General features: G+C 52.6%; 1 protein-coding gene across 1 annotated transcript; it reads right to left on the reverse strand.

Annotated features, from left to right (window-relative positions):
• Window positions 1-15,040: 15,040 nt before the first annotated feature.
• On the reverse strand, window positions 15,041-34,897 carry LOC116422007 (junctional sarcoplasmic reticulum protein 1-like). Its single transcript, XM_031957005.1, has 2 exons — window positions 34,472-34,897; window positions 15,041-15,299 (listed from the first exon to the last, which is right to left on the reverse strand). The coding sequence occupies exons 1-2, from the start codon at window positions 34,829-34,831 to the stop codon at window positions 15,048-15,050; spliced, it is 612 nt and encodes a 203-aa protein (XP_031812865.1). The 5' UTR covers window positions 34,832-34,897; the 3' UTR covers window positions 15,041-15,047.
• Between the last annotated feature and the right edge of the window lie 35,881 nt (window positions 34,898-70,778).

Here is a 70,778-nt window from a genome sequence, read left to right on the forward strand (position 1 = left end):
ATGGATTTAATGGAAAGGACGTACAAGAAGACCCGGCACTCAATGACACGCATTGCGGGACTCAGCGAATCCAGGGGCTCCCAAAGTGGAATTCAACAAAAAGAAGCTATTTCACGGAAGCCACCGAGTGACCGTTCGGCATCTTTTTGGCTCCTCTCCTGGAGAATGTGAAATTACACAATGGAGAGAAGCTTGGGTCAAGTCTGCTGAATTAACCTCTATTAACATGGAAGCCCGTTTTCATCTATCATAAACTTACGGCACCACAGACCGCCGAGTTGGGCGTGACATTCTGAATGGAGCTGAACTCACAGTTGATTAAGAATCCTCTCTAAACCTGGCTGGACAAGGCCGTCCACTCCTGAAGACCAGCAAAATCAGCGGGCGCCTTAAATTCTACCAGCGGAACGTAAGCACACTAATCACCCTGCCGAAGCCGTCAAATGGTACCGTGAAATGGCTCTGAAATGGAGGAAAAAGTGTGCTCCAAGAATCACAGGGCACAAATCCCATCACAGCGTCACGGGGCACATCAAAAATGGCGCAAAGCACGATGAAAACAAATCTGGGACGCAGCGTGTGGGATGCGATGGAAACACCAGGGTGCGGAAAATGGTGTCAGTTCAAAGGGAAAAAGCGTTAAGGAGAAAGAAGGGAAGCGTGTGAGGGTAAAATCGAAGCATGGCCGTCAACCCAGCAGGTCATAGAAGAACATGCAGAGGGACTTTGGTGACGGCGAGACAGTTAACTGCCGTGGGAGAAGGACGAGATTGGGACAGTGCTAGCCGGGCTCTGACTTTTCTGGCTAAAAACAAAAAAAACTCCCACTGCACTGCAAACTAGAAGCCTAAACTAATTGCCAAACAGAATCATACCCCTCCTCAATGCTCTCTGAGAATGATGAAGTCAGCACCTGGCTGGGATTGGATGAATTTATCCTGAATCTTCTTTATCATTATCATCTTCATCATCATCCCCTATCATTTGCTCTCATGGTAGAAAAAACAAAAGGGAACACCACATGTATTTTTGTTCCTTCTTAAGTACGTGACTTTGCAGACATGATTTGGAACGAAGTCTTTCCGAGACTTCCTTTACGAGACAATCCGATCAGCTTGGCCGGCCCCCTTCCAGCCTGGAAGAGTGAACGGGGCCCTCCCCAATGGCTCATGACCAATGACATCAGAAGGTTTCCAAGTCCTAGTTTCACCTGCAGAGACACCACAAGGTATGGAGAAAGGAAGGGTCTCTCTGGGAAGCTCCAGACCCAAAGCAAAAATGTGTGTTCTTAGAGATGCAAATGTTTCCTTCCTCCTGCAGCTCACTCCACACTGCTATTTCTCTGTGAAAAAACTCCTCTTCCTCTTGTGTTCACCAAAACATTCCCCCTCCAATTCTATTCCCACAGCTGAATTATATGAACAAACATTTCTCATGGAACCACAAAGGGAAGCGAGGGTTTGAGCTCGAGACAACCTGCCCAGTGGGCAAACCCACCCCTCACAGGGTGCCAGGCTCTACAAAATAAGCCCTCACCCCTTACCCTAAATGCTACAGAATTCTGAGTTCTGGAGTCTTCCTCGTTGCCATCGCTTCCTTAGCATGTAAGCTTCTTAAGGGGTTTGCTTCCCATTTGTCTGCATACCCCCAGTACTCTGTATAGTGTCTGCCCACATAGCGGGGCTCAATATCTGTGATATCTTGCCATCTGCTATTTCCTGCTTAGGGTGCAATCCTGCACCCCCTTTGACTTCGAGGACTTCTAATTCCAAAGGAGAAGTCAAAGTTTGCATACAACTATAGAAACAACCAATAAAAGTAAGATGCATTGAAACTCTGGTGGGGAGAGTCACCTGACCAAAGTACGGTCTCAGCTGAATCACCTAAGAAGCCAGGGAGGATTTCTTTTTTATCTTATTTTTTTGTCTTTATATACAACCTAGCAGGGAACTAAGCACAAAGTGGGAATTTAATAAATGCTTGGGATTGGAGTTCCTGGATTTGTCCTTTTCTTAAGAAACCAACTGAAATTATGTCTAAAGAGTTACTAAACTACCTAGATAACACCACCACTCGGTCTATTTCTTTATGTTCTAGTATATTGATAGCAGCTCCCTTTGTGGCAGCAAAGAACTGGGAATTGCAGGGATGCCCGTCAGCTGGGCAATGACTGATCAAAATTGTGTATATGATTGTGATGGCATACTACTGTGCTATGAGCTCGGTGATCTTAGAAAAGCATTGAATGACATGCACGAAATAATGAAAAGTGAAAAAAGCAAACCCAAGAGAAGGTTGCAATATAGTTTTAAAATTGGCTTTGAAATGACAAGTTATTAAGACTATTATAAATACCCAAATTAACTATTAAGGATACATGAAGAAAGACGCTATCTACATCTAGATAATAACTGATAAATAGAAATATAAAAGGAATCATTTCATATGTGTCTAACATAAATGAAACAATTCCTGATTCAACTCAAACTGCACTTTTAGCAGGGGTCATTCATATATAAATTAAGTTTAAAAATAAGCCAACTACCTAATTTCCATAAACTTGCTGCAAAGAGACAAACCTACCAAGTATAATATATGATCTTGTTAACAAAACCATGGGGAGACAAAGCAGATAAAGAAAATTATACAACAATACCGCCTATGAATACTGACACAAAATAATGAATAACATTAGCAAAGAATTTACAGCAACACATTTCAAAGATCACGGTTTTACCTGGCCATAAACTAGTCATACCCTACCCTGCTCTTCATTTCCCTCCCATGAGCTTTCCAACTTATACTCTCTGTATGTTATCCTCCCCTATGAAAATCAGACTAAGCAGTGTGAGCCCAGGGTCTGCCTGGCTTGCTTAACCATTGTAGCCTCATCATTTGGCAGACTTTCTGGCACACTGTAATAATAACGAACAAATGAAGCATAGGAAGTGCTTCTGTATTCGTATAACCAGGTTGGAGTTATACCAGACATGAAAATAATTACATTAATTTTCATAATTCATTGCCATTCCGATCAAAGCAACCGAACTGTTAGTCTGCAGAGATACAAGAACAAGAACAACAGAATTTATCTGAAGTCAAAAATCTCCTAATGAAAATGTATGGGAAAAAAATGACTGGTTAAGATCCTTTGTGCTCAGAAGACCAGGGTGACATGGCCGTGTCCGGGTCAAGGTGTGGTGAGTCTGACTAGCTGATCAGATCAATAGGAGCTTCAAGGGCTCCACCACAGGTCAGGCACAAATAATCCATATGAGTGTTTAGAGTAGAGACGTCTCTGATAATGAAATAATGAAAAATGAGAAGGAAGGCTGCTTATGTGAACCAGGTCTCAATCTATACTATCAGTGCTAATAAAAATGATTTCATATTGACAAAAAAAAGAGGTTGGTCAATAGAGAGGAGATGCACAGCATGCAAAACCAAACCTCTGCCAGATACAGTTCAACAAATCCCAACAACTAGGGTTAATACTTCAAAGCTGCCAAAAACTGCTGGGAAAGCAAGGAAATCATCTGGGATAAATTATGTCTGGACCAACACGTCCCAACCTATCAGCCTAGAAAGAAAAGAGAAGGGAAATAAATACTTCTTGCAGCTACGGATAATGCAAGTTCCTGACCAAATGAGGAACAGAGATGAAATGCTACTGCACAAATACATTTAAATGCAATTAAAATTAGTAGAGGAAACTTTCTTTGTCTCTTATAAAGATCGAATATCCAAGATAAACTTGGAACTGATTAGAATACATAGGAATAATATGATTTATACGTGATTATTGCTATCATTGTTAGAAAATATATAGCAATAACTTTTTTTTATAATATTGTTATTGCTCTTGTCATAAATATATAGGATCACCTTCTCTGAAGACAATGCCATTACTTGGCCTATACCCCAAAGAGATCAAAAAGGAAGAGAGTCATGGGAAGCAGCGGCAGGGACAGCTGGAGGCCTTGAAGGAACCCAATGATTAGGGATGGAAACAGAGGGAGCTAGGAAGAGGTATATGAACCACTAGAGAAAACAACTTGACGCAAGGCCGAGAACTGACCAACGTCCATCCCAAAGGCCAGATGGCGTGTCCGGCCAGGAAGCTGACGGATGCAGGTCTGTGTCCAGCCCCAGCCACCAGGCACTTGGGTTTGACACGGCTCTGCTGAGGGGCCCCAAAGACCCCGATGCTCAAAGACGTGTCCCCAGAAACCCTTATCTAGGGCACAAACTCGCCTCTCTGAGGTGCCCGTGCCGGGCATACGACGGACTTTCCAAACACGTGGCTGGTTTCTTTTTAGGTGGAAATGCTCCTGTTTCTGGAACGTGTCGAGTTAAAAACACTGAGAGGAAATGGCAAGGGGCCGTCCCCAACTAAGGTGCCTCACCTGGCCCCGGCTCCTTCCTGCACCCAGGCCCTGGGTCAGTGGGGGAGAACAACTCCTCCTCCAACGCAGCGGCCCTCCCTGGCCGAGGAGCCACCCGGGCACGAAGGAAAGGGCTGAGGGGCGACTTCCATCTCCAGACCAAGGACCCCTTGAGGATGGTCCCAGGATCCTGGCGCTGCGGTCAGAGGCGGGTCCGGCCCTCTTGTTTGCCAGATGAGGCCGGCGACGGCAGTGGGGGGGGGGGTTCTAGGCTTGGGGGTCCTGACTCCGAACGTCTCCCCGGAAGGGCCCCCTCCCCAGAGGCCGCAGTGTGATCCGCATGGAGGCAGATCCCACTGGATGAGCGATGTTGCTGTCAGAAGCCATGGGACCCCGCCACGAGTCCCGGACCGTGACGAGGTTTCTTGCTTCTCTGACATGGACGGAAGCCCCTCACGGGACACCAACACACGCAGCTGGTTTTCTGTCCAGCTTTGCAGAGACTGGGAGAGGGCGTCCCGAGGGCCGGCCCAGGCACATCCTTCCCTCGGGCCTGGCCACCTGCTTTCTTGCCCCTGAGTGGCCGACCTCCTTCTTCCTGCTGCTCCACAAACTACAATAACAAGAAATAACCCCGTAGATTTGTCACCCAAACGCTTACTTCCTGAAGGGGAGAAACGTGGTGGGACCTGGAGGCCCAGAGCTGGCCGTGGCCGCCCTCCACGCTGCAAGAACCAGAAATAGCCGGTGGGGGCCAAGTCACTGGGGGCACAAGTGGTGGGGAGGCCGGGCCTGGCGCTCTCGCTTCCTACATGGGGAGACCCCTCGTTTTCCCATCTGCAACCGGAGGGGGCAGGAGTGGGGGGACCCCTGGGCCTCCTCACTTCCTCCTGGGAAGCTTGCTAACCCCCCCCCCCTTTCTGAATCCCATGTGGGTGAAATCCCCGGCACATAACGGGACTCAGGCGAGAATCTCCGCCGGGATCGTGTCCTGAAGCGTCAGCAACCCTGCTCACCAAAGCCACGACGACAGGGCCGGCTCCGTGGGAACCACCCACCGAGATCCACACCGGCCTGCCAGAGTTGGGGGGATGCGGCCCCTCTCCCGGACCAGGCTCCACGGAACCGAACCCGAACAGCCCGAGCCTCCACCGCCAGCAGAGCAACAAGCGCGGCGTCACTGTCGGGCTCCGTCCCCAGCTGCCGCGCCGGGAGGTCAGTGCTCCCCTGAGGAGGGGCGGGCGCCCCCAGCCCCGGTCAGGGAAGGGGAGAAAGGCCGCCCCGCCCTCACCCCCTGCGCGATTGGGGCGGAGAAAGCTCGGTTCTGCCCGATTCCTAAGGCGCAGCAGCTCACACTCGGGGCCCCCTTCCAGGGCGGCGGGAGCACAGGCCGGAGGACAGCCCTGCCCCGGGACGGGACGTCTGTGGCTCTCTCTCCTGCCAGGGGAGCGCGGAGAAGCCCGGAAGCCCCACGTCTGGCCCCCCACACCAGGCCGACCGGCCGGGTCTCGGTTTTTTCCCGGCGCACTAAGCAGGAGCCTCAGAGGTCCCCGAGAACCTGCTGCTGAGGACTTCAAGCTGTGAGCCCCCGCCTCAGGTTCCTCAATCAGCGGGCTTGGCTCCAGGCTGGGGCCCCTTTTGGGTCTGTCTGTGGCTTCCCATCAGGCCCCATCAAAGCAGAGGGACGGACGGGACACTTCTGAGACACTTCAGGTCAAATTCTATGATCCCCAATTTTTTTTTCTTTTTTTTTCCCTGAAGGAATTGGGGTTAAGTGCCTTGCCCGGGGTCCCACAGGCAGGAAGTGGCCCAAACCCAGAACAGGTTTGGAGGGTCCCACCGCTGGGGGGGAAGGGCCCCCAAAAAACAACTTTGGAGGGATTGGGCCCCCGCCCCGACTTGGAAGCCCCCCAAAAGTTTCCGGGGACCTAACTGGAGGGCCCCCCAAACCGGAACCTCCCGAGGGGAGGGGGGGCCCAACCCAGACCAACGGGGCCCGAGAGGGCCCCAACGGGGACCGGAAACAACCCGGAGGGGCCCAAAACCAGGGTCCTGGGGAAAGGCCCCAAACAGGGCCCCAAAGGGGGGCCCCCCCAAACCTCACCGGCTCCCAGCCCGAATCCCAAACTTGGGGGAAGTGCCCCCAAACCCAGGAAACCAACAAAGAACGGGGGTGGGCCACCAGGACCCCGACCCCGGAGGGAGCCCCCGCTGGCCCCTAGGGGGGGAAAGGGGGCCCCCACGCCCGGGAGGGAGGCCCAAAAACCCACGAAAAAGGCCCAAAACAGAACCACGAACTGGGACCGTGGCGCCTGGGGTCAAGGAGACGTGAGCACCAACTGGGGAACAGCCTCCTGGCTCCCAAGGCGCCCAACCCCGGCTCGCCCTTGCCGCCCTCCCAGAGCTGCCACGACCCAGGAAACCAATTCCGATCCGTGGAACTCTGACCCTGGGCCCCAAACAACCAAACTGAGGAGCCCCAAACAGAACCAACAAATTGGGAATGGGCCTAACAGACTGGAGGGCCCCCAAACAGAACCAAACTGGAGGAAATGGGCCCCAAACAGAACCGAACAGAACTAGAGGGAGCTTCCAAACGAACCAAGAATGGGGATCCCCAAAGAACCCAGACGGGGAGGCCCAAACAAACCAACGGAACTGAGGGAATTGGCCCCAAACAGCCGGCTTAACCCGGGATTGGGCCCAAAAGGACTGAGGGGCCCCCAACCGAACCCAAACTGGAGGAAGGGCCCCAACAGAACCACAGACTGAGGGAAGACCCAAACAGAACCGAACTTGGGGGAAGGGCCAAACTAGACCGCAGGGAATGAGGGAAGGCCCAAAGCCAACGAACCGGGGAAGGCCCCAAACAGAACCAAGAACTGGAGGGAAGGGCCCAACAGAACGGAGGAAGGCTCAACGACCAACTGGGGAATTCCCCAACGCCAGTGGGGAACTCCCAACAGCCTGGGGAAATGCCCCAAACAGAACCAACAAAAGGACTGAGTGGGGTCCGCAGTGGGCTTCCCACCCCGACCAGATAAACTAATGAAGCACCCAAATCACCAAATAAAGGAGGCAAACAGAACAGACCCTGACTAAATAAAGGGGCCCCAACACCATCCCCAATGATTGGGCCCCCGGAGAGGAGGAAGAGGCTAAACGGGGTCCTGGGGCAGGAAAGCCAAGCTCCACCTGAGGGTCCCTCCAGTCTGGGGCAAGGTCCCTAACCCCATGAGGCAGCCCCAGGCCAAACTTAAGGGACAGACCAGGCGCCCACGCCTGTATTGGCCCAGCCGGCAACCTGGCCATGGGAGTGGGCCCAAACCCCCGACCCAAACAGCGGTTGAAGGGAAGGAGCCAAAGACGAGGGGAAGCCGCCAGCACTGAGAGGGGCTGACTCGGGCCTGGGAAGGCCTCCAACCAGCATCCGGGCAAACAGACCGGTAGGGGTGGAACCCACGAGGTGGGGACGTCAAGGAGCAAACAGGGGCCACAGCCTTCCGAGCCGGAGCGCTCAACTAAAATGGCATTTACCGCCATTCACAAAAGCCGGCCTGGAAAGGCTGAAGCCAGAGTAGCCTGGGGTCAAGGGCTTCCTATTCATCCCTGCGGGCCACCCCAGTTGTCGGGAAGGGGATCCCAGCTCCCTCCCCTGCCACTTTATAAGGGAAAGCTGCCCGCCCAGCTCTTATCCTGGGCTCCCGCCGGTTGTGCCGAGGGCCAGAGCGGGACAACGAACAACCTGACACGACAAACGCTCCCCAAAAGGTCCGCCATTGGCTCCAAAGCCCAGAGGAGCCGCAGCCCGTGGGGACCGCCTGAGGCCACTGATAGCAGGTGTCCGTCTCACAAACTTCCCATCGGGCAAAAGTGGAAACGGCCAAGGGCCGGGGACCATGGACCCGGGGAAGCGAGGGCATGGCGGGCCGCCAGCCCAGGGCCCCAACACCGGCATAGGGCCATCTCCCGAGCGGGGGAAACGCACAGTTAATGAGGGTGGGGGAGCCACTAAAGGGTCCGCCTTCCCAGAAATTAAATTCACCCAGTTTATCTACTCTTAAACTGGCCAGAATACCGACTAGCCCTGAATTGGGCTCATCTCTGCCCAGTTGTGCTCGTAAGGGGGAGCAAGCCCCTTTTCTTCTCATTAACGGAAAAGGTCCCGGCCGATTCTGTCTCCTCCTTTTAGTTAGGGCTCAGGAAATATTACAGCCACCATTTCCTGTGTTTGCCTGAAAATTTAAGAGATGCCGGGGGCCTGCCTGGCCTTAAGGGGAAGACGGGTGTATGTGGGCGGGCAAGCCCAGGGCCTGGGAGGGCCCCACCTCCCGGGCAGGTCGGGGCACCACAGAAGGTGGGTTCCGGCCCGCTTGAAACCCGGGGTCGTTCCAGGGAGAATAGTTCCACTTTTACAGGAGTCCAAAACTCGCTGCAGAGAAACCGGAAGGTTAATTAAGGACCCTAAAACTGGAGCCAAAAGTGATGCTGACGTGGAGGTTCAGGCGGAGCCCAGGTTTCCTCAGAACTCCTTTTAAAGGAAAGGTTCCGGGAGAGAAGCTCCAGCTCTCTTTAGAGGCTGAAGGGGAGTGGGGCGGCACTAGCTCGGCTCTTCGGGCCCCCTCCCACCCCCTGCAGACAGCCTTAGGCCACCGGGGATCTGAAGGGGCACCGGCCGACCGGCTCGGGGCTGGGCCAGCCCCGGAGGACCGGCGCCCAGGCCCTGAGTGAGGAGTTCCCGCTGGCAACAGCAGACGGAAGGTTCCGAAGGCACCCAGGCCACTCTGGGAATCGGGGGATTCATTCCTGCCTCCGACTGAAGGCCGGCCCGTTTCCGAGGCTGACTGGAAGGGACCCTCGGGGCCGCAAGAGCCGGCCACCGGAACCCTGGCCCCCGGGTAACCCTTGGCCTAGGGGGAGGGAGCCGCCTTCTGGACCCTGGAAGCCTGGGCCTGCCCGCAACTCCCTGGTTTTCGGGGGCTGGGAAGGGGGCGCCAGCCGCCTGGCTTGCGGCACGATGAGCAGCCCAGGACCCACGGGTGGCCCCTGCCACCGGGCTCCCAGGGGGTCCGCAGGCTGCGGACCTGGCTGGCCTCCGCCCATGTCTGCGTGGACCGGGCAGCCCTCGGGTTGGATCTTTTTCCTGCCCACTCTGGCGGGAGCCGGGCAGCCCTCAGGCCGATCTTCTGTCCTGCTGGGGCACGGCCGGCCCAGACTCCCTCACCACACCGGGCGCCCTCGGTGCCGACTTCCTTTCTTGTCCCATGCTGGCCGAAAGGAGCCCTCGTGCCGGGACCCTTCCTTTCTCGCATCCCCTGCCTCGTGGGGCGGGAAGCCGGGCAGCCCCGGCCGGACTTCCTTTCTCCATCCCACTGTCGGGGCCAGCAGCCCTCGGTGCCGGATCTTCCTTTCTCCATCCCACCGTTCGGGCCGGCACCTGGTGCCGATCTCCTTTCTTCCCACTGCGGGGGGCCCCTGCCAGCCTTCTGCCCTGCGGCGGAAGTCCAGCAGCCCTCGTGCCAGGTCTTCCTTTCGTCCCACTGCTGGGGCGGGAAGCCAGGGCAGCCCCTCAGTGCCAGATCTTCCCTTCTCTGTCCTACTGTTGAGACGCCTCCAGATCTTCTTCTTGTCCCACTGCCAGGGCAGCCCCTCGGTGCCGGACCTTCCTTTCTCCGTCCCACTGTCTGTGCGGGATGCCGGGGCAGCCCCTCGGTGCCGGATCTTCCCTTCTCTGTCCCACTGCTGGGGCGGGACGCCGGTGCCAGATCTTCCTTTCTCTGTCCCATTGCTGGGGCGGGAAGCCGGGGCAGCCCCTCGGTGCCGGATCTTCCTTTCTCCATCCCACTGTCTGTGCGGGAAGCCGGGGCAGCCCCTCGGTGCCAGATCTTCCTTTCTCTGTCCCACTGCTGGGGCGGGAAGCCGGGGCAGCCCCTCGGTGCCGGATCTTCCTTTCTCCATCCCACTGTCTGTGCGGGAAGCCGGGGCAGCCCCTCGGTGCCAGATCTTCCTTTCTCTGTCCCACTGCTGGGGCGGGAAGCCAGGGCAGCCCCTCAGTGCCAGATCTTCCCTTCTCTGTCCTACTGTCTGTGCGGGACGCCGGTGCCAGATCTTCCTTTCTCTGTCCCACTGCCGGGGCAGGAAGCCGGGGCAGCCCCTCTGTGCCAGATCTTCCTTTCTCTGTCCCACTGCTGGGGCGGGAAGCCGGGGCAGCCCCTCTGTGCCAGGTCTTCCTTTCTCCCTCCTTCCTGAAGCCCCTCTCCGGACCACACTTGGACGCCTCCATTTTTAAAACAGAGCATCCTCTAACTGCTGAGAAGTGAGCCGCCTCAGGGCACAGAAGCATCATGGGCTCGATACAAAGGGATCAGCTGTCGATGGGGAAGGCGCGATCGGAGACGGGGCGATTAGGCCGCCAGGGGCTGCGCCGTTATTATCATGACTGTTATTATACCAGATTTCCTGGCTCTAAATGGCCGTTTTCCTTAATGACAAACACCATTAATCCCGGTAATGCAGGATGACATCATCCTCTCCGTCGGCCCGAGCGGGAGGCCGGCCGTCCCCTGCCCACTCCGGGCCCACAGTCAGGGCGAGAGGCGCAGTCTGAATTCATTACCGGGAGCCGAGACAAATCTGCATTTTCAGACTTTGCCACGAAACGCGGCCGCCCAAACTCACTGACCTGGATCTAACGACCATTCATGGGCGGCGGCGGCCCCTCGCACAGCCTCCCGGACCCCGGGCCTGCCCCGCTCTCCGCCGTGGATGGCTGGGCCGCAGCAAGGGGAGCCGCCCGAGCAGGGGAGCGTCCGTCACACTTAATTTTTGGCAAATCGCAGGGGCCCTGGGCACCGGGGGCGCCTTCCGGCAGGAGGACACAGGCTCTGTAGGAGAGACGAGTCTGGGTCAACCCCTGGAAGGGCCAAACCTCGGCCGGGTCACGGTCAGCAAGAATCCAATGTCCCGGTACACGGCGTCTTTATCATTAAAAATAACTAAGGAAGCAAATGACTCCTCATCAGCACCTGCGACCACAAAGCCCCTCGGGGTGGGGCCCCCCAAAAGCTGGGCCGGCATCTCCCCTCTTACTTCTTTGGGGGAAAGGAAGGGACTGGACTGACAATTGGTGCGATTTTCTCAATGATTTATGAGGCCGGGACCTAAATAATCTCATTCTTCCCCGAGGAGGAAAATGTTCCTTGGAGGAGGAAAGAACCGGAATGGAGTCCGCGGGCCCGGTTCTGAGTTCTCCCGGTTCCTGCCCGGGCAGGTCACTGCCCCGATCCGGGTCCTGCTTCTTCAGCTGGAAAAAGTGGCCCGAGGCTCAGAGGGTCTCTGAGGGTCGGTCCTGCTCCGAACCATAGGGTGCACATGGGGGGCTGTTAGGGATGCCGGCACTCTAGAGCCCCCGCGAGGCTTCTGGCCCCTGGATCCTGAAACGGAACCGGGCCTGGCGAGCAAGAAAAGCGGGAGGGAGGCGGCTTCGGCGGGAGGGCGGAGAAACGCCAGCAAGTGCACGAGGGCCTCGGGGGGCTCGGCTCGGGCCAGCCCAGAATCGGGCGGGAGGACCAAGGCCAGAACAAAATCCCGGCAAGCCGCGTCCCTTCGGGCCTCATCCCCGGTGCTCTGTGGGAACCTCCACTGGGCCCTGGTGGAGTCTGAAGGAAGCTGCGGCCCAGGAGGGCTGGAATCCGAGCCCAGGCCCCACGTGCAACCTTCTGCCCACCGGCCTCCGCCAGCCTCGAGAGCTCATGCCAGCCCCTGCTTCGCTCCTTCTCTGAGTCGCAGAATCTCAAAGGGCCCCCGGGCATCCCTCCTGCCAGGCCCGCTGTCCCAAGCACTGAGAGGCTCCCCCAGGTTCTCAGCAGCTCCTGTTCCAAGCACCCACATCCCAGGAAGGAGAGAGGCCGTCCTCGGCTGGGATCACACACGCGGCTTCCACCTGGGACCATTTCCTCTGTGCCGTTCAGGAGCAGGCCCGTGGCCTTCGGGCTCCCACAGCCCAACACAGCCCGCTGGGCACCGAGGCGGTGCTCGTGGGCAGGCGGCAGAACAGAAGCCCGTGGGAGTCCTCCCTCCCGGAGGAGCGCAATCCTGCAGGGAGCTGGAGTTGGGCTGGGGTCCATTCATGCTGCGAGGTGCCCGCCCGGCCTGATGGGGAGGCTAGGAGCCACCAGGCAAGGTGAGGGGGAGAGCCGGGCGTCCTCCAGCCCCGTCCTCCAGGTCCTGCCCGCCAGGCCGGCCGGGGAGCACGGTGCCCACCATCCGTGAGGCAGGAACCTCGGCCCGGGGAGCAAAATCACGAAGCACGGGGCCCGCTCCACGGGGGAGGACACTGAGGGAGGGCCATGCGGCCGTTCTCCGGGCTCCGTCACCTCCTGGCCAGTCAGGGCCGAGCAAGTCAAGGCCGTGTTCCCAGCGCCGACCCCGGGCGCCCTCGGCGTGGGACGAGCCCTGCGCACCGCTAGGTCAGCTGCCGAAGACTCTGCCAGTGAAAGCGCCAAGAAGCCGATGCTATGGAGACTGTCGGCTCATTCCCAGACCCCTCAGCGACCGCCGTGATCACCCACAAATGGCACCATGATCAAAGGCTGCAGAGGGACGCTCCAAGTGGTCCGAAGGGGGAAGACGCCGGAGGAGGGGAAATGGTCCCTCGGACCCACCAGATGGGCATGAATCGGGCCGGCCGCGAGGGCTACTGAAGTACCTGGAGGAGGAGGGGCCTGGGGAGCACCGCGGAGAGACTGAGCCAGGCTCATCCAAAGGGGCGGCCCGCGGAGCGGGGGGTGCGGGCTCTGGAGGGGGGTTCTGGGCCCGGCTGACCTCTGGGATCCCCTGGGGCTCTCCAGGGCACCGGGGGAAGCCAGCTGCCTCTTTCCCAGGGCAGACCCCGGGGTTCTGAAAAGGAGAATTACGGCCTTTCCCATATGGCATCTCTGCTGAAACAGATCCGGGCGAGCCCCCCCGCCCCCGACAACAATGGCCCCCTTTGATGGGGACAAGGCAGGGCTGAGTGTAACTGAGAAGCTCCCTCGGCCCGAGGGTAGAATTACCAGGGGCTGGACACGAACCAGATCCCTTCTCCGGGGCGGCCGGTACCCGGCCATCCTTCGGGAGCTCTGACAGACGGCTCAGGGAGCCGCTGCCTCTCCCCGCCCCGAGGGGCTCTTTCCTTGGCCTCGTGCTCGAGGGGCCCCGACACCCCTTCTCCGCACACCAGCCCGCGGCCGCCTTCGCCGCCCCCAACTCATTCTAGCCGCTGCCGCAGCCCGGGCTACCGGGAAGTCGGTTTGTCGGGCGGTTCGCCCACAGAAGGCCCGTCCTGAAACCTGTGTGATGTCACTCTCGGCTGCCTGAGCCCAAGCAAGCCCAGGTCCCCCAACGGCCTCCGGCCCCCAGCCCCTCGGGCCCCGGGCCCGCCCACGGAGAGGACTTTGGGGCGCAGAACAACCCCGAGCCAGGCGGAGGCCCCAGCTTCCCGGGCCGGGCGAATGGTCAGGGACGGAGGACGGGCTCCAGAACCTCCTCGGCCGCCGGAGAGAGAGAGAGAGGCCCGCTTCCCACGGCCCCAAGGTCGGACGCGGAGACGGAGCCGGGCTCCGTAAGATGCACCGAGCAGGGCCAGGCCGGGGCCCAAAGCCCGAATGCAAACCCAGCCGGGAGAGCGCTCAGCTCGGGCTGCCTCAGTCTCCTCACCTCCAAAATGGGCCTAGTAAGAGCAGCTCCCAGACTGTTGGGAAGACCAAGTAGCGCACAGTAGGCTCCATGTAAATGCCAGCCATTATTATGACACAAACCCCCCCTGTTCTGGGGCTCAGGAAGAGCACCCCCTGTTCTGGGGCTGGGAGGAGCACCCCCTCCTGTCCTGGGGCCCCAGCGCTGAAGGGGACCCCACGAGCAGTCCCGCACAGCACGGCCCACCTCTCCCAGGGCCTCCCACCACAGCCTCCCGTCCCAATCCAGTCACTGAGAACAAGCGGGCTCCGGACTTTCTCCCGGGTGGGCCCCGAGTGCCACTCTCCCACCCGAGACGGGCCCGGGCCCAGAACCCCTCTGCTCACTTTTCCTGGGCACCTTTGTTCCGATTACAAGATAATCGGCGGCGGCTGCAAATATTAATGCCTGAAGACAAAGCGATAAAGGAGGAAAGCCAAGAATCCGGAGCCGGCCCCTTCCCCGCAGCTCCGGCAGCTCGAGGAGGGGCGGCCCGATCCCCCCTTTCACCAGCATCGGGCACCAGTCAAACCCTCCTGGCTCTGCGGCGAGGACTCGGGGCCAAAGCCCTGCATGGCGCTCCCCAGGGAGACTTTCAGGAGCCACGTAAGTGCCCCCCTTCAGTCTCCAGCTCCCGGCCTCCCTTGCCTGGGGCCCTCAGCTGGCACACAGTAGGCACTTTTATCAATTCCCAGATGGACGCCAAGGTCTCTTCCAGCTCCCGGCCTTCCTTGCCCGGCCCCAAGGGGGACTTTTCCTAACAGACTGAGGGCTGCGTGCCTCGGTCACCCGTGGAGGACCCTCCCCTCTGCCGGGGCCCCAGGGGGTCTCTGCCCCGTCGGTGCTGCTGAGTGGGAGGGGGCAGGCGGGGCCCACAGAGGGGGTCCCCTCCTCCTTCCCTTAGCAGCCTCCCTTCGGCCCCAGCTTGTGCCCCACCCCCGCCACCTCTCAGCACTGAGCAGCCCCCAGCCCGTCCCACGCTCCGCAGACCCCCGGGATCTTCCCCGGACCCTGGGTTGGGCAGCGCCGTCCCTGACCTGAGGACAAGCAGCGAGACCCTGCTGGGCGCCAGACGCTTTCCCCGAGACCCCGACTCACCCAGACCGGGCTTCGCATGGACCGCACGTCCCTCGGGCAGTGTGGGCTTCGTCTGCTGTGCCAGAGCCGGGCCGTTGGCCTTGAGCCGCCTCCCGCTGAACCCTGAAAGGAGAAGGGACCGGTCAGCGCTGGCGCCGTCGCACCCACACCCGGTGGTCCCTGAGCCGCGCCGCGGGCGCCCCCGATGGAACGGGCGGCCTCGCCAAAAAGGCCCCGATTGTCCCGCGGCCCGACGAGAGGCAGCGGCGGCGGCTGGAGTAAGTGACCCGGCCTGGGGGCCCTCAGCGCTCATCCCCTCCCTGAGAGGCAGCGGCTGGAGTAAGTGACCCGGCCTGGGGGCCCTCAGCGCTCATCCCCTCCCGCAGAGCGATAACGTGGGGGGCAGGGCCCGATGTCTGGGAAAAAGCCGGACTTGTGGGGCGCGACCCCCAAGCCTCTGGTCCCCACCAGCACGAGCGCTGACCGCGGTCCCCGGCGGGCCCTGCCGCGCGCTGCAGCCGCCCATTGACAGCGGCCATTTTTACTCGGGACAAAACCGGGTTAGTGGGTTAAGATTCCTTCCCGGTGCTCGGTGAGACCGCGGCCCCTGGGCAGACACAACACGGAGCGCGCGGCTGCGCCCTCGGGCCCGACACGGGACGCCCGGCGAGAGCAGGGAGCCAAGGGCGGCGGCATTTAACTCCCGCACACGCATGGCCGGGGGTGGGACCCCTGGCTGCCCCCGCCCGCCCTCGGGGCGCCCGACGTCCTCCGCCTGGCTCACTCTCCCAGAGTCGCCGGAGCCCAGGGCAAGCCCAGCGTCCGATGGCCGGTGCCGGCCTGGGGCGCCCTGGATGGTGCCGCTGACCCAGCTCCTGACGGGCCCTACGCGCTCCGTGACCAGCCGCCCGGGGCCACCTTCCCCCACGAGGTCCCCCCCGGCCGGGGCAGCCCCCCGCAGGCCCCGACGGTCACTCTCGAGCCGGGTCAGGCCGACGGCCGGGACAGTTTGCTGCTGCTGCAGCCCCCCGGCCCCCGATCCCGCGGCTTCGAGTGGGAGCAGATGACGCGCCAGAGCCTCGAGAAGGAGGCTCCAATTTAGTAAACAGCCGAGCGCTGTTTGCACAGCTTCTAATGAATTTAGTTCAATAAATCCAAATCAGTGAACACCTCGGAAAATTCAATTCTCCATCACGCGGCGACGCGCCGGAGGCTGCTCCAGGCTCGCGGAGACGGGAGGCCGCGGGGGTCCCGGGCAGAGGAGCCCCCTCCTCAACGGGCTCCTCGGGACCTGGGATAAAACGCAGCCCCCCGGAGCCGCACTGGCGGGAAGAACGGCCGCCCCCTTCTCCGATACGGGCAACGGGGGGGTTTCTGTAAGGCCGGAGGGGCCGTGTCCCCACCCTGGGGCTATACGCTGGCTGGTCCCCTTTCCTGCCCGGCCGGGGCCTTGGGGGGCTCAAGTTACTCCCCGTGGTCCCTGGGAACAATCAACCCAACGACTTAAAGCTGCCAGACCCGCTCCCGAGCGGCCTGTCCCCAAGCCTGGCGAAGGGCAACCCGCTCCTCCGAGAGAGGGGAAGTCCCTCCAGGCCTCGGTTTCCCCCGCCGCAAAATGGGGATCGCTTTTTTAGAATCTGAAAACGCTTTAGAAACCGGCTGTTTCTCTGCTTTGTTACTGAAAACAAAACCATCTTCAAGGTGAGAGCAGTGGGGAAAGAAGGGCCCGGGGGGGGCGGGGGGGCGTCTGACCGCAGGCCCAGGCTTTCTGGAACCCGTCAGGTCTCCCTGCTGCGGCACTAAGTGAGGAAGGGACAAGTTTTACCGTCCCCATTTTGCAGAGGAGAAAAGTGAGGCTCAGAACCCAGCGAGTATCTGGGGCCTGAACCCAGCTTAGCCGATTCTGGGGTCAAATTCCGGATGCCCTGCACAGGAGGGGCCAGGGCCGCCCGCCCAGAGAAGGACGCATTGGGCCAAGATAGAGGTGGACCTGGGGCCCGAGGCCACTGGGCAGCCTTTCCCATCTCGCAGGGGCTTCTCCTTTCCGCTCCGAGGGAGGAGCTCCCAGGGGGCCCGTGACCCAGCTGGGGTCTATGGGGCCTGAACACCGAGGGCAGAAGCGGCTGGGAGCGGCTCCGTCCGGGCTTCCTTCGCCTGCAGGACGGGGCTCAGCGAGCATCCAGCCCTGGCCTGCTGGTCCCTGAAAGCCGGCCACCCCGAGACCCAAACAGAAAAATAGAGCAAGCGGGCCCTGAAACCAGCAGACCCCCTCGCCCTGCACGGACGCCGTGAGCGACGCTGGGCCACGGGCCCCTCTGGCGCGTCGGATGAGCTGGCGCCTTCCGACCGCGCCCCCACAGGCGCCCCCTCCTCCCAGGCCAGATTTAGCCGCAGCAGAGCCCCGAGAGCTGAGAGCAAGAGGACCCCCAACCCCGAGGGGGGGGGGGCTGGGGCTCTGGGCGGGAGGCAGCCCGGTCTCGCTGTCCCCCAGCTCCGAGGGTCCCTCACCCGGCCCGAGCCCCTCCCGCCGGCGGCGTTTCTGGCTTCTCCTCCCTAGCGCCCGGCGGTCCCGAACCCGGGGAGGGTCCTGAAAAACGGACGCCGGCACCGACCTCTGCCCCGGGTGACGCCGGCGGCCAGAGGCGTCTCCGCGAAGGCTCCTGGGGGCGTCCCCTGGGGCAGCCCCGTCCCGGCGGCTTCGGGAGGAGCCGCCACCGCGGAAGCGCGCCCCCCCCGTGACCCCGCTGGCGCTCCGCGGCGGCCCAGGACGGAAGCCGGCCAAAAGCAAATTGCTTCCAGCCCGGCAGCTGCCTCCAATAATCCTCCTTGGGAGGGGGCTCGGACCCCCAGAGGCCGCCGCCGAGGGGCCGCTGACCGGGGGCCTTCGAGAGGGATTAGGGAGGGGGAGGTGGGAGCGGGGGGGAGGGTCTGGAGCCCCCCCGGCCGACACCGTCCCTCCCCCGCCTCTAATGAGATCCAGCTTCCCACTTCTCCCATAATAAACTCCGGGACGTGAAGGCCGGCTCTTTCATAGCCAAGGGGGGACACTTGTCCCTGCTCTGGGTAAGCTGAGGCAGAGCCAAGGACCCCGGAGAGGCCAACGACTGACCAGGCTGCACTTGGTGCCTCAGTTTCCCAAACAGCGACTCAGAAAAACTTGGCAAGACACGAGACAAAGCGTCCCACGCTCATCCCACACCCCCCGTCTGGGGGCTCTCCGGAGCCCCCCGCCCTCTGCCCCGGGGGGGAGCGGAAGCAAGGCCGGGGTCACACGTGGCGGGGCCAGCTCGCTCCGAGGCTCTAGGAGCTTCTTCTTTCTCGGGGGGAGGGAGAGACAATAAATGTGGGTCCATAAGAATAATAGTAGTTACGAAAGGCCGGCTGGCTGCCCGGGGACCCCTGACCCCGGCACCGGGGACCCCCGCCCGAGCTCAGAGAGGGCGCTGGCCCACCTGTCCCTGCCCCAAGGGAGGGCGGCTCTCACGCCTCCGGGAGACCGGAAGTGGGGAGGGGGGGCAGTCCTGGGGGGGGGGGGTGTCACCGGCCGGGAGCGAAGGCCCCGCCCCTCTCCGCGCCAGTGCCCACGCCCCAAATGCAGCCGGGCTGACGTCAGCCCCTGAGAGGAGCCCACCTGTTCCTGGCACTTCCTTTTCCAGGGGACTTTCCAAGAGAAGCTGAAAGGACCCACTGTGGGCAGGGGCGAGCAGCTGTCCTGACACTCGGGGAGGGCCGAGGGCCGCCCGCCCCTCCCCCAGACTGGGCCCAGCAGCGCCTTCCTCGGGCCAGGGGCTGGAACCTGGCCACGTGGGCCGAGGCCTTCCCGGGAGGGAGCTCGGCGGGAGCCACCCGGGCCCAGGCCGGGGACAATGAGTAATGCCCAGCGCGGGGCCCGGCCCCGGGACAGAACCGCTTGCCCAGGGCCTCCCTGGCAGCCGGGGCCCAAGGGGATGTGTCCTCGGGCCTCCGACCTCCAGCCCCCCGGTCACCGGCAGCCGAGGCTCAGAGCATCTCGTTGGCTGGTCGGGATCTGATGAGGGTCCAGGGTCGGAGTGAGCTCAGGGCGCGCTTGACCAACGGCCTCACTTTACAACAGGAGAAAACGAAGGCCGGGGCCGGGTGGCCCGTCGAGAAGCACAAAGGCCGGGGCTGGGTGGCCCGTCCGGAGACATCTGGACTAGCTGCCAGCAAGGGCGCGCATCCATATACCTTCATATGGGGAAACTGAGGCCCAGAGGTTTGCCCGGGGGGGTGGGGGACCGCATTGTGAGCAACAACAAAGCTTTTCTCCAAAGTAAGGAAAAAGGCACTAAAGAGGCTGCCAAGCTCCTCCAGCAGTCGCTGACAAAACCTTTCTCGACTCCCCAGAGCAGGACACTCCCTGGCCATTTTTGACAGTTTCTCCTGCCGGGGACCCAGCTCACTGTTCAACCACCCTGATCAGCGCACCGCATTCCCCGCTTGGGTTCCCTGAACCCTGATCCCGCCTGATCCCCTTCCCGGATCCTCGCTTGAATCCTCTGCACCCTGCCCGCTTCGGTCCCCGAAATCCCATCCAGCTTTTGGATCCCTCCGACACTCGTCCCCGCCTGATCCCTCCGACACCCCTCTCCCCACTTCCCTGCTCCCTCTGGGTCCTCCGACACCATCCCACTTTCTGGATCCCTCCGACACTCCCTGCCCGCTCTGATTCTCCACTCCCGCTCCGTGGGTCCCTTCCGCCCCTGCCTCCCGCTGGGTCCCTCCGACACCCCGATCCCGCTTGGATCCTCCGACACCCCTGCTCCCGCTTGATCCTCCGAACCTATTCCCCGCTTGGGATCCCTCCACACCCCGCCTCGCCTGGGTCCTCCGGCACTTGTCCCGCTTGATCCTCCCATCTCCTGCTGGTCCCTCCGAACTCCCGCTTTGGATCCTCCGACACTCCCTTGCTTCCCGTGGTCCACACCCGCCCGCCAGGTCCCCCGGAGACCCTGTCCACTTTAGGTCCCCACATCTCGATCCCGCTTTGATCCCTCCGACATCCCTGCTCCCGCCTTTGGGTCCCACACCCCCGATCCCCATTTGGTCCTCCGAACCTTGTCCCGCCGGATCCTCCGACACCCCGCTCCCGCTTAGGGTCCCCCACACTCCGCTCCCGCTAGGTCCCCCACACCCGATCCCCGGATCCTCCGACACTCCCCATCCCCCTTGATCCCAACATACCCCGTTCTCCGCTGGGTCCCCGACACTCCCCGATCCCCGCTTTCTGGGTCCCTCTGACACTCCCCGTTCTCCGCTTTCTGGATCCCTCCGACATTCCTCGATCCCCGCTCTCTGGATCCCCCCGACATTCCCCACTTTCCTGATCTCCACAAAGAAGCAATGACTGGGAGACAAGAGTTAAGGAAGCAGCTAAAAACATGACAAATCCTCCAACTTGTAAGAACTGATGCAGGGGAATAAACAGAACCAAGGGAACCACGTGGACACAGACCACGCCGGTGTAAACAAGGGAGCCCGCCAGGAAGCCCGCACAGGGTAATGAGAAAGGCCAATCTCGGAGCCGGAGATGCACCTCCCCCTCCTCAAGGAAGGAAGGTGGGCAGAAGCGGGCACGGGCAGGCCGGGGCGCTCCCCCCCCCCCCCCGGCTGCTCAGGGGCCTCCCCGTGGCCCTGGCCCTGCCAGCTCCCCTTTTGTCCCCCATTTGTCCTGCGGAGCGCACTTTGGCGCGAGCCGTCTCCCCGCCACATCCTCACGGTCCGAGTTTCTGGAGGGCGGCGCCGAGTTCACACTTTGCCTCCCCACGGCTCGGGGGCCGGGGAAGAAGGCCCGACGTGTGGGAGCGAGGACAGACAGACGGACAGGTAACCGATACAAACACAAACCTTCTTGGAAATGTAAAATACGTGACCAGGAATATTCCTTTTTATAAAAGTGTCTGAACAGGGGATCTTAGTTTGTAACACGGAAGGTTCTGTAAAAATGGGCAATAAAGTCAAAATGATCATCAATTAAAGTGCTCACACTACGCTATGGAAGCATTCTCCTCTATGGCAAGGAGGGTTCTTAGCCCACGCGTGGCCAGAAGCAAGATAAAACAGGAAACAGTTTCAAAAGAACAAAATCAATGCAGCACGAAAAGGAAAACTGTGGGTGGGGAGAAGGTCTCTGCCTCCGTTATCTCAACAAAGGTTTGATAACCAGGATCCCTGGGTTATTAATGCAGATATTCAAGGTCAAAAGCTGCCCCCCCCCCCCCCATGGACGATTAGTCAAGACATGAACAAGCAATTCTCAAAAATACTGAATGACGGCTCAAAACCGCTCAGAACAACACACAAATCTGCATACTTCAAGACCAGTCAATTGACAAAAATGGCAAAAGCTAATAACTGATCGATCAATCACCGATCAACCGTTGTGCGGCCCGCAGCGGGCACTGGCCTCGGGGAGCGAAGGGGAGGAAGAGTCCCGATCACGCCGGGTGAACGAATGCTGGCCCTGCCAAGGGGTCCAGAAGCCCCTGTACATTAACGGGGAAGGATGGAAAGGGGGGTAGGGGTGGGGAAAAGGGGCGGTGGGTTATTTTGGACATCGGGTTTGAAATCGCCAGTGACCTGGGGATGGGGTCTAACGCTCAGGAGGGAGAAGAGAGGCTGGAAATCCAAATCTGAAAAGTAAGTCCATGGAAGGAAGAAAAACAGAGAAAAGGGGGGGAAGGAGGGAAAGAAAGGAAAGAGGGAAGGAGGGAGAGACAGAGACACACACAGAGAAAGAGAGATGGAGAGACAGAGACTAAAAGGAGAGTGATTCACGGTGTAAAACAGGCAGCAGAGTTTGAGGAAGGAGAAAAGACAATTCACAGAGAGACAGAGAGAGACAGAGACTAAAAAGATGGTGGTTCTCAGTATAAATGGGCAGCAGAGTTTGCAGAATGGGAAAAGACAATTCACCGAGTGGCCAGGCTGGCTTTGTTCATCAGTGATGGGGGGTCTGTGGGGAAGGCGCCCACCAGGAGACCGCAAGGGGTCTGGCGAACATTAGCCACGTCTAAGACGCCAACAAAGTCCAAAAAGAGCTTCGCTTCTGCCCCAAAGAGATGGGGACTGATGGGGAATGTCTGAGAGGACCAAGGCAGAGCCTGTGACAGAGCAGGCCCAGAGAACCAAGAGAAGGGGAGCGTAAAATGAGGAGGGTCCCGGCAAGCAGATCCCAGACAGACTCAGAGCCTGCGCGATGACAATGGCCGAGCTCAGGGCCCGAGAGGAGGGGGCCCAGGGGTGAGGAATGGCACACAGGCTGCCCGTCAGACCTGGCTACTGGCATAATGGCAGCCCTATGTTACTAGAGATGAGGGCAGGGAGAGGGGGCGCCCCAAAGTGGCCATGGTCTCAAAACTACAATCAAACACTCCCCGGGGCTACAAAGGCCCATTTCCTTTCCCTGACAGTCCCCAGCCTCGGAGAGTGGACAGGAGGCAGCCCAGCACCTGCCCCATGTGGACACCGTCCCTTTCTTCCAACCCCAGGGCAGCCGTCCATTGGGTGCACAGGCGTCCAGAACCCTGCCTCAGGCCAAGGATCACCTCAAGTTCCTGGGAAGACCCTGCAGCTCTGAATCCTGCCCGTCCTTGAGGCAGGACCCCAGGGAAAGCTTCCTGCAAAGCCTTCACAGGCCCATGACCCCAGAACTCTGCCTGGCCCTGGGCCCTTCCCGGAGGCTGCGGGCTTGGGAGAGCAGGGCAGTCATATGGATGTTCTGAACACCCGGGATGGCCCAACCCTGCTGCTGCCCAGCCCCGGTGGTGCTGCCCAGCCAGGCTTGTCTAGCAGGACAGGCCAGCCCAGATCGGGTTCCTCCTTTCTTTCCCTTCCCGTTCTGCACAGACACCAGGTCAGGTCCCCTCTGTGACCTCCGCCCATCCCCTTCTCCAGAACCAGGGCAGATCCCCCCTTCCTCCACTCAATCCTTGGGCTGCTCCCTCTAGGCCTGGGAAACAATGGAAACAGGAAGCGGGGCTGGGCAGGCCTCCTGCTGGCAGCGGCAATGCCAGGAGCCCAGAGCGCACGGGCCCTGTCCGGTCTCTCCCAGAACCGCACTCCTGACCTGGGATCCTCTTCAGGACATCTCGGGGTGACCAGGAGGCCCGGTCTCATCAAGATCGCCAGGAGCTGCTGCTGCCAGCTCTGCCCAGAGGACTGGGACCAAGCAGCAAAGCAGGTCTGAACTCTCTTCCCCATAATAAGCCCTCCCAAAAGAGCTAGCCTTGGCCCTCCCTGGGGATCCTCCCAAGAGGGCTAGCCTTGGACCTCTCTGAGCATCCTCCCAAGAGGGCTAGCCTTGGACCTCTCTGAGCATCCTCCCAAGAGGGCTAGCCTTAGCCCTCCCTGGGGGAATCTTCCCAAAGGGGCTAGCCTCAGACCTCCCTGAGGAAACCCTCTCAAGGGTGCTAGCCTTGGACCTCCCAGGGAGTCCCAAAGGAGGGAGCCCCTGGGTGTTGGGCCCCCCACCACTGGGCAGTGGCCTCCAAGGACCCAGGTTCCCAGAGCCCCCCAGTATGGGGACCCTCACGAGCACAAGGAGGAAGCCAGTTTCCACAGGTACCAAGCAGGGGCAGCGACACACAAGGCCCTGAGGACCCCGGCAAGAGGCGTGCCAGCAGCGCAGCCCCAGGAGACCAGCGCCCCCTAAGGCCAGCACCAAGGGACAGAAGAACTGGGAGAATCCGGGCATTTATGAAGCACCTACTGTGTGCTAGGTGCCCATCTCAGGTTGGAGGCCTCCTCCCCAGGTCCCCAAGCACCGGTTAGTTATGAACATTAGCACTTAAAGGCTGCCCCCCACTGAAGGGGAGTCTCCCCCCCCCCCTAAGCACCAAGGTCTTAAACAGAATCACTGAGGGGGAAGAAAGGTGGTGGGGGGCAGCTCTCACCATCAAAGGGGCACTTTTCCTTTTCCTAAGGGTCGGGCATAAGAAACAAGGGCAGTGGCCAAACCAGATGCGGTTCTAGGGGTTCACACATAAGTAACCAGAGACCTGGAGCTGCTGGCAGTGCCCCTCCCCCATGGGACTGGGGGTCCCAGCTCAGTCTGACCAGGACCTGGGAGGAGGGGATTCTGACCCAGGACAGGTAAAGGGGGCCTGGGGGGAGGGGCTTCTGATCTGGGACAGGTAAAGGGAGGAGCTAAAAAAGGCCCCTCCCCTCAGCCCCATTCCAAAACAAAAGTTGGACATCTTGGGGATCTTCCCCACAAGGGGGGCGCAGATTGAGGCAATCTGCATGACTGAGGCTGCGGCTCCCCAGGAGGGTCATTCACTGGCCCCTCCCCCCCAATCCCCTAAAACCCTGCTACAGCAGCCCCCCCTCCCCAGGCAGGAGGAGCCCCAGGAGGGCGGGATTAGAGGCGAGTTTCGGGTTTAAGTCGGAAATCTTGGGCTTTTGTCAGCCCAGCCTGGGCCTAATCCTGCGGGAGCTTAGTGAGGAGGGCGAGAACACAAACACGGGGCGCTGGGAGGGGGTGGGGCCTGAAGGTAGAACTGGGGTGGCCCAAGGGATGGGGGGGAAGGTGGGGATACCCTGCCCGCAGGCCCGACCCAGGCCCACCCCAGGCCAGCCTGGAGGGACAAACACACACGCACACACATAGCGCCCGAGCCCCGGTACCACATGTACTGCTCCCCAGGGAGGAAGGCCCAGACCCACCTTCAGCCCCGGCCTCCTTGGCCCCCACCCATCAGCCCTCGGGGCAGAGCCCCCGCAGCAGCGACACTTGAGAAAGCGAGAGGAACTAGGGTCAAAACCCCCCAGGAGGGGTGCCCCCGGCCAGCGGGGGAAGGGCAGGGGGGCATCCGGGAAATGGGAGCCAAGTGGCCAAGTGTCCAGCCGCCATCCCCGGTCTCCCTTCTGTGTCACCCAAAGGGTGTGAAAGGGCGTGGAAAAGCAGCGCAGCAAGAGAATCCGGAGGAAACAAATCCTGCTCCAGGAAATCTCTACCATGGAGGCAAATCACCCTGGAAAAGGTGCCCAGCTGCAGCATCCCCCCAAGCGAGAGCCCAGGGACACCAAGGGAGGGGCAGGGGGCTCGGCTGGGCCCCAACTCCCCCCTCACTGCAGCTCCTGGCAAAGGAAGGGAGGCACTGACCGCAGCACACAGCACCTACCGGGCACCAGGCAGGGCCTACTGGGTGCTAGACGTTACCCACTGTGTGCTGGGCAAGGCCTACTGGGTGCTAGACGATACCTACTGTGTGCTGGGTAGGGCCTACTGGGTGTTAGTACCTACTGTGTGCTGGGCAGGACCTACTGGGCACTAGACAATGCCTACTGTGTGCTAGGCAGGGACCATACTAGGTGCTGGGCAGGACCTACTGGGCACTAAGCAGTGCCCCAAGCCCCCTCTTCTGGACCATCCCTCTGCAGATAAGAAAAGGCCCAGAAGCCACTTTGTCCTACCGGTTGTAACCTGAAGGGACCCATCGGATAATCACGGGGAGCCGAGGCCTCCCCCATCGGGGACCAAAGAAGCCCTCCCCAGACCACTGTGGCACAAAAAAAGCTGGGCAGGGGGTGGGAGGAAGGAGGGATAAATTGGGGGCCTCGGGCAGGCCGGGGCCACGGGCCCCCCAGGAAAAGATGTGGCCACCGGACACGGGATTCCAGCCAGGCTCCTTCCCGTGCAAAGTGAGGGCTGCAGGAGGGTCCCTCTGCCTGGGGGCCCTGGGACCAGCTGCTCTCTCTGGGCCGTCTGCTGCCTCAGTTTCCCCATCTGTAAAACGGGCCAGAGAAGAAGGACACGCCCCAAACTGGGTCACAACCCAGCCGGACTCCAGGGAAGGCCGGACTTGGGAGGGAAAGGGAGGCCCTGGGGTCCCCAGCACTTCTTTCCTCCCTGGCCCAGGAGGGAGGCCAGGTGAAGGCAGGTGAGCTCCCCCAGCAAGCAGGTAATTAGGCAAATGAGCACCTCCGCAGCTTGGAAGGCAGAAAGGGCTTTCCTAAAAGTGCCTGAGGCTAGGGTCCCACCCCTTCCAGAGGTCAGATTCTAGAGGGCAGGAGCCGGAGTGTGCATTTATTAAGTGCCTCCTGAATGCAGGCCCCAACTGCCAGAGAAAGGTGGAACAGGACTCTCCTCTAGTGGCCGCCGAGAGGGGCTGGACCTGGTCTTCCTCACTCCAGGACTGACCTCTGGCCACTTGGGGGAAGAGGAGGAAATACAAACCATATTAAGCACCAACAACTCTGCCCTCCCCTTCCTAAGGCCCACTAGGGATCCCTCCGGGAGGAAGCCGATTTGAGGGCCCGCCCACTTCATTTGGCGGGGCTGAGGCCAGGGAGGAGAATGAAACCCGCCGTCCGCACCCTTTGCCCTACACATCCCAGGCGGAGTGCAAACAGGCGGCGCTCCCAGGGAGCAGGAGGTGGGGAGGGGGCAAGCACAACTCCAGCGACCTCAGGTTTAGATCCAGGTTTCAGAACAGGCGGCCCGGCCTCTGGGGGCAGAGAACGGCCACAGCAGTGACCTCGAGGCCGCCCGACCCGGCCCTCAACTCCCGGCCTCCCCTTCCCTCCCTGCAGGGTTAAACTTCAGGAAGCAGCCAGGGCAGAAAGGCCAAACTCCCGCCCCGCCTTAGCCGGCCCCACCCCGGCCCAGGGAAACCTCGGCCTCTGGGAAGGGGCACCGCCCCCCCCACCCCCCCATCAATCACCCTTAAGGGCCGGCAGGACCCGCAGTGTGTGTGTGTGGGGGGGGGGGGCCGGCCGCTCTCCGCTGGCTTTTTCACCTCCCGGCCCCTCGGCCTGGGCCATGCTCTGGACCTGGGGCAGGTGGAGGCGAGGACCCGCTGCCGAGCCCCCCCCAGCTGCGCTGACCTCTGTCCCGAGCCAGAGCCAAGGGTGACAGACAGAAAAGGGAATCTCCCCAAGAGCCGGGGGGGGGACGGGAGTTAAGCCCCACAAGTGCGGCACAGGCAAGCACCTACTATGTGCTGGGCACCCGAAATCTCTTTGTTCTGCGGCCCTGGGGAAGAGGCTGGATCAGGCCCATTGACGCCTGAGCAGGTCCCAGCACGGATCCGACAGCCAGAAGGTTTGGATTCAAATCCTCCCAGTCACTTCTGCCAGGAAAAGGAAAACGGATCCCTCTTCCCTCCCTGCACGGCCCCTCGGTCCCCTCCGTTACACGAGGAGGTGCCGGGTGAGGGTCTTTCCGGTCCCAAGTCTGCGGCCCTGCCTGACCCGGCTCGGGGCTGCCACCGGCCCTGGGGAGAGCGGGAGCCCATCCCCCCCAGGGCCCTGGTCCACAGCTAATCAATGGCCGCTCTTCCCGGTGCTTCTGGGTGACACTCAAACATCACAAACCAGCGAACGCTGGAATAGACACCGACTTGGACCCAAACTCCCACAAGCCTCAGAGCTGCTTCTGGGGACCCTCAGGGGCCGGGCCGGGGACACAGGGTCACCATGACGTCCTCCCCTTCCCGGCTCGGCAGAAACGACCAAGAACCCAAAGCGACGGGACCCGCCCCCCACGTACGCCCAAACACAAAACCCTTGTGGACGGGGACGGTCCCCGGGGGGCCCCGACCTCCTAGCACATAGTAGGCCCTTCTCAGGCTGGGCACAGTCATGTCCGAGCGCCCTCCACAGACTGAAGGTCTTAACCTGGGAGTCATTTTTAATAAAAGGGCGATAAAGACGGCAGCCAAGGGGCAAAGCAGAGGGGACGCGGGCCTGCAGTCAGGAGGACTCGTCTGCAGCCTCAGACACTTAGTAGCTGGGTCACCCTGGGCAGCTCGGGTCACTGGATGCCTCGGTTTACCCTCCGGGAAATGAGCTGAAGGACATGGCCAAGCACTCGGGTGTCTCTCCTGAGAGAACCCAAAAGGGATCACAAAGAATCAAGGGAAAACCCACAAAAACATATTTACTGAGACAGGCGGAAGGTCGGCTCCCGCAGGTGGGACTCAAGCAACAACGACTCTAGGTAAGAAACTCCCCAGAGCCAGAAACTCACAGGAGGGCGGCAAGGAACCCCGGCAGGACAGTGGGCCCCAACCCTCTCCCGGCTTCTCCTCAGTCAGAACCGGAAAGGGCCCAGCAGGGCCGGGCACTCACGGAGCCTGGGCCGCCCGTCCCCCCCTGGACAATCCGGCCCGGCCCAAACTCAGGCCCCGCCCTCTCCATCCCCCAAGGCAGAACGTCCCCTAAACCTCCAAGAGGCAGGAACTCACTTCCGACAGCCCCGGGGACCCCTCGAGAGCAGGAAAAAAGCCACTGTAAGGAGGAGGAAAGCCCCAAACAGCAGCCCTTCCCGGAGCCTGGGGGTGGGCTTCCCAGAACTCTGTCTCCAAGGCCTCGTGAACCTAAAGCCACAACCCCAAAAGAACCGAAAAGCCTCCGTGATAAAGGTTCCTGGGAACGCCGGGAGGCTCACTCCCAGCAGGGTCAGGTCCAAGTTCAGGTCTGAACAGGGAGGCTGGGCCGGGTCCACTTTCGGCCTCCTAGGCCAGAGCAAAAAGCAGAGCAGGACGACAGCGGCGGCCCCCGCGCTACTTGGACAGAGCGCGGTCGCTGGGGCCCAACCAAAGGACACAGGAAAGACCTTAAAAACAATCCTTCTGAAGTTCTGAGCGATGGTGGAATACAAGGCCGAGAGATAAGCTGGGGAGCGTTCTCTGCTCTCTGATTTATAGTCCATAAAACACAGACTTGAATAAAAATTAACTTCAAAAGATTCTGTTGGGGGGAAGCCCATCCTTTTCCCCCCGCTGGCTCCTGGGTGCCCTCTGTAACTTTAACTGTGGCCGGCGAAAACGAGGGCACGCTAACAGATGTAAGGTGGGAAATGGATACCTCCCGCGCCAGCCAGCTCCTCCGGGCCCTTCCCTGGCCGACATTTTCATGTTCTGGCAGCAGCCCGCCGCGCCGAGGTTTCTGCTCTCCTCCCTCGGGTTTCCACGACTTTCTAAGCAGAATCCATTTAAAAATAAAACCAAAGCGGCCGGGGCCCTTCTGAGCGGCCGGGACCTATCTAAGTGGATGGGGCCCTCCTGAGCAGCCAGGGCCTTCCTGAGCAGTGGACAGAGCCTTCCTAAGTGGACGGGGCCTTCCTGAGTGGCCGGGGTCCCCTTAAGTGGCCAGGGCCCTCCTAAGTGGATAGAGCCTTCCTAAGTGGACAGGGCCCCCCTAAGTGGACAGAGCCTTCCTAAGTGGACGGGGCCTTCCTGAGTGGCCGGGGTCCCCTTAAGTAGCCAGGGCCCTCCTAAGTGAACAGAGCCTTCCTAAGTGGACAGGGCCCCCCTAAGTGGACAGAGCCTTCCTAAGTGGACGGGGCCTTCCTGAGTGGCCGGGGTCCCCTTAAGTAGCCAGGGCCCTCCCTAAGCAGTCAGGGCCCTCCTAAGTGAACAGAGCCTTCCTAAGTGGACAGGGCCCCCCTAAGTGGACAGAGCCTTCCTAAGTGGACAGAGCCTTCCTAAGTGGATGGGGCCTCCCTAAGTAGATGGGGCCCCCCTAAGCAGACAGGGCCTTCCTAAGCGACTCCTCTGCTAGTACCCGGGCCCAGCTCCCCACTTCTACTTCCTCCACCAGCCCTAGACTCGACGGCTCCCTTTGGGGCCCGGTTCTGGGTTCCTGGGCACTGACGTTCCTGTGTCTGAAGGCTCCAGAGCCGGTCCCCGGCCTCGAGGCTTCCCGGAGCAGCCAGGGGACAAATAAGAGCAGCCCGAGAAGGACTGCCGGTGGGAGGGAGAGCGGGGCCAGAGGCCGGGAAGTGACCGCCGCTGCTGCATGTCTGGGGGACAGCCTCGTTCCTGGAGAGGTTATGAGTCAGTCCTGCTCACTCCAAAGGAAGAACATCAGGAGGGATCCTCCCTCATCCCTTCCACAGACCGGCCAAGTACAATTTCAAACTAAGAGCGCTCTTTCCATTTCCGAAGCCAATGCAATGTTCAGGAAGTAAGCTCAGATAACCACCCTCTCCTCCGCCTAATGATTAACAAGCTAAAGGTTCAAGGAAGAGGCTTAAGTTCTGAAGGCCTTGGGCCCTCCTCCTCCCTCCAGGACAGAATTCCTGGCCAGCTCTGAGCAAGTACTGAGGCTGTTATCCCTAAAAAGAGACGAGGTTCCCTCAAAATTCACCCCCGAAGGAAAGAGAGAAGTTTAACTTTCAGGGACCCCAGACCTGAGCGGGACTTTTCCGAGGTTTCCCAAAACAAACCTTGAAGGCGCTTATTAATGGGGAGAATTTGTTTAGAGGCCAATTTTGCCACCATTACACAAAATGCCTCTGGAATAAATCACCCCCAGGCAGATTTTTTAAAATTGTCAGCTCAACTTGAAAAGATAAACGCATTTCAGAAAAGAAATGCACTTTAGGGACAAAGACTCCACATCAAAACGCATATATACGTGTAGAGACGGATCCACACCCGCATTAACCGCCAGAGAGAAAATGCCCTCCTGGCAGACCACCCACACGTGCAGAAAAATTCCCGAGAAGCCGAGGGATTCTGGGACCGGCCATTCCCAAGAAGACCTTCCCCGCATAATTAAGAGACAAAGTAACGCGCCTCAGCTGCCTCCAAAACAAACCCCCCTGGCCACAGGACCCAATTTATCCTCTTCCTCCTCCTTTACTGTCCCAAACCAGGCAGGAGAGAGAGCTTCCCCATCTCCCTCATCAGAGCACTTTCATGTGCCAGTCCGGGGGGAAAGGGGGGCACAGGAAGGGGTGGGGGGAGCAGAAGCGGGGTGGTCCCCGGTACCCCCGGGACGGGGAGACAGGAACCAAGTACCTGGAAAATTCCTTTAATATTCATTCTATTTATCTCCGGGCTCGGAGTGGGGGGAGGGAGGGAAAGCCAGGCTCCCAGGACCGCCTCCCAGCCACTAGCAGAAACCTATTTGTTTATTTCCTTTGTTGGTCAGTTCCACTCCATCAAGTGTGAACATGAAACTGGTTTTCCATTTCAACCTCGGGCAGCCACTGCTAACTCCAAGGCACCTTCTGTGGCCCTCGGAGCCTCCACAGGGGCTGCTTTCTTCAGCTGGAAATCTCCCATCTCATTAACTTTTCTTTTAGGGCAATAAAAAGGGACAGTTCCCCGGTTACGAGAAAGTGTCAGGAGCGTTGGGGGGAGCTCGGGAGAAAGGACAAAAGGATAGACGGGTTTTCATCTAGAAGATAAATTCCTGTGGCTAAAAAAAGGCTGTTTTAGTATGAAAATCCTTTCAGAATTAAAAAAAAAAAGATTTAATTAACATTTTGAACATGGTTCTCTAAACAAGCCTGAGGAAGGCTCTTTTGCATTGAAGTGAGATTTTTTCAAGGGTTTTTATTTTTCTAGTTGGGGTCACGGCTACAAAAGGCCTTAAAGGCTCTTGAAAGCTCTTTGGAGCGCAGGAAAAATCATCTCCACGTTCCTAAAAAGCCGATTCGACTTTGAGAAGCCGCGTCCGGGAGCCCTGCTCACTCCTACGCAGGGAAGGATCTGGGAGGCGCCGAGGCCCCGAGGAGGAGGCGGGAGAAGAAAAAGGCAGGGAAACTTTATCCCGGGGCCGGAGCCCGAGCCGCCGGGTCCGCTGCCTTCCCAGGATGCCCGGTGCCCAAAGAGGCTCAATCCACAGATGAAAACGCCCGGCCCCCCTCCCGCTCTGGGCGCGGAAGGACAAAGGAGAGATGAAGCATCTTCCTTTTCCAAGGCAACGATCGCGAAACAGATTCTCCCGGAGCCATCAGGCCGGACCCAAGTTTGGGCTCCCCCCGCCCCCCGGCAACTTTCTAAGAACCGGGGCTGTTCTGAAACCTTGAAACAGCAGCAGCTACCTCACAGTTACACACTCACACACTCACAGAGACACACACTCACACGCACTCACACGCACAAAGATGTGGGAGGGGAGAAGAGGGACCCGCGGCCACAGCCCCTTTAATCATCGGCTCCGGGGCCGGTCCCCAGCAATTCATTCATCCCATCAGATCCGACAATCCTCAGGGGGCACTTCCTGGGGCCAAGCGGCGGCGACCAACCAGCAGCTCCGCCCGCCGCCCTCCCGGGAAAAGCGGCGAGAGGAGGGGAGAAACCTAAGCCCCGGCCGGTCCCCGAGGGCGGTGGAGACGAGTCAGCCCAGCTCCCTTGGCCCACAACGGCATTTGGGGAAAATGTGGCCTCCCGGCCTCCCCTCCCCCATGCCCCCCCGGCCGCTCCGTAAAAGCCAGAGCCCCTTAAAGCGCGCCCGGCCGGAGGCCGCTGCCCCGGCCAGGGGGAAGTCCTCTCGGAAGAGGCCGGGGTGACCCGGCGGGGCTGCAGCCTGCATCTGACCCGGGGAAGCCTCTCCCGCGGCGGCGGCGGGAAATCTCCCCGCCCGACTCGCAGCCTCCTTCCTTTCCCCCAAACTCCCAGAGAAAAAGAAATGCTCCTAATGGGGGGGGGGGGGCTGGCGTGGGCGGGGGGGGGGGCAGGAAAAAGGAAAGCGATTTCCCCGCGGCGGCCGTTTCCCTCTCCGTTCCTGCCCTTCCTTTTTCTTTCTCTGGAAGGAGAGCTCCTGCCATCGGGAAGGGAAGGGAGGAATCGAATTTAAGGGAAAAAACAGTCTTGCGATTTGTCAGCACCGTGGCTCGGCACGAGGGCTCGCCGCCCCCCTCCCGCTCCCCACAAAGCACCGGGGAGCGAGCACTCGCCTTTACACACTCACTACCTCCTCCCTTTCTCCAGCTAAACTTTTTTTTTTTTTTTTTTTGCCAGCATAAAATAAAGTGCAGAGCCGGGAGGGGAGGGGGGGAGGAGGTTTGCAAAGCGTGTGAAGAGGAAGTCACTGCCCGCAGGAGAGCCAGCCAGAGAAAATACGTCCCCTCCCCTCCTCCGGGCCGGCCCTCCCCCCCCACCCCGCGCGGCCCCCCGCCCCTCTTCCTGCCCCCTCCCCCGGTGCCCCCGCCCCTCCCCCACCCCGTCTTGGCCGAGACTTTGGCCGCGCCGCAAAGCGTGGGTAACCCCGCTAATCTGCTGGCAGCTGCGGTCCGGCCCCCGCGGCCCCGGGTAAACAATGCGCAGCCCGGGAAAACAAAAGAGCCCCACTTCGCCTCGCTGAGAGTCCCCCCGACCCCAGCCCGGGCCGGGGGCACCCCGGGCTGGCTAGGGGGGGCGGGCTGCTCCCCCCCCGGTACCCCCGCCGCCCGAGCCGGAGGCTCCCCGGAGCCCCCCGCCCCCCAACAGCGGCTCCGAGTCCGGGCAAACGCGGGCAGGACCGAGGGGCTGGCGCTGTGCCCGCGGGCATCTACGTGGGCGCTGCTTTCGGTTGGAAAGCCCGTGGGTCCCCGCAGATCCGCGAGAGGGGACGAGAAGGGTCCCCGGGAGCCGAGCTGCCGCCCAGCCGCCTGCCAGCCGGCCCCCGGCTCGCCCCCGCTTCGCCCTCATTCCCTCGGACCCTCAGCCCCCCCCCACCCCAAATCGCCAAGCCCAGGGGGTGGGGGCGGGTGGGGAGGGGGAAGCCTCGGGGGAAGGAGGCGGCGGCGGGGAGCCCCGAGCCCAGCCCGGGCGCAGCGAGTGGCCGCCGCTGTCCTTCGCGGGTCCGTCTCGGGCTCCGGCCCTCCCCTCCCCCTCCCCTCCCCTCCCCCAGCTCTTGTCTGTGGCGCAGCGAGGCGAGCACACATGGACGCGGCCCCCGCCGCAGGTAGCCGCCGCCCCCCCCCTCCCCGGCCCCGGCGCCCCCCGCCCCCCCCTCCCCGGCCCTTACCTGGCCCCGGCTGTTCGGCCGGGCTCCCGCGGCGGCGCCGGGCTCCGCCGGGCTGCGCCGGGCTCCGCTGGGCCGGCCGGCCAGGGGCAGGGCTGGCCGCAGGACAAGGCGCGGCGGCCGGGCGCGGCTCGGGCTCGCCGCCTCGGAGGCTCCGGCAGGCGGGCCCCCGGCCCCTCGGCCCCCAGCCCGGCCCTCAGCGCGGCCGCCGGCTCATCCCCGGCTGCCCGCGCCGCCGCCGCCGCCGCCGCTCGCCAGCCACCTCCGGAGGCCACGCGCGCACTCACGCACACGCACACGCAGCCCGAGACACACAAAAACTTAATCTCTCGGCCGGCGTGCTCCCCCCACTCCCGCCAGCGCTCCCAGCTGCGGCCGCCGCTGCTGCTGCTGCTGCCGCTGGTCCTGCTGCCGCCGCCACTGCCGCCGCCGCCGCCGCTCCTCCCGCTGCCGCCGCTGCTCCTCCTCCTCGTCGTCCTCCTCCTCCGCCGCCTCTCCTCCTCCTCCTCCTCCTCCTCCTCCTCCCCAGCCCAGCCCTGCCCAGCCCAGCCCAGCCCACCCCGCCCCCCGCTCCCTCCGGGAGCGCTCACCCCCGGAGGATGCTCAGCCCAACTTGGCTCCTTCTCCGCGCGCGGAGGAAAGTCCTGGAGGAGGCCGAGCCGCCGCTCGCCCCGGGGCTGCTCCCGCTCCCGCGGCTGCCGGGGCTCCCGGCGCCCCGCGGCCGCCGCCGGCACGCCGAGCTCGGGCCGGAGCCGGCCCAGCGGCGATCGCAGCGGCCCCGCGCGCTCCGGAGCCTCCCGCCCCCTCCTCGCCGGAGCCTTCTTCCCTCCCTCCCGACGGAGATGCAGCGAGGTGAGGGTCTGGGGCTCGCTCGCTCGCTCGCTCGCAAAGCTCTTTTTTTTGGGCAAAGGCGGGGTCTCTCCGTGCAAACCAATGACACAACCCCACATGGACCAGCCTCGCCCCCTGCGGAGCCGCGTCCCTACAAATGGGCTCGCGCTCTGCCCTCCCGGGGGATGCGGGCGGGCGGTGGTGGCCGGCGGGCCCGGGCCGGGGGCGGGAGCAGGGAGGGAGGGGCTCGGGCCCCGTCCCCGTCGCCTTCCTCCCCTCCCCTCCCTGCCGTCCCCGGCCCCGTCTCCTCCCCGGCCCATCCTCGGCCCCATCCCCTCCTTACCCCCTTCCCCTTCCCTCCCCCCCCCCCCGAGCTCCGGGAAGCCTCGGTCCCCGAGGCCCGTGGGCACCGAGAAGCCCGGGCGGCGAGCTCTCCCAGGCCGGGAACCGGGGGCCCCTTTCTCCACCCACGAACGGGAGCTGGACCGGCCCCCTCCCCCCGCCCTCGGCGCACTCGCGGACACACACACTCACGCCGGATCCCTGCTCGGGGGGCCCGCCCGACCACGTGGAGTTGGGGGCGCCCCCTCTTCGGCCCACGTGGATTCGCGTCTCTCGGGTGCCCCACCCCCAGAAACAACCCGACTACGGGGAGTCTTCCTCCCACCCAACTTTACTGATCCCCGCCCGGCAGCCCGAGGCTTGTCGGGGAAGCCGCGGGGGCCCCAGCTTCAGAGCACCCAGAAATCCCCTCCACCTGTCCCGAGGGGTCACCCCGGGGCCCTGGCCCACTTCGGCATTTCCAGGATAGAGGGCCGCCAGGCCGGACCTCGGGGGTCAGAGCCGAACCGGAGGCCGGAGCCGCCGCTGTCAGCGCCGGGCACCCCCAAATCGGTCAGCGCCCCCCCAAACAGTTGTTGTTTGAACAGATTAACCCCTCCCTCCCAATCCAAAGTCACATCTGAAGGGGATCTCGAGAAAGACCTCTTCTACATTTGGGGGGGCGCCCCAAGCCTGTTGGCACTGGGCTAGCTTTCATTTCTTCCTCCATTCCTCCCAGCGCTGCATCTCCCCTCGGCCCCTCTCCCTCTCGTTCAGGCCTTGCCTCCTTGCTAGGAGAGCCGGTGGGTGCTGTGTCTGGCACGTGGGGGGAGGGGGGGGGTTGAGCCGGCAGCCTAGTTCTTTGGGAAAGGGTGGGAGGGAGAGGTTTGAGGGCCCAGGGCACGGGAAAGCAGACTTTTTCCTAGCCCTTCTTTCTGTTTCAGGCGGTGGCTCTGAACCCCAAGATCCCCTCAGAAATTCTGCAGCTTGGAGCACTTTCTCCCAGCTGCTTGGTGGCCCAGTCCTCCAACTCCCCAAGGTGGCATCTGCGCCCCTTGGCACCAGCCCGAAGCCCCGGAATCTGCAGAGCGCCCTTAGCCTCCATGAGCTGGGAGAGCAAAAGCAGAATCCAAATGAAGCCTCCAAGGTGGATGGATGGGGCAGGAGCCAGAGAGGAAAGTCAGTGTGGAAGCCAATACTCTGGAGTTCCAGGGCCACCAGGGCCACGCGAGTCTCTGCTTTGTGGATTGGGGGCCTGGAAACAAACAAAAATATCCTGGGGGAGTGATTGGGGGGGATTCCAAGATGGGGGGCGGGAGGAAGGGCTGGGTTGGTGGGATGGGAGAATCGGTCCTTTCAGCAGTGCTCTTTGCACTCTTCGTGACCCACTTTCCGTGGGGTTTTCTTGGAAAAGACACTAGAGAGTGACCCGCCATCTCCTCTGACTTGTTGTACAGATCAGGAAGGAAACTGAGGCAAATAGGGTTAAGTGAGTGTCCGGGGTCACCCAGATTTGGACTTTAGAAAGCTGTCTCCCTGCCTCCGCGCCCTCTCCATTGTGCCAGCTACTGAGGTGCCAGGCCCCATGCTAAGCACTGTGAATATCCAGAAAAGTAGTCCCTGCCCTCAAGGAGCTTACAGGCTAAGGAAGCCGGACAAGGAGCCTGGGAAGGCAGTGGGAAAGCTCACCCACCCCGCAGCTTCCAGAAGGAGCCGGAGGAAGTCCTGCTTGGAAGAGGAAATGATCTAAGGAGGGGTGAGTTTCCGAGGTGACGTCATCTCGCAGGAGGGTGAGTTTCTGGAGATCCTGAAGTTCCAATGGAAAGCTGGGTGGAAGATGATGAGGGGAGGGCCCTGACAGGAGCTCTCCAGCCTTCCCCCATCAGGGGAAAAGAAGAGGCTCTTCTGGACGCTGGCCCTACCCTGAGCGACTGAGGAAAGCCTGAGCATCTCCAGAGCCAATGAAGAAGGACCCGCTCTGACCTGAGTGGGACATTGCCCTTCATTCTGGGAGTTCAATAAAGAGCCCTTCTCTCCTCCCCAGCTCCTATAAACACATAAAGTGGTCCCGGGTAAATCAGAGATAATCCATGCGGGGAGGCATGGAGAGGAAGGTGTAAAAGGTGGGACTTCGGCAGAGAATTAAAGGGAAGCTAGGAGTCTGCAGGACCTGGGTTCAAATTCAACTCTGCCATTGACTGTCAAAAACTCCCCAGTTCTAAACCTGTGTTTTAATGATGATCCTAACCCTAAGGTCCAGCATCATCTACAGCCTCTGCAAATGGTGGCCATTGAGTAAATGTTTGCTACTATTTGGTCTTTTTTTTTTTTTTTTTTTTTTTTTTTTTTTTCAGTTGTGTCAACCTTTCTCCCTGACTTCATTTAGGGCTTTCTTGGCAGAGTTCCTGGAGTGGCTCGCCATTTCTTTTTCCAGCTCACTTTAAAGATGAGGAAATCGAGGCACACTGGGTTAAGTTACTTGTCCAGGGTCACACAGCTAGGAAGTGTCTGAAGCCACATTTGAGCCCAGTCTCCCTGACTCCAGACCCTGCACCACTAGCTAGCCCTAGAGAGGCCTTTAATTGCTTATTGGGTGACATTGATTGCAGTGATCCAGAGAACTTTAGAGCTGGAAGAAAAATTAGAAATAATCTAATTCAACCCTCTCATTTTACACATGGGGAAGCAGACCTGCAAAAGTTCAAGGTCACACGGGCTGTCGACCACAGAGGCCTCTCATTAATCTCACCCACTGATCTTCCCCACTGCCCCAAGACCTCAGTTCAGGTCTTTCCTCCTCTGCTGCCCGACTCTGGGCTGCTGCTTAAGCTCCCAGAACCCTCTGCTGCCTGACTCTGGGCTGCTGTTTAAGCTCCCAGAACCCTTTGCTGCTCCGCTCCATCTCTAAGTGAAACATGAGCTGCCTTGGTTTCCACACTGATTAGATCCCAAGCCCAGCCCAGAGGGGACAGGGTGGACCCGGTGTTCCCAGACAAAACAAAACAGAAGGGCTGCTTGCGGGTTTCTTCCAGAGTAAAGTATATGGACAGTCACCTTCTCGGTTTCTGAAGGCTGCGTGGGGTGGTAGGCACAGGGCTGACCCCGACACTAGCTGCTTTCTTGGGTGAAGCATACTGCGCCCTCTCTGGCCTCAGTTTCCCCATCTGTAAAACGAGTAGTTCAGACTAGACCTGTGCGCTCTCTTGCTGTCCTAAATCTGTGGCCTTGGACGGATGCTAAGTGACAAAGCGAAGGGAGACCCTCCTCAGGCGGGGACTGAAACCCTTCGCTCCCTTCTCTGGCCACCTCTGGCTCTCAGAGGCGCCGGTCTCCCGGCAGTCCCCTCGGGCCCTGGCTCTCCCGGCCACACGTCACATGGCTCCCAGCCTGGCAGGGGCGGCAGGTGCTCACCCACAGTCTGAGGGGCGCTGAGTCACCAGATGAAGTATCCGGGGGTTCGGGAAAGCTTTCCCAAGGGGCAGTGGCAGCCCCGCCATTGAGCTAGTCCCGAGGGAGGAGCCGGAGGGAAGGGAAGGAGACCCTCCGGTCTGGGGGTTCGGGACATTCTCTCTGACCGTCCCTCGTGCTTCCGAACCTCCCCCTCCACCCACAGACCTCCCAGCTTCCTGCAAGTCCCAGGAAAATCTCCTCTCTTAGAGGAACTTTGCCCCACCCCCTCCCCATTCCCGAGCTTTTCTTCTGCTAATTATCTTCTATTTATTTTCGCTCGCTTTGTTTGCCTGGTGGAAGCTCCTCCAGGAAAGGGACTATTTTTTGGTCTTTTCCCCCGTGTCCCTGCGCCCCTTCCAGCCTCCCTCCCGCACAGTCCGCGCCTAAGAGATGCTTAAAAAAAAAAGGGAGGAGGGTTAATCAATGTTTGCCGAATGAATGGGGAAAATGACCTTAGAGGGAGCGCTAAGGGCAGGGGAAGAGGAGGATGCTGCGATTGCTGGGGAGAGCCCAACTCCACCTTAACGGGGATTGTACGGGAGAGCCTCCTGTCGGGGGAGGGGGGAGGTGCCAGGGAGCCGGGGGAGCCGGGCTGACTGCTCTCCACAGTAAGCTGAGACTCCCAGGTGCTCTGCCCGCGGGGAAGTTCCTCCCCTTCGCTGCCCTTTGGCAGAAGCCCTGGCGCGTCCAGGGCCGGAAACGGCCCGCGGGGGCACGTGACAAGTGATGGGGCCCTAAAAGTGATGTGCAGAAGAACTGAGGGGGGGGGGAACGGGACAAAGTGAGGGGCTCCTTTAGTCAGTCGGGGGCGCGCTGGCAGAGTCGCAGCGGCTTTGGGGCTCTAGAAATGCTATGTGGCCAGCAAAGTTGTCGTGGGGAAGAGTTAATCTGTTCTTTTACGTGCGCGGGGGTGGGGAAAACCCCGATTTAGTTCCCTTCACATTGAGCAGAGGAGCCGGGAGATTTACCGAGGATCCAGGGGAAAAAAAATTGGGGACCCCTGACTGGAGAATGAAGGAAGTCTTCGTGGAGGAGGCGGCATTTCAGGCTTTAAAGGCTTCGGGAGAATTCAACCAGAGAGGAAGGTCTTTCCTAGAGGAGAGAGAATGAATAGGAATTCGGCTGTTTTGGGGTTTGGAGGGTGGGGGGGAAATGGGGGAGCTAAACCAGTTTGGTCAGAGACTAGGATGAAACACGTTTGAAAGTGCGTATTGGGAGGGGGGGGGGGGGAGCTAGTGGCGCAGCACCAGCCCTGAAGGCAGGAGGACCCGAGTTCAAATGTGACCTCAGACACTTAACGCTGTGTGACCCTGGGCGAGTCACTTAGCCCCAATTACCTCAACAATAACAACAAAGAAAGTACGTTGGGTTGTACTAGGTCTTAAATGGTGGGCACGAATGAAAAATGAAGGAGAAGGTATTTATTAAGCATACAGAAGGTGCCAAATAGTGTAATAAGTAGAGGGCACATAAATACACGATCAGAAACAGTCCCTGCCCTCGAGGAACTTACAGGCTAACAGGAGCCCTGCACACATGTGAAAATGGTGGCCAGAGAGGGCCGCTTACGCCAGGAAAATGACTGAGATGCTAAAAGGGAGTAGGTGGGCACAGTCCATCCAAGGACAGTGACAGAGTTGATCTGATCTGTTAGCCAGAGTATTTAAGGGCTTACAGCGCACCAGGCCATGTGCCCCGGGGATACAAGGGAAAGCTAAAGCCTGTTCTTGCCCTCAAAGAGCTTAGGATCCGAAGGCGGAGCGGGCAGCCCACGGCAGTATACAAATAAGCTTTAAACAGGATACATAGAATAGAATTAAGAAGGGTTAGGAAAGGCTTCCGGTAGAAGGCAGGATATTAGCTGGGACTGGAAGGGAAGGAAGCTCAGAGGTAGGGCTGAAGGAGGGAGGCATCCCAAACATGGAGGACAGCCAGGGAGAATGCCGGGAAGGAAGACAGGGTGCAAGGAATCCGCTGTCATGTGGTGGGCTGGGGGTGTCGGGAGACTGGAAAGATGTTGGGGGAGGGAGGAACTGGCTAAGAAGGGCTTTGAACACAAAGCAAAGCATTTTGTATCTGGAGGTGATAGGGAGCCATCAGAGTTTATGGGAGAGAAGGGTTGCCGGGGCAGATCTAAGCTTTAGGAAAATCACTTTAAATGGCTGAATGGAGGATGCACTGGAGTGGGGAAGACTGGAGGAAGGCGGAATCTCCCCCTCCCTCTCCGCAGCTATTGCGGTAATCCAGGTATGAGGTCCGGGCAATGCAGAGGAGAGAAGGGGGCAAACTCATGATATATTGCAAAGGGAAAATCGGCAGATCTGGGCCCCAGCTTGGATATGGGGTGGGACAGAGGGGGACTGAGGAGTTCAGGACTCTAAGGTTTGAATTTGGGGGACTGGAAAATGGTATAGAAATAGAGAAGGTCGAAGGGAGAGAACTCGCAAAGAGATTGAGTTCCATCTTGAACATGTTGAATTTTGGATTCTACTTTGAGATATTGGATTTGTGAGATTGGGGATCAGTAGAGAAGTCAGGGAAGGTTGTGTTAATTTAAGAATCATCATTATAAAAATGATTGTGAAATCCACGGAAGCTGATGAGATCACCGAACGATTCTGTGTAGAAGACAGAACAGGGAGGGACACCCAGATTAGGGGGCCCGGAAAGCAAAGGAAACATAGGAATATGCAGAATGGTAGAAGGAGAAGCAGGAGAGAGGAGGCGCTCCCAAAACCTAGAGAGAAGGAAGACTGTCCAAGGCTTCAGAGAGGTCAAGATGGAAAAAGGCGTTGCACCTGGCCATGAAGAGATCATGGGTAACTTTGGAGAAGGAAGTATCGGTGTAATGATGAAGTCGTAAGCCAGATTGTAGAGAGCTAAAAGTGAGGAGAGAGAAAAGGGAGACACTGAATAAAGGGCTTGCCCAAGAAGTTTAGCAAAGGTCAGGTGGGATATGGAATGATAATTAGCAGGGATAGGAGGATGAAGGGACGCCATGTCTGTAGGAAGTAAGGAAACAATCAGCAGAGAGAGAAAGATTGAAGATAAATGGGCCGGTCTGAGGCTGTTGGAAGAGATGGGATGGAACCTTGGACACACATACAAATGCATACATGTTACCCAGAAGAAATGGTAGCTTGTGAAGGGAAGGGCTGATTATATCCCCCAGGCCTAGTACAGTGCTTGGCACATGGTAGGTAGTTAATAAATGCTTTTGATTGATTGCTTGATTGAATCAACATCCTGGATTGTTTCCCTTCTCATTCAGGGAAACTACAGGCGGGGAGATGACTTTTCACTTTTTTAAACCCCCTTTTAAAATCTTCATGTCGTCTCTGACTTTGACCCGAGAGAGCAGAAATATTATGTTTTTTAAGGACACACAAAAGAGGTCTTCCTAGAGTCATAAATCCCATCTTGCTTCCAGTGAAGTCTTGCAAATGCCTTTTTAAATTGCTGAGCACACGGTGTCCGAGCGACAATAATTTTACCAGCCTGTTTGAGAGAATTAATGAGAGCAGTGAGCCTCTCTCAAAGTTAGACTCTACCCAATGAAGACTTAGGCATTTCATATCCCTCTAGATGGCCTCTAACATAGACAAGGTGAATGAATGAGCCCCACCTCAACTCGTCCTCCTTCATAGCCCTTCTCCAATCATTCTGGCTAGGAGAGTTAATCAGCTGCTTGGATCCCAATTTCCTCATCTGCAAAATTTGGAATAAAGCTAAGCTGGGGAATCTCCGAAAAATAACCAACACTTTTCTAATGCTTTGTAGACAATGGTTCATTTTTGTTTTCCATCTCATGGATTTAAATCCCAGATCTGCACCTTACTTTATGGGCAGCTAGGGGGCACTGCAGTGGATAGGGTGCCTGATATGGAGTCAGGAAGACTCACTTCCTGAGTTCAAATCCAGCTTTGGAGCTTTCCTAGCTGTGTGTCCCTAGCCAAGTCACTTAATCCTGTTTGCCTCTGTTTGAGCTGGAGAAGGAAATGGCAAACCATCGCAGCATCTCTGCCAAGAAAATCCCAAGCGGGGTCACAGAGAATTGGACGCAACTGAAAAATTATTTAACAACAATAGCACTTGCTCTGAGTTTTGTGAGATTGTTGGGTTAGTCACAATTTAAGAAGGGGCCATAGTTTCCTTATCTAGAAAATGAGGGATTGGGACTGAATGACCTTTAAAAATCTTTTCCACCTCGAAAGAGATCAGAAAGTAATTAAAAAACAAAACCTAGAAAATTTGCTAAGCCACTGGTCAAGAGTAAAATATTCCTTTTGTGTACTTAATCATTTTGGGATATGGGTGAAATATAGATACATAGATACTGGAAGAAAACCACTGACTCTCTGGGATGACTGAAGTCTCTCCCCCTTTCAAGGACCATGTTGATTGGTCTGTTTGCTGAGAATTAGCCTCAATATCCCTTTACAAGCAGCAACACTGAATTGTAAGAAGGGATCCTTCTGACTGGTATATAAAACATCAAAGTTCCTTAGAAGCACCTAAGAATATCACAAAAGTTAATTATTTTAAAAAGAACCTTGAAAGTTAATATTTTAATTTAATAATAACATTAAATTTTAATTTTGATAAAATATGTATTTTAATTTTTTCCTAGTAAAATAGCTCTTTTAAAATAAAGATGCTTCTTTTGTTTTTAGCTTAAGAGAGATGTCGAAAGCTACAACAAGCCAGGAAAGATGGCTTTGCGGGGTGTGTAGGGCTCAATTGCTGATCAGGGGAAAGCTGTTATGTATGAGATGAGGAGCTAATTCTCAGTGCTGGGGACAGCTAGATGGTGCCCCATAGAACACCAATTTTGAAGCAGGAAATCTTGAATTCAAGTTTAGCCATAGACATTTAAACTAAGCAAGTCACAACTCCAACTGCCTCACTAAAATAATAATAATAAATTTAAAATTAAATAATTTTATTTAATAAATAAATATATAATAATAAATAATAAAATAATTAATTTAAAAATAGTCTGGAGGAATGGGTCATTCCTCACTCCATTCCACGTTCCCAGATTCTTACTCTGAGATTTTGGCAGAGCTCACAGATACTCCCTTTCTTATTCATTAATGGACATTGATAAAAGCCACCTTGGACGTGGGCTCCCAGACTGTCTAGCACCAAAGCAGAGGGCTAGCCATTCCCCTGCTCAAGGGAGCTTTCCTCTCCAAAGTCCCAGAAGGCAGAAATGTCCTTCCCTCTTCAGCCCATGGAGTGCTGAGGTTTTCCACCACTGAAAGTGCTTTAACAAATCACACCCACTTTCTCCATCCCAAATTGGTGTAAGAAACCCTCCCAGCTCGACTCACTCTTATAGTCTTTCTGCAGCAAGGCAGGCGACCCCCCTTTGCCCCATTGCAGGGTGATCCCCTTGTCCCATTGCAGCCTTAGCCCTTTTTTCTCCCATCAGTCCTGAGTGTGTGTTTGTGGCTACTGGGACTGGCCCAGTCTAACCACCTCATTTTACAGCTGACTACTCTCCAGTCATTAACTGAGCACCCAGACCCTCCCGGGGGGATACCACCCCAGAGCGGGCCTCATTGTCTGCATCGGGAAGGCCCCACCCCATTATCTATCGATTGCAGCTACCTGCGTGGCAGCTCGGCAGCCCCCCAGCCTCCTCTTGCCCCCCTCCTCCTGTGCACCCCAGGATACTTTCCATGCTTCCCCCCGGGGGCGCCCAGGCAGCCGTTGGGATTTGGAGGAAGGATACTGTGTTCTGGAAGAGTTCCCCGTACTCACTGGGCCTTCCTTCCCATCTGTCGAGGAGTCCCGCCTGCGGCCTCCTGGAAGGGCCTTCAGGCTCTGAATCTGGGCCCCCCGTGGTCCTACTGGTCCGGCCCGGCTAGAACCGAGCAGGACCCCTCCCTAGGTCCTCTCTGGGATGTTTTGGCCACACGACCCCTGCCCAGCAGCCCTCGCTTTTGGAGCGGAGCCCGCGTTCTTCTTCCCGGAGTTTCTCTGGTATCCGACGTGTAGCCGCCTCTCGGCCAGAAATTTCATGGCTTGAAAAGTCGGGGAAGAGGGAGCTCAGAGAGGGCCGGGGAGACCGAGGAGGCCGGTGCGGGGCCCGCCAGACCCGTCCCGGGAGAGAAGAAGGGAGGAGGTTCCCGGCCCCGCGGGCGGCCGAGCTCGGCAAGGTGACAGGGAGGGAAAACTCATTTCACTTACTCCCAACCCAAGCAGAGTCTGTGGAAGAAAGTCAGAGAAAATCCTCCTGGTTAATAAGTGCTCATGGCCCCAGAGCCTGGCTCGGGCCTTGCTGCCCAATAACATTCCATTCAACACACACACAACCAAACTTTCACCCGCTGAGGATCATCGGACACTTTGTTTCCAGGACTTTGCTACCGCAGAGAGAAGCTCTGAATCGTCTGGTCCGCATTTGACCTTTGCTTCTGTCTGACTTCCTTGGATCTGTGCTAAGGACTGGGGACTCCCGGTCAAAAGGAGAGTTCAGTCATTTTTCCCGTGTAATTCTAAATTATACAATTAGGGGAGGGGAGGGTTGGTCGTGCCCTGGCTTTGGAGTCGGGAGGACCTGAGTTCAACTCCAGACTCAGACATTTGCTAGCTGTGTGACCCCGGGGAAGTCACTTAACTGGTTGCCTCAGTTTCCTCATCTCTAAAATGAGCTGGATGAGAAAATGGCAAACTCTCCAGTGTCTCTGCCAAGAAAACCTCAAATGGGTCATGAAAGAGGCAGACACGACTGAACAACAGCATGATTTCTTCTGTCCCTTGCTTGATTAAAGCTTGTCATTGTAGCCGTAGTTATGAAATGTAATTCCTCTTGGCTTATTGTGATTTTGCAAAATCACATTTATACTTTCATCATTAAGTTGTATGTGCCTTTTGAGCCTATTGTAGTCTATGAGCTAAGACATGGGTCTAAACCTAATTTGTGTGAAATTGCTTTCCAGTTTTCCCAGAAGTGCTTGTCAAAAAGGGAGTTCTTCCAGAAATAATTTATGAGTTTTGGTTTATCAAGTGCCGGCCACTTTTTTTTTTATTGTTTCTGTTTCTTGCTTATTTAATCTGGTCCAGTGATCTGCTTTTCTGTTTCTTTAATTCATATCAAATTGTTTTCCTGACGACTAGTTGAAAGTCTTATAATGTTCTTTTCCCCTCCATTCATACTTATCCTTTTCTACATCTTTTATTTATTCAACATTTTTTTCCTGCTTTTATAATATAGATCTATACAATTTTGATTAGAATAGTACAAATTTTAAAAATCAGTTGAAGTAGTATCTTAATTTTTAACACCGGCACAGCCCAACAAGGCATAGTAAATAGCTCTCCAATTATATTATCTTTTTAGAAAAAGTGTTCTATTTAAACAAATCTTGCTTATGTTTTATTAGATTAACACCCAGATATTTTATAATTATTTTGAACAGAATTTCTTTAATTGCTATTTCTTACTGGTTTTTGCCAGACCTTAACTGGATCAAGTAACAGCTTCAGTAAAGGGTCGGGATACAAAACAATTTACTTAGTAAAAGCAACAACTATATTGATGATCTTTCTTATTAATTTATTTTATATCTTTTTACTTTTTTGAAGCTATTAATTATCTCAGTTAAATTCTTAACCGATTGCTTAAAGTTTTCTAACTATACTGTCATGTCATCTGTAAGTAGTTTTATTTGCTCTTCATCAATCTTTATGCCTTTGATTTTGTTCAGATTCCCTGAACTATGACAACAAATTATAGAAACAAGTGGCCTCCTTGCTTTATATCCATCTGAACTGGGAATGCTTCTAGTGGGTTTGGTTTGGTTTGGTTTTGGCTACAGATAATGCTAGTTCTTATCTTTAGAGAGATGCTTCTCATGTTATTAAAGTAAAACCCTTTCACACTTGTTCTTTTAAGGATTTTCAAATGAGCACTGTTTTATTTAGGACTTTTCCTGTACTGGTAAAAAGAGTCATATTGTGTTTGTTACTTACGTGATTAATTTTCCTCATGTTAAACCAACGTTGTAAGCCTACTATGAATCCAGATTTGGTTACAGTGAATTACTTTCTGTCTTTTGTGTCATTTGCAAGGATTTTATTTACGGCTTTTTGAGGGATGATTATTCATGAATAAAATTAGTCTATAGCCTTCTTTCTCTGATTTTAATTTCTCATAATTATATACCCAAACTGTAACAGTCTCATAAAAGAAGTTTGATTGAATCTCTTCTGTCCCCATTTTTTATAATTTTTATTGCAACAGTTTTCATTGTTCCTTACATATTTGGTGGAATTCAATTCAACCGGCTTACCCTTTTCCATTTGGCAGTTCATTTGTGGCTTGCTCTATTTCTTTGATACTGGGTTGTTTAAGCTATTGATTTCTCATTTCGTAAATTTATGGATTTATAGATACTGCCTCATTTTCTTTGCATTTTTATTTTCCTTGCAATTAATTATGTACAACCATTTCCATCAATTCTTTTTATTTTTTCTCTGTTTTGAATTTGCCTTGTTAGTTTTATTTTGATGATTTGATTTTCCCCTCTCTCCTTTTATTCATAAGGTAAATTAATGGTTTGGTAATTTTTTTAAAGTAATTTTGTTGTCTAACACTTCATCATTCATTCAAGTTTCATTCTTCATGACCCCATTGGGGTTTTCTTAGCAAAGATACTGGAGTGGTTTGCCATTTCCTCCTCCAGCTCATTTTATAGATGAGGAAACTGAGGAAAACAGAGTCAAACATCAGGGAAGTGTCTAAGGGCCAATTTGAACTCAGACCTGCCCGCTCCAGGCTTGGCACTCTGTGTTCTATGGTACCTCCTGGCAATCCTAGTAATTTTAAAAAACTCTCCTAATTTTGCCTGTCAGTTCTATAGTTCTTATTTTGCAAAGTTTTCCTGGTTCTGCTTTCTTTTACATGATGTCCCCCCTCCCCCAAAGCCTACAATCCTTGGGCTATCTTTTGGCATCTTGTGTTCACATTCAGTGTTTATTTTTCACAACACTCTCAAGGTTTTCTTCAAATCTAGCCTTTGACTTTTGTTCAGGTCATTTGCCTTCTGCTTCTTCAATTTTGCTTTCCAGTTCTGTTTTCTCTTTCAAAGCGTCTATTCATTGGAACTTATGCCTGTCTTTTTCTTCTCTCGGATGAAACCTGTTGATTTCTTCCTTAAGAGCCTATTCATTTCCAGCTTTATCTCTTTGATAGTTTTAACTTAAATCTTGGAGCTGAGTCGCACTCTAAGTTTGACAATTGTGCAATGGAGACTTTGTTGCCACATCTTTGCCTTCCTAAGGGGATTTTGACTCAATTTCCTTTGTTGCAAATGCTTGTTCACCAAGATAGCAGGACATTCGCTTTTATCTGTCTTTCCCAGTCTTTCTGTTGCTTTCTCTCTGTTGATCTTGATATAAATGTGGTTCTTGCCAGAAATCCCTCCCCTGATGGAGGGATTCTTTCCACAGCCCCCATTGTCTGTTCCCTTTTCCCAGGCTGCCAGGTTGGGCAAGATCTGTGGCTTTCAAAGAGAGAACATGACCACTAGGACCACTAGTAGGGAGACTCCTGACTGTGCCAGAACAAGTTCAGCCTGGGCCTGAAAAAGAATTGTTAAATTTTCATATAAGCACGAACACCTCAGAAAACAACAAAAGCTATAAGCCAGGACTTGATGTGTTGTTTTGTTGATTGTCTAGATTTAAGAAAGGGAAGGAGGAAATGATAGTGCAGATGAAACGTAAAAAAAATATGGTTGATTCAGAACTCCCTCCTTTCCCCAAGCTGGTTGTTAAACATTTACAAGCGCACCTTTACTCACTGAGGGGAGTCTGAGAAACTTCCTTCTGTGGGCTACCTGTTTGCCCCCATAGAGCAGCCAGCAGTTGGAACCAGTCTCACACCTATTCTCTCTTTGCACTTCTGGAGGGTCCAGCAGATGATCTCCATCCTCCATTTTCTGACTGTCCCATGAGCAAGCTCCACCCAGGACTCTGCCGGAGGCTTTGCTCCAGAAACATAATCATCAAGCTGCAGCCTCCTTGATTCATGTGCCAAGGGCTAATTCAGGGATTAGAAAGGAGTGGGTCCTTGGTGGAGGAAGCACGAGGAATAATAGGCTGGTGATTTCAAATATTTAGTTTTGTTATTTTTTTATAAAATTATATCATAGCGTATTTTGCCCCATTTCCTCTTCTTTTTAGTGCTACATTCACTGCATTAAAAAAAAAAATCAGTTTTTCTCTTTTATTTGGCAGAGTGTGTGTGTATAACTCTTGCTCCACCATCTTCCTAAGAGTTCTTCCTTACGTGTTTTAAAATTTTTAAAGTAAGTTTTATAAATGGCTTTTATTTTTATGTCTTTTCAAAATATATCCTTGCCACACACACATGAGCCCTTCCTTTTGACAAAGAAAACCAGTTAATAAGATCAGCTGATGGAATGAGCACTCTGACAGTGCCTATAACGTTTTGTGCCCAGAGCCCCCCACCCCAAAAGGAGAGAGGGCTTTTTCCTTTCTTTTACCTTATACTTACATTTCTATTAGGTATCTTAAGTCTGACGGACTGAGACATTCCAAATCTACTTCTTGATTCAATTTGCGCTTCAAGTTTTGTTTGCTTTTTTGTCATTGAGTCACTTGATTCCAAATAGTGGCTGTAATAGGGACAATCCAATCGGAGTATGTATTTTCCTTCTGCTGGGAATGGGATGAGTGTTTTAGCCCCTTACGGGGGAATATTCCATAACAAGCACTTATGAAACACTTTTTATATCCCAGGAGATGGGGATACAGATGCATAGACATACCCCTACGCTCAGAAAGTCTGTGTGAATAATCTCCACTGATGGGGAGAAGGAAAGAAAGCCTCTCTTCGTCCCCTTGCTGGAAGGCTGAGGGAGAATCCTATTAAGGACAGTTCGGTGACTGGATGGAGAATGGATTGGGGAATGGGGAGAGACCCTGAGGCAGGCAGCCTGGCCAGCAACTAATACTAGGATAGACGGGTGAGGTGATGGGGGCCTGTCCCAGAGTGGGGGCAGTATCTGAGGAGAGGAAAGGGAGGATTCAAAGGTAAAATCCGATAGACCTTGGCAAGAGATTAGCTATTGGAGGGGAGAGAGAAAGAACTTGAGGATGCTGCCTTGATTCTGAGTCTGAGGACTGGGAATATAGTATTTCTTTCAAGGGAAGTTTGGAAGGGAAGAGGGCACCATAGCCCCTGTTACATGAACTAATGGTAAGATGTCACCTGTTCTTCATTGATAAAACATATCTCCTATATATCAGGCACTTGTCATAGGATCATAGACTTAGAGTTGGAAGGGATAAGCTCTTCATCTTATAGAGGAGGAAACTGAGGCCGGAGGAGGTTAAGGGAGTGGCCCAATGTCATTCAGCTAATGTGTCTGAGAGAGATCAGGCCTCTCTGAGCCCAGGCCCAGTGCTCTAACCAACATATGTTTGATGAAGTAAATATTTGCAAAATAAACGAACTGTGGTGGTAAACACTAAGTGGGAAGTGTTACATTTGGAGATGCTGAGCAGATATTGGGCTGCACTTCCCAGCCGAATTTCTGATGTGTTTGCTCTGTGATTTTAGGCAGGTCACTGCACCGCTCTGAGATTTCTTTGTTTACCATTCAAAATCCCATGGCCTCTCCCACTGAATTTCCATGAAAAAAATATTAACAAGGGAAAGGTTTTGGTAGCTAGAAACTGTTCTGTGAATATCAGTAATCGTGAACAGAATGGAGAAAAACAGAATCTCTGCTGGATTAAGAGTAAAATAACCAGAACCCCTTGTTTCACCTGAGGGTTTTATTTAATGCTTCCTGAGGTAATCTTTGAAGGAAAAAAAGATGTTCTCAGAGATGAAGGGAGTGTGTATAATGCACTGCATTCTAGGTGGAGAAGTTAGACCAATGGATTTTGGGAAATGAGAATGTTTAAGCTGAAGAGAAGATGTAGAGGTAGGCTAAAGGCTGTTGTATGGGAGAGAGAGACTAGGAACCCTTTGCAATCTAATTCCAATGCTTCTGCTTTTATTTGCTTGACTCAGAATGGTCGACAGATGAATCTGGATTGAGTTGTTTCCCTACTTTTGGTTATTTTTTTTCTCAATCGAGAGCCATACACGTGGGTTCTCTAGCTCTCTTGTGTTATATTTTTAATTTTTAAATTTAATTTAAAAAATTTAAAAATTTAATTTTTAAGAATGGATATTTATTTCTCCAAGGAAATACATAAAAGTTTTAGTTCTTAAAGAGCACACGGCAATAACTATTAGAGATGGTGCAGTGATTGTTGAGGTGGGATGTCAAGCATTGCCAAGGTGAATTGAGCCCACAAAGTATGGTCAAAGTATGGTCGAAACTTAAAAACAACAGAAGGAAATATGTATTTTTAGAGTGCCTCATGTGTATCAGATACTGTGCTATTTTTCAAATATTGTCTCATCTCATCCTCACAATAACCCTGGTGATAGGAACCACTGTGATGTCTGTTTTACAGTTGTGGGAGCTACAATGAGATAAAGAAAAACCGGTTATTATAGACAAATAGTAGTATCCTGAAGATCGGGAAAAGATCATACTGACTGATGAAATTACCTTTGTCATTGAAGACTCTACCAAAACTATCATCAGAAAAACTTCTTTAAAATTCTGGCATCCTCATCAGACTCTTCCTGACTCCAGGATTTTTTTTCCCTTGTAATGGACCCAGAAGTCTTACCCCATCGAGGGAATGATGACTTTTGGTAAATATACTGCTATCCCAAGAAGCAAAATTGTTCCACAATTATAGAAATTCTTAAATGGAGATATGGCCCAGTTGACAGCACTTTGTATTTCCCCAAAGGTTCAGAAATATATCTTAGAGATGGGGGGAAAACATACATCAATGACTTGGGAAATCATTTGATTTAAGCTCCATTATAACCTTAGAAAATGAACTATTGCCTCATTTCCAAAATATATAGAGAATTGACTCTAATTTATAAAAAAATCAAGCCATTCTCCAAATGATAAATGGTCAAAGGATTTGAACAGACAATTCTCAGATGAAGAAATTGAAACTATTTCTAGCCATATGAAAAGATGCTCCAAGTCATTATTAATCAGAGAAATGCAAATTAAGACAACTCTGAGATATCATTACATACCTACCAGATTGGCTAGAATGACAGGGAAAGATAATGCGGAATGTTGGAGGGGATGTGGGAAAACTGGGACACTACTACATTGTTGGTGGAACTGTGAATACATCCAACCATTCTGGAGAGTAGTTTGGAACTATGCTCAAAAAGTTATCAAACTGTGCATCCCCTTTGATCCAGCAGTGTTACTACTGGGCTTATATCCCAAAGAGATCTTAAAGAAGGAAAGGGACCCTCATGTGCACGAATGTTTGTGGTAGGTCTCTTTGTAGTGGCCAGAAACTGGAAACTGAGTGGGTGCCCATCAACTGGGGAATGGCTGAATAAATTGTGGTATATGAATATTATGGAATATTATTGTTCTGTAAGAAATGACCAACAGGATGATTTCAGAAAGGCCTGGAAAGATTTACACGAACTGATGCTGAGTGAAATGAGCAAGACCAGGAGATCATTCTATACTTCAACAACAATACTAGATGATGACCAATTCTGATGGACCTGGCCATCCTCAGCAACGAGATGAAACAAATCATTTCCAATGGAGCATTAATGAACTGAACCAGCTACGCCCAGAGAAAGAACTCTGGGAGATGACTAGGAACTACTACATAGAATTCCCAATCCCTCTATTTTTGCCCACCTGCATTTTTGATTTCCTTCACAGGCTTATTGTACACTATTTCAGATTCTGATTCTTTTTGTACAGCAAAATAACTTTTTGGTCATGTGAAAAAAAAAAAGAAAATGAACTATTTGTCAAAGGCACTCTTATCATCTAGTGTAATAAAAGTAGGCTGAACAATGAAAGAATTATGTCCAAATTCTGCAAACGCCCTGCCAAATAGCACAAAATAAATGGTTGTAGCAGTCATTTAACTTCTTTCTGCCTCAGTTTACTCAATGGTTAAACAGGGATAATAACAGCACCTATCTTGTTGTGAAAATCCAATGAGATATTTAGAAAGTGTTCAGTATAGTGCCTGGCACATAGTAGGTACTCAATAAATGCTCAAATTCCTCCACCCCCAGGACATGCTGAATTTAATTTTTTTCGGATGCCAAAAAATTGGTTGTTTATTGTATACAGTAAAAAGTTTTATTATTTGCTCCAGTTAATTTGGACACCATTGTTCTGAGTGATTTCCACATCCTATTTCTCCTGTGGAATAGAAACTCCTTGAGGGTAGGGACTGTTCTGAGGATCAAGGATTGTGGATTGAGAGCTGGAAACCCCCCCCCCCCCCAAGATCTGTTCTTTTCTAGTTGAGGAAATGGAAGCTTAGCAGGTTGCCCGGGGTTGCAGAGACTAGGAGAGTTTTGTTTTTGTTTTCGGTCTGTAGGAAGACAAGGTTTGCCATTAGCTAAAATCCAGCCCCCAAACTGAGGCTGAGGAAGGGATCACCCTCCACCCAACCTGGTGAGGAACGAGCCTCTCTGGCTTGGAGGCCGGGCCTTCAAGGACACCCAGCCCTTCCTCTGACCCTACTTAGGCTTTTTCCCATTGGAAAAGTCAGGGCCGGAGGTCGCTTCCCAGCTGCCACGATGGCCAGTTTTCTTAAAGCTGTTCCAAGCTGAAAGACCGCCAGGCTCCCCAATATAATAAAGCGAATTTCCCGTCCATTCAACAAACCTCTCTCTGGTCGGCTTTGGCTCTGGGCTGACCCCTGGCAAGGAAAGACAACTTTAGGAGCCCCTAATCCCTCCCTCTGCCGAGCTTCCCATTGGGGGGGGGGGATCCGGAACAAGCGGGAGGCAGTCACCTAGGGTGGGGCCGGCGAGGCTTTGTCCCAGGGCAGGTGGGAACAACTGGCAGGGCATCGAATGAACAGGAATCCCGAGTTAGAACAGGACGCTGTCGGAAGCCTGGCAGGCTTCCTTCCTCCCAGGGCCCCTCTGACCTCCCTTGGCCATCTGCCACCCCCTCCCCCCATCTATCCAGGGCTCTGCCCTTCCCCCGTGGCCTGAGAGCACCCGAATCCGGACCCTTGGGGGATCTGAGGGGATCTTTGGTAACTCCCCCTGCCGGGGCTCCTTCCAGCTTTGCCAGCTAAGGCCCCGACCATGTGACGTGGGAGAGAGGGATAAAGGCAAGATAACCGGAAGATAATTGATCATTGACCACAGCAAATCCTTTTTATCCCAGCCTGCCCGGTCATGTAATCCTGCCCGAGCGCTTACCTTGGGGCCCGTGGATGAGTTAGTGTTTAATATTTTAAGCAGGACGTTTCAGAGTACAACTTGTGTCTTTGTCATCTGGCTTTTTAGTTTGGGCTTTTCCCAAATCCTTTTTTAAAGAAAAGGATCATGGTCAAAGGTGTCCGGGGCCCGCCCCAAGTTCCAAAGCCCCTGCTGTGAGACTGAATTTTGTCTGAACTTCCCTCCCAACTCGAGCTTTCTGAACTGAAACAGTTTCTATTTAGTCTCTTTTGTTTCTTCGGGACAGATACAAAGTTCTTTGATGTCAGGAGGAGAAAGGAAGGGCTTTGTCCACATCCTAAAGAGCCTGGTAGAGTGGGGAAAACCTTAAGACCCAGAGCGGGGATCTGGATTCAAATTCTGATCCTGTGGCTTACTCCCCTTCCTCTCTCAGCCTCCATGGCACAACAGGAAGTGGGGGGGGGGGCTAGAATAAAGTCCTGCCTCCTTTCCTTTCCCTCAGGGGGAAACATAGAGATGGGGAAGTGGAGAGGACAAGAGGGCATTTGTTCATCACGCTTCCCATCCCAAATAGAACCAATTGATCACTTTTAAAAATAATAATTAATTTGAAAAAATAACACTTAAAAAAAAGCCATCTGTGACAGTCCCTACAATGCCCCGGAGATAACCGGAAGACCTAGTCAGAAGGAGGCCCCAAATACACCATGAAACTTTCTCTTGGACAGGATGTCATCTTGAAAGGGCTGAGGGACCACCTGGAGGCCGGAGTCCTCCAGGGAACAGAAGATGCTGGGGGATGGGGAAAGCTCGCAGGCAATACTCATGCCCCAGAGGTGACAGAGAGCACAGGAAGAGCGGCTGGCCGGCCTACCTCTCTCCTGCTTCTACAATCCTTAGGAGAATGAGTCACACATGTAGCAAAAGTAGCCTCGAGGGAAGTTTGACCTGGACATGGACAGTTTGACCTGGACATGGACAGGTGCTGCCAAACAATTCCTATGGATGACTCCATCTTTGCCCCAAAAGAAACTTAGAAGCCGCCTCTCTGCACTTTTTACTGTTTTTTTTTTTTTTTTTTTTGGCTACAAAAAACCCTAAAAAACAAAAAACAAAAGGAGAGCTAGCAGGGTGGGAGACTTCCCCAAGCAGGGTCTCATGCATATGTGAAAGTCATGCAAAATTCCAGGATAAATTTGGCCACAGAAAAAAATCCTTTTCAAACACGCTTGTTTTTTTTTTTTTTTCATTTTCATTTTTATTTATTTTTTATTTTTTTATTTTTATTTTTTTTAAAATAACTTTTTATTGACAGAACCCATGCCAGGGTAATTTTTTTACAACATTATCCCTTGCACTCATTTATTTTTTTAATAGTTTTACAGCATTGACAATTGCCAAACCTTTTGTTCCAATTTTTCCCCTCCTCCCCCCCCCCCCCCATAGCAGGATGACCAATACATGTTAAATATATTAAAGTATAAATTAAATACAAAATAAGTATACATGTCCATACAGTTATTTTGCTGTACAAAAAGAGTCGGACTTTGAAATAGTGTACAGTTAGCCTGAGAAGGAAATCAAAAATGCAGGCAGACAAAAATAGAGGGATTGAGAATTCTATGTCATGGTTCATAGTCATCTCCCAGAGTTCTTTTGCTGGGCGTAGCTGGTTCAGTTCATTCCTGCTCCATTGGAACTGATTTGGTTGATCTCGTTGCTGAGGATGGCCACGTCCATCAGAATTGATCTTCATATAGTATTGTTGTTGACGTATATGATGAGCTCCTGACCCTGCTCGTTTCACTCAGCATCAGTTAAACACGCTTGTAATTAATGATTTCTAACAAATGAGGCACAAAAAAGGGAGACCTTGAATCAGCGAGGTTTGCTATTGCCATTGGAGATGTCTCATGCAGTGTTCAAATAGGACAGGCAGTGAAGTGGGGAAGTGGATGGAGCATGGGACCTGGAATCGGAACCTGAGTTCAAATTTGACCTTGTGCATTTACTAACTGTATGGTCCTGGGTGAGTCACAGTCTCTGTTTGCCTCAGTTTCCTCATCTGGAAATGGGGAGAATAATAGCACCTGTCTTCCATGGTGGTTATGAGGCTCATTTGAAATAATATCTGAAAAGAGCTTAACAAGGTGTCTGGTAAACAGTAGGTCCTCCATAAAGTCAACTATTGTTGTTGTTATCTTGTGACTTGGGCAAATGATTTAACCTCTTTCCTTGTCACTTTCTCCATCTGTGGGATGGGATAATAAAAGCACCTGCAATCAGGGTTATTGTGAGGACTGAGTCTAATGATATATGTAAAGTGCTTTGCATATATCATTAGACTCAGTCCATGGGAGTATTTTTTATTTATTTATTTTTTGGGGGAGTGTTAATATTAGGAGGCTCTTCCTTTCTGGGATGAGGTGCTTAGCTTCATCTGCTGGTGGATGACGCTGCATTGATCGCTGGGAGCCCCGGGATGTCACAGGGCCTCCACTGACCATCTGCCAGGTGGGAAAGAGTTTTGTACCCTCTTCTGGGGGAGCACTTGCTATGCTGGGACGCTGGCCTGCAGAGTTTTCCCAGCACGTGGATTGGAAAGACCATAGAGTGTTAAAGCTGAAAAGGCACCCAGAGGCCTTCTTACCCAAGCTCCTCCCGCTATGACTTGCAGAGGTTTATTTACCATATTAATGGATGGTGGGTGTGAGAAAAGGTCTTCTATTTGTGGTATCTGAACATGGTTAAAAAGGTTGTTTTCCATCTAGGTTCGGTCATTTTGGGAACTCACTAGGTCTGACTCTGTCTGAAGTATGTCGTGGATCATAACACCTCAACACTGCAACCTGTACTTGAACATGACTCTACCCAGCAGTCTCTCCACCAAAAAACCATCAATTCTGCTTGAAGACAGAGAGGGAATCCTCCTCCTCCTAAGGAAGCCCACTCTACTACTGCTTAACTCCAGCAGTCAGATATTTTCTCAGAATCCCCAATCCCACCACAGGGAAGTCCCTCCCTTGAAATCCCTCCCATAAATTATCTAATCTCTCTCTGGGACTCAGTTTTCTCATCTATTAAAAAAAGGGCTGAAACTACTAAGCTTCCTCCCACCTCCAAAGCCTCAGTGGAGGCAGGATGGCGGACCTACAGGCCATTGTTGGGCCCCCACTAGAAGCTTTTCCAGCTGAGTAAGATCTAACAGAACTTGAGCCTGGTCTCTGAGAACCCAGGACTGTCTCTGTGCCATAACGAGGCCCCCCAAGGAGGCTTTTCAGGAGGCACCATAATATTGTGGCTCATAAAGAGAATAGATGTAATCACATTTCTACATAAAACTCTCCAGTTCCAGCAGTTGGCTAAGCTTCCTTGCATTGGAGTTTGATATTGCCCAATTTAATCCAAATGTAGTTCTAAATTTATTAACCTAAATTATCCCTAAATCTAATTCAAAATTTATTCCCACTGAAGAGAAAACTTTAATGTTATGAACTATTGAAGGGATTCAGTGGCTGAAGATGGAGGCCTGGGGCCAAATGCTTGGGTTTAGACTGTGGTCCCAGGCCTGGAAGAGTAGAATGTCATTGCCTATTCCCTACCCACGACTCCCAGTTTCGAGGTGAGCTTTGGCCAAACTTCTCAGAACAATTTCTCTTTATAAATATAGGAAGCCTAAAGATTTTGTTTCTGATAGGAATGTTTAACAAAGGCAGGGATTCAGTCCAAAGGTCCCAGCCCCACCCTGCCTATTTCAGTCTTCCTTGAAGGTGATCTACATGGCAACCCGGGCTGCCCCAAAGCTGAAAGGAACGCTCTGGGTTTTGCTAAGCAGACTCTCTAAAATGTCCTAGTACTCAGTTACTAAAAAGTTACTGGGAAAAGAATTTCACGCAGTTTAACAGATAGACTTAAAAACACCAAAGGGCTTCTCCGGAGTGGCTGGCTGGGTGCACGCATCGCAAAAGAGCTAGCATGGGCCCTAGACTTATCAAGATAGATTTCCCTCTCCCCAGATCACATAATAACTCAAGATCAATGGAAGATATCAGAGTGACAACAACAGACTAAATAACAGAACAATGCCCCAGAGAGAGCTGGATAGGAGAAAATACTAGCTTAGCAAAGACCAAATGAATGAATGAATGAATGAAGTACTTAGCGTACAGTGTCAGGTGCTGGCACACAAATATTTTAAAAAGAAAACTGGTTCTTCAGAACCAGCTACACCCAGTGAAAGAACACTGGGAAATGAGTGTAGACCACAATGTAGCATTTGCACTCGTTCTGTTGTTGTTTGCTTGTGTTTTTGTTTTTCTTCCCAGGTTATTTTTGCCTTCTTTCTAAATCTGATTTTTCTTGTGCAACAAGAGAATTGTATAACTATGTACACATACATTGCATTTAACATATATTTTAACATGTTTAACTTGTATGGGACTGCCTGTCATCTAAGGGAAAGGGAAGAGGGAAGGAGGGGAAAAGTTGCAACAGAAGTGTTTGCAAGGGTCAATGTTGAAAAATTACCCATGCATGTGTTTTGTAAATAAAAAGCTATGATAATAATAATAATAAAGTAGAAAACTGATTCTTGATCTCAAGCTGCCTAATAAGGGGAGACAACACCTTTAGAGTAATGGTGACCCCTAAGAAAGAGAGGTTGAAATGGGGAGAGAAGTGGCCAAGGTGGCTCCGGTAGATGACTGGGCCAAGATGAGAAAGTCTGCTGTGTGTAGCACCTTCAGCACTGAGAATGTGAGTTGCTCCATGGACATGAATGGATCTTGACTAGATATATCATTTGGCCTCAAGTCTCTGACCAGTCATAAAAGGGTATTAGAAAGAAGTAGAGGTGGGGAGGGGCTACAGAGGTCTTGGTTTGAAGGTGGGAAAGTGCCATGGAGAAGATAAGATAAAAGCCTCCCTCTCATAACTGGAAGACTTGTTTCCAGGGGAAAATTACTTTCTTTCTGTGGTTATTCCTGTTGTTGTTGTGGACAGGCTCTTGGAGTGGAAAGTCAGGGTGCATGTGCCTTTTTCAATGTTTTCCTGGATTAAGGAAAAACTTGATCGATGCTTTGAGGACCCCACTCGATATATTGAGACTTTTTAAAGCCATCTCCCTCCAATCTGATCTTACTTAGGGAGATATTAACATCATTATTTCCTCTTGCTGCACCATAGTGGAGAAAAAGAGAATCTGGGACCTAGCCCAGAAGTTCTGGGATGATGTGCCAAAGTCTTCCTCTTCTGAGAGATACCCCCCAGGGGCCATTGCTGTTACTGTTACAGACCCTGGGTGGGATTATCAGAAAGGAAGCAGAGACAGTGTGAGGATGGATCATTTTCTACTCAGTATCACTGAAGGTATGAAGAAAGGAATTAAGCAAGTTAATTTTTTTTTACTTTATTTTTTCTTTTTCTTTTTTTAAAATTTTAATAGCTTTTTATTTACAAGATATATGCATGGGTCATTTTCCAGCATTGACAACTGCCAAACTTTTGTTCCAATTTTTCCTCTCTTTCCCCCACCCCCTCCCCCCAGATGGCAGGATGACCAGTAGATGTTAAATATATTAGAGTATAAATTAAATACAGAATAAGTATACATGTCCAAACCGTTATTTTGCTGTACAAAAAGAATCAGACTCTGAAATATTGTACAATTAGCCTATGAAGGAAATCCAAAATGCAGGTGGACAAAAATAGAGGGATTGGGAATTCAATGTAATGGTTCTGCGTCATCTCCCAGAGTTCTTTTCCTGGGTGTAGCTGGTTCAGTTCATTATTGCTCCATTAGAATTGATTTGATTCACCTCATTGCTGGGGATGGCCACGTCCATCAGAATTGATCATCATATAGTATTGTTGTTGAAGTATATAATGATCTCCTGGTTCTTCTCATTTCACTCAGCATCAGTTCGTGTAAGTCTCTCCAAGCCTCTCTGTATTCATCCTGTTGGTCATTTCTTACAGAACAATAATATTCCATAATATTCATATACCACAATTTATTCAGCCATTCTCCAACTGATGGGCATCCATTCAGTTTCCAGCTTCTAGGCACTACAAACAGGACTGCCACAAACATTCGTGCACATACCGGCTCCTTTCCCTTCTTTACGATCTCTTTGGGTTATAAGCCCAGTAGTAACACTGCTGGATCAAAGGGTATACACAGTTTACTTTATTTTTTAAAATTACTGACAGAACATATGCCTGGGTAATTTTTTACATTATCCCTTGCACTCACTTCTGTTCTGACTTTTCCCTTCCCTCCCTCCACTCCCTCCCCTAGATGCATTAAAAAAAGAAAGACATAGTATTCAGCAAAGGGGAGGCAATAAGACCCTTCCCTCCAACCCCAAATAAAGGGAAAAGGGGTTATCCAGTGTATTTAGTGATTCAGTCCTCACATGGAAGAAGCTGGGAAGCCTGCTTCCAGAAATCAATCAACACTTATTAAGCACCTACTGTATGGAAGGCACTATATTACTAAGCACCAGGGATAGAAAGAGGTAAAAACATCCCGACTTTCGAGGAGCTTATAATCTAATGGAGCGCATAGTCCGTAGGCAAATACACACAAAGCCAACTAGATAGAAAATAAACTGGAAATAATGAACAGAAGGAAGGCATTGGGGTTGAGAAGGGTTGGCTCGATGGAGAAGAATGAAAGTTCCCTGCTGCCCCTTTTGGAGCGCACACAGGTATTCTCAGTTTTTTAACCACACGATGAAGAAATGGGCCATCACCCTCCTGGGTTCCTGGGACTGGGGCCATTCAAAAGGCCTTGGCCAGGCCGAGGGAGGCTGGTCCCCATTGCTGCCTGTGTGGGTTCCAATGAAGAGGCAAGAGATTAGAGGGATCTTGAGACTGTCCCCATCAGATGAAATTTCACAAAAAGGATGCGTGACTTTAAAATATCTTTAGCAAAGGAAACAAAGAGAGGCAGCCTGCTCTGAGTGGGTCTAAGCCACTCTATTGGTTAGTGGGGGTTGGGAAGACTTGGGGTCTCTATTTACAGTCTGGAAGATCCTGAGCAAATCATTTAATTCTTAGACGATCAACTGTAGAAAAGGTGCCGACTTCTTTTGGTAAAGGAACTTTCCTCCCTTGGGAATTTCTTACACCAATAAAACTACAGATCTGCTTTCTGAGCTGCAACCCTGTCATTCCCCAAGAGGAAAGTTATGGCTTTTAAGTCCATGGCTTGATTTTTCTTTCTGCACATTCTGAATATTTTCTAGAGCTTTGTTAGTAACAGAACACTGAGTGCTGGTAGATTTTCTGATGCCAAATTCAGGAATAATGTTTTACTTGTTTCCCAGAAAATCATGTTCTAGCATCTAAGGAACAGTGTAAAATCACTCAGTCAGTCAATAAACAAGCATTTCTTTATTATTATTATTATATCTTTTTACTTATAAAACATATGCGTATATTTTCTTTTTTTTATTATAGCTTTTTATTTACAGGTTATATACATGGATAATTTTACAGCATTGACAGCTGCCAAACCTTTTGTTCCAATTTTTTCCCTCTTCCCCCCACCCCCTCCCCACAATGACAGGTTGACCAATACATGTTAAATATATTAAAGTATAAATTAAATACAAAATAAGTATACATGTCCAAACCATTATTTACTGTACAAAAAGAATTGGACTTTGAAATAGTGTACTATTAGCTTGTGAAGGAAATCAAAAATGCAGGTGGGCAAAAATATAGGGATTGGGAATTCAATGTAATGGTTTTTAGTCATCTCCCAGAGTTCTTTCTCTGGGTGTAGCTGGTTCAGTTCATTCCTGCTCCATTGGAAATGATTTGGTTGATCTCGTTGCTGAGGATGGCCAGGTCCATCAGAATTGATCCTCATATAGTATTGTTGTTGAGTATATAATGATCTCCTGGTTCTTCTCATTTCACTCAGCATCAGTTCGTGTAAGTCTCTCCAGGTCTCTCTGAAACCATCCTGTTAATTGTTTCTTATAGAACAATAATATTCATATACCACAATGTATTCAGCCATTCTCCAACTGATGGGCATCCGCTCAGTTTCCAGTTTCTGGCCACTACAAACAGGGCTGCCACAAATACTTCTGCGCATGTGGGTCTCTTTCCCTCCTTTAAAATCTCTTTGGGATACAAGCCCAGTAGAAACCCTGCTGGGTCAAAGGGGATACACATAATAAACAAGCATTTCTGAAGCACCCACTATGTGTCCTGCATTATGCTTAAGCAATAGGTAGCAAATCCCCATTTGATATTCTGCTAATAGGTATCAAAAGAGCAATTCAAATCCAGTTCTTTCTGATTCTGTGATTGCCGTTTCTAGATAGAATCTATCACTCTGAGCTCTACCCCTTAGAACAAAGAAAACGATAGAGAAGCAAAGCCAACGGATACAATCACAGTCTCTGACAGTCCCCGTAGCCACTCAACTCCACGGAAGGAAGGTGTTCTCCCCTGCTTCTCCAAGGCCAAATTCCCACTAGTAGTATCTAAGGGAGGCCAGAATTGGATGTGTTTGGAGGCAACACGTTCTTGACTTTGCCAAAAGCAAGACTAGTCTTTGCAAAGTGAAATGCCTGAGTGACAGCTCCCAGGGACAGAACTCCAGGCGCCTGCTGTACTGTAGAGGCTGCCCCGTCACTAGAGGCCTGGGATCAAGATGGAGAGCCGCTTGTTGTCTATGCTAGAGTTGGGGGTTCCTTCCAGCATGAGTTGGACTGGTGAGCGGCCTTCCAACTCTGGGCTTCTCTGACTGACGCATTGTGGTTTGTTGTGGTTTCCCCAACGGCTGAATCCCTCTTCAGCTCCATTAAAGTACGATTTTCTATTTTCTGTATCTAAATTTCATGTGGAAGAAACATTTATTCAAGAAAGCCACCCTACTCACTTGGCTCTTAAGTCTGTTTTATCAGAGAGGATAGCGTTTTTTAAAATTTTATTTGAATTTTTTTATTATAACTTTTTATTGACAGAGATATCGTTTTTTAAATCGTTTTTTTACCCAATTCTTTTATACCCGTCCAAGTTTAAAGAATGAGTTACTCGGGGTGTCAGTGCTTTGAAAAGAGATGATCCCAGATCTCAGATCATCAGCTCGTCAGATCTAGAGTTGGAGAGGGCTTTAGAGGTCATTGACGCCAGATCCTCATTTTCCAGAAGGAGAAATGGAGGCACAGAAAGGCACATAGCTAGTAAGTGCTACAGCTGGAATGTCCTGAAAAATACCACTGAAGGGACCACTACTTGATTCATTCAGCTTTGTTAATGCTAGAGATAATTTGACATTTGTGTTGCTAATGACAAGCTGGGAGGAATCCTAGATTGAGTATTGGATCTGGAGTCTGGACCTGGCAGATCACTAACCCTCTCTGTACCTCAGTTTTGTCCTCTGTGAAATGGGGCTAATGACAACTGCACGACTCCCTCTCAGGATTGTTGTGAAGAAAGCATTAGAGGGCTCAATAAAGAAGGGCACAGAGGAGCTCTGGCTCTGCGGTCACATGGGCAAATGAAGGCACACTCCCCATCTCTACGTTTCCTAATTCAGATGCAGGCATTATTTACGGTAATGTCAAATATCTTGAGGGAATACCACGGACCGATATTAGCAATTAACTCAATCTAAAAATCACCATTCCCACAATTAATGGAGCCCCAAACGGTCAGTCCAATTACAAATTTGGCACCAAAAGCCAGTCTCACAAGGGGCCAGGAGGCTCCTCATTATTCAGAAATTCAAATTCAAAAAGAAGATGGAGATTTTGAGGGTCAGACAGATCGAGGCCAAATGATTTTCCCACCTCTGCAGGAGGCAGAGGAACAGGAAGCTCATGAACTCGACCTGCCCCTTGTCTCTTACCTGCCAACCTGGGGCCTGTGATGTCATCAGCATGTTATTTTTGCCCCTGACACAGGTCAAGGAGCCAGTGTGAGGTTTGTTAGCAGGAGACATGGGTTCATAATCCCAGCTCAAGACATCCTGATGGGGTGACTCAACTACCCGAGACATCATTTACCTCCTAGGATAATACTACCAGGTAGCATTCTGGATCTTTTCCTTTCTTGGGAAAAATCACTTGATCTTGCTGGACCTGTTTCCCTCCTCATAAAAGTTAATGGTGGTCACAGGGAATGAGGAAAGAGGAGATCGTGTAAGACTGAAGCACATTATAAAAACAGAGATTTAAAACTATAACAACTTTAGAGACCTCTAGTCCAACTCCTCCTCTCTTCTTACAGAGAAGGAAACTGAGTCACCTGAGAGGTTGTCACCTTTCCGGAGGTCATGTAGCTGAGCTGGGATTCACACTTGGGTTCTCAGAGCCCCCCAGTAGGGATAAAGAGTATGTTCAAGCTTTTCAGGCTGCATTAAGACTTTTGGGACACTTTGGACCCGGACCAACCGCTCAGGTTGACCATTGCCAACTCCAGGACTCAGTTTCCTCTACTGTAGAATGAGGGTTTGGCCAAATGATCACCCTTATCAGATACAAGGGACTCAGGATCTCTTCCGCTTCCAAATCCTCCTGGCTGGTAGCACCTTGGCTGTCTTCTGGCTTCCATTATATTATAGGATTCAAATCTTCCCAGTGTGACCTTGGGCAATCTGATGTATCAGTTTCTTTCTCTTTAAAGGAGCTTAGACAAAATGACCTCTGAAGTCTATGATGCAGATGGAGTTCTGTAGAGAAATCATGGGATTGTGGGTTTTGAGCTGGAAGGTACCTTAGAGAATCTAGTCTGACTCTGTTACTTTACAGAGGAGGAAACCGAGGCCCAATAAAGTGGCTTGTCCAAGAGCAGTGAGTGGCTCAGTTAGAATTACATCTGATTACATCCCCAGATTCAGCCTTTTCCTGGGGTACCGTCATCGTGACCATCCTGTGCAGTGTTGGCTCTATGGCTCAGAGGCTTATTCCTGCAGGCTCAGGCTTTGCTCCCTGGACTGTGGCTCCTGGGAATGAAATGCTGCCAGAGCTGGGGGGACTGCAGCAGAGCAGCCAAGGCTGCGCCAAGAAAGGGACAGGAGGGGCACGGGTGTCTCTTCTCTGCAGAGACCAAGCTTTCTGCTTCCTTCTGAATAAAGCAGTACCAGGACAGGGGAGGGACTTTCCAACAGCCTTTGTAGGGCTGGTACAAAATGAGTAGGTTCTTCTGGCCCCTGACACCGGTCAAGGAGCCACAATGAGGGCTTTGCGGGCAGGAGGCACGGCTTTAGATCCTCAGCTCAGGGTCTCCCCAGGGGGTGACTCAGCTCCCTGAGATCTAAATGACCTTCTAGGATAATAATACCCAGGTGGAATCTTGGTTCTTCTCCTTTCTTGGGAAAATCATTCAGCCTTGTTTGGGTTCAGTTTCCGTCTCCATAAAAGGTGGTGGTGATGGTGGGGGACATAATCCTGAAGCACATTATAAAGGCAGAGATGTAGAGGAGGAAGAACTTTAGAAGGTCCAACTTCTCTCCTGACTCTTGGGGAGAACTGGCAAATGAGGTGATGGACCCACCCTAGCACTGCTAGACAGAAATCATTAGTTCCATCCTCTGATTTTAATAGAAGTAATGCCTTGCCAAGTGCTTTACAACTAACATGAAGCCCCAGCGATCCTGGGTTCAGTGTTCAGATTATCCCCTTTTTATCTATGAGGAAATCAGGACCAGGAGGCCAATCAGTACCTGAAGCCAGATTTGAACGCAGATCTTACTGAGTTTAGTTTGCTATCCTGGCCACTATGGCCTCTCTGAACCGACTGATAGGGAGATTGGGACCCAGATTAAACACAGGATTAAAGAATCCAAGCTAGAAATGGCCTAAGAGGTCTCTAGTCTGATAGTAATTGAACAGAAGAAGGAATCCAGGTTTAGAGAGATTAAGGGACTTTCTCCAGGGACATAGTGAGGACTGGAACCCTCCTCCCCTCTCCTCCGGCTCTCAGCTTCCTGGATTCCTTTGGTGGATCTCTCCAGCTATGTTCCAATACCAAAGGGCTTTTTGTTAGTGTCCATACCTGGATGGAGCAGCTAGGGGGCACCACAGTGGATAAAGTGCCCGGCCTGAGGTCAGGAAGACCTGACTGGCCTTAGATGTTACTGGCTGCATGACTCCAGGCAAGTCACTTAATCCTGTTTGCCCCAGTTTCCTATTTTATAAAATGAACTGCAGAAGAAAATGGCAAACCACTCCAGTATCTTTACCAGGAAGATCCCAAATTGGGTCACAAAGAGTTGAACAGGAGTGAGACGAGCCAACAACAAATCTGGCTCTCCAAGACTTTCAGTGGCGATGAAGCACTGATATTCATGTGGTACTAGATGTAACATTTGCTCCATTATCTAATGTAATCCTCAGAATAAACCCATATAAATCATTAACATTTCTATATATTCCCAACATGGTCTAGCACCAAGAAAGAGAAATTTCTTAAAATAACTGTAGATAATATAAAATAGTTGGGAGTCTACCTGCCAAGACAAACTGGGGAACTATAGGAACAGAATACAAAACACTTTTCATGCAAGTAAAGTTAAATCTAAGCAACTGGAAAAAAATCAATTACTAGTTAGGTCAAACCCAATATAATAAAAATAACAATTCTAGCTAAACTAATTTACTTATTCAGTGTCATACTAATCAAACTACCAACCCCCCCCAACTATTTTATAGAACTAGAAAAAAATGACACAATTCATCTGGAAGAATAAAAGATCAAAAATTTCAAAGGAATTAACAGGGAAAAATGCAAAGGAAGGCAGCCTCACAATACCAAATCTTTAATTATATTATAAAGTAGTATTCATTCAAACTACTTAGTACTGGCTAAGAAATAGAGCAGTGGATCAGTGAAGTAGATTAGGTACACAAGACTTAGTGGCAAATGACTATAGTAACTTAGTGTTTGATAAAGCCATATCTGGGATAAGAATTCACTATTTGACAAAAATTTCTGGGGAAAACTGGCAAACAATATGGCAGTTGGTATAAGGTGGTATAAGGTCAAAATGGGCACATGATTTAGATATAAAGGGTGATCACATAAGCAAGAAATAGTTTATCTGTTAGATATAGGGAGAAGGTTAAAATTGATGGCCCAACAAGAGAGAGGAACATTACAAGATATAAAATGGATAATTTTGATTATATTAAATTTTAAAAGTTTTGCACAAAAAAACCTAATGCAACCAAGATTAGAAGGAAAGCAGAAATCTAGGAAATAATTTCACAACAAATGTCTCCAATAAAGGCCTCATTTCTCAAATATATAAAGAACTGGATCAAATTTATAAGAATAAAAGTCATTCTCTAGCTGATAAATGCTCAAGGTATATGAACAAGCATATGAAGAAGATATATGATGAAATCAAAGCTAGCTCTACTTATATTTTTTAAATGCTCTAAATCATTGTTGTTTGGAGCAATTCAAATGGAAACAACTCTGAGACACCACCTCATACCTATCATACTGGGTAATATGACAGAAAAAGAAAATGATAAATGTGGGAAAATTGGGATGCTGATGCACAGTTGGTGGATTTGTGAACTGATCCAACCATTCTGGAGAGTAATTTGGAACTGTGCCCAAAGGGCAATCAAACTGTACAAATCCCTTGATCCAGCAATATCACTGCTAGGTCTGTATCTCAGGGAGATCATAAAAAATGAAAAAGATCTATATTTTCTTTTTTTAACTTTTTATTGACAGAAAAGATCTATATTTTCAAAAATATAGCAGTTCTTTTGTAATGACAAAGGATTGGAAATTGAGACAATGCTCATTACCTGGGAAATGGCTGAATAAGTTGCGGTTTATGAATGGAGTGCCATATTATTGTGCTGTAAGAAAGGATGAGTAGGGAGATTTCAGAAAAACCTGGAAAAACTTACATGAACTGATGCTGATGAAATGAGCAGAACCAGGAGATCACTGTACACAGCTACAGTAACATTGCGCAATGATTAACTGTGATAGACTTAGCTCTTCTCAGCAGGACAATTATCCAAGACAATTCCAAAGCACTCGTATAGGAAAATGCTATCCACATTGAGACAAAGAACTGATGGAGTCTGGATGCAGATCAAGTCATACTATTTTCATTTTCTTTCGCTTGTTAATGTGATTTTCCCCCCCTTTAGGTCTGTTTCTTCTTTTGCAATATGAGTAATATGGAAATATGTTTGATATAATTAACCACCTCTCTCTGCAGAGGAGGAAACCTGAACTCAGAGAGGGAAGGGATTAGTCCAGGGTCACACCATGAACAGCAGATCTGGGATTCAAACCCTTTTCTACCCATGACTCTCTGCAGTGCTCTTATAACTACAAACTGTAGGGAAAACCAAAAAAGTTTTTTTCCCTTGTCAATTTTATATGACGTCTGAGTAACTGGCAGGAGCCCCAGGAGATGGTGCTGGGACTCCCAGGATTCCTGTGAGGAGTTTGTCAGTCAGAAAAATCTTCCCATGGAATGTATCTTTTTTTAAAATTTTTTTAAGATTTTTTATTATTAATTTTATTTGTCCATTTATTTATTTTCTTTTTTTAATTTTGAAAAAAAATTTCTTTACAACATTATTCTTTGCACTCACTTCTGTTCCTACTTTTTCCCTCTCTCCCTCCACTCCCTCCCCCAGATGGCAAGCAGTCCTATACATGTTAAATATGTCACAGTATATCCTAGATACAATAGATGTGTGCAGAAGTGAACAATTCTCTTGTTGCACAGAAGAATTGGATTCAGAAGGTAAAAATAACCCGGGAAGAAAAACAAAAATGCAAACAGTTTACACTCATTGCCCAATGTTCCTTCTCTGGGTGTAGCTGCTTCTGTCTATCCTTGATCAATTGAAACTGAGTTATTAGCTCTTCTCTTTGTTGAGGAAACCCACTTCCATCAGAATACGTCCTTATATAGTATTGTTGTTGAGGTATATAATGATCTCCTGGTTCTGCTCATTTCACTCAGCATCAGTTCGTGTAAGTCTCTCCAGGCCTTTCTGAAATCCTCCTGCTGGTCATTTCTTACAAAACAATAATATTCCATAACATTCATATACCACAATTTACCCAACCATTCTCCAACTGATGGGCATCCACTCAATTTTTAGTTTCTAGCCACTACAAACAGGGCTGCCATAAACATTTTGGCACATACAGGTCCCTTTCCCTTCTTTATGATCTCTTTGGGGTATAAGCCCAGTAGTAGCACTGCTGGGTCAAAGGGTATGCACAGTTTGATAACTTTTGGGGCATAATTCCAGATTGCTCTCCAGAATGGCTGGATTCGGTCACAACTACCATGGAATGTATCTTGCATCAGTAACCTGCTGCCAAAAAGAGTTAATGACTTTAGAAGATGGCAAAGAAGAATATGCCTGCCACGTGGGTAATAGTGAACAGTAGAAAGAAATCTCCACCGAGAAACCTGTAATGATCCTGATGATATGGCAATAATGAAACTGAGAACAATGCTTATGATGCCTTTGGTTGGGCTGGTAACCCGGTCGGTATGATTTAGCTGCTTGTAAGAGCAAAGAAACAGAGGGAGACAGATTTCCAGCTGGCCCTACTTGCTATTGTCCTGATGATCAGTTCAACATGGAAGATAATGGTTATAAGAAAGGGAGAGAGGGAGGGGGCTGTGAATCTGTGAAGTCATTAAGAATGGAAGCCCTGCCTTCAGAGATTCTTTTCCTACCAATGCTGATTGGCCCCTGGGCTGCAACTTGGAGAATTGTCTAGGTTAGTCAAATATGTATTGAATGTCTACTACGTGCCGGGCACTTTGCTGAGAGTTGGGGAGATTTTTAGGAAAGGTAAATGATAGTTCCTACCTGCAAGGAGCTCACAATCTACTGGAGGAGACGACGTACAGACAACAGTGTACAAACAAGCTATATACAGGATAAACTGGAAATATCCAACCAAAGGAGGGACCAGAAGAAGAAAGACTTCCTGGAAAAGGTGGGATTTCTGTGGAGTCTTGAAGGAAAGTAGAAGACTGCCCAGGTCACAAAACACTTTGTGTATCTTTTCTCCTTTCAGGGGAGAGGAGGGAATGGCGCCCTTTTGTGGCTTTAGTGCCATCCAAACCAGTGGTGCCATATTCTACCTGCTAGAGATTCTCCAGGGTACTAAGACTGGGAAATCACAAGTTGTGAAGATAGGAATGCTTTCTTTTTGTGCCATCTCATAACAAAACTGCAAACAGACGTGGCCGGACCAGGCAAGAGCTTCCTGCTACTTTTTATCACCAGGATGCTCTGCTCCACGTCGCACAAGTATTGCCGAACAGCAAAGGGCAAACATGATAACTTCATCCTCAAGGCCGGGTTAGACAAAGTCCAAGATGAAACTGGAGAGTCTTGGTAGCCTCCTGAAAGAAGAATTGAATGGAAGAACATGTTCAAAGCAACTGATGCTTACAGGACACCTGAGACTCAGAAAAGGGAAATTACCTGCCTAGATCACACAGCTAGTGTGCAATAAAAGCAGAACCTGAGGTTTTTAGAACGGAGGGGATGTTAAAAAAGGGTCCTGACTACTTAACAAGTCAGGAAACTGGGTCTCATGGTAATGAATGATGGGCTTAAGGACACAGTGAGTCCTGGCTGAGAAGAAGCAGGACTGTGTAAAGCTGACGCTGAGCATCAGGTAGGGAGAAGATGGCAGCTCTCTCTCCACTCCTCAGGGGTGTCTGGGAGCTCATGGCTACTACTGTCTCTACATTTATTCTCTCCTGAACTTAGACAAGTGATGTTCTAAGATGGAGGTGTCCCCAGAAGTGACCTCCCAAGGAGGGAAATGCATAGGTCTGATCAGGCGCTCCATAAGTGGTCCAAAGGGAATGGAACTTCTTGAGAGGTGTCAACGGGATGTTTGAAAAAGTCATGAATTCATGGGGAACTTCATGAGCAGGCTATAGGAGGAGAAAACGACTTCCAGGACTAGAAGGGTATTTTCTACACATA

Source organism: Sarcophilus harrisii, chromosome 2 (genome assembly GCF_902635505.1).
Source record: "Sarcophilus harrisii chromosome 2, mSarHar1.11, whole genome shotgun sequence".
NCBI lineage: Eukaryota > Metazoa > Chordata > Mammalia > Dasyuromorphia > Dasyuridae > Sarcophilus > Sarcophilus harrisii.

Coding starts and splice junctions, on each gene's coding strand:
- LOC116422007 (XM_031957005.1), bottom strand. CDS start 34,831: ATGTGGGGTTGTGTCATTGGTTTGCACGGAGAGACCCCGCCTTTGCCC. Junction 15,300..34,471: donor GGGCTGAGCATCCTCCGGGG/GTGAGCGCTCCC, acceptor TTCTCCTTTCAG/GGTTCAGCGGGAGGCGGCTC.